General features: G+C 39.4%; 5 protein-coding genes across 5 annotated transcripts in view; 2 read left to right on the top strand and 3 right to left on the bottom strand.

The window, feature by feature from the left end:
- The window catches only part of LOC306736127 (nuclear factor 7, brain-like), a gene marked incomplete at both ends in the record, with an annotated part of 1,422 nt that extends 1,197 nt beyond the window's left edge, over positions 1–225 (bottom strand). Inside the window, one exon of the mRNA XM_079217729.1 lies at positions 1–225. This exon is cut by the window's left edge and continues 1,197 nt beyond it. Coding sequence (XP_079073855.1) covers positions 1–225 — 225 coding nt within the window.
- A 2,522-nt stretch (positions 226–2,747) lies between these two features.
- LOC306737113 (interleukin-20-like) lies at positions 2,748–4,096 on the bottom strand (the record flags this gene model as incomplete). The annotated part of the gene is made up of 5 exons (XM_079218814.1): positions 2,748–2,831; positions 3,269–3,331; positions 3,421–3,573; positions 3,748–3,810; positions 3,941–4,096. 5 exons carry the CDS (start codon positions 4,094–4,096, stop codon positions 2,748–2,750), a joined length of 519 nt encoding a protein of 172 aa, XP_079074940.1.
- A 16,162-nt stretch (positions 4,097–20,258) lies between these two features.
- On the top strand, positions 20,259–21,631 carry LOC306736316 (interleukin-20-like; the record flags this gene model as incomplete). The annotated part of the gene is made up of 5 exons (XM_079217934.1): positions 20,259–20,414; positions 20,545–20,607; positions 20,776–20,928; positions 21,018–21,080; positions 21,509–21,631. The coding sequence occupies 5 exons, from the start codon at positions 20,259–20,261 to the stop codon at positions 21,590–21,592; spliced, it is 519 nt and encodes a 172-aa protein (XP_079074060.1). The 3' UTR covers positions 21,593–21,631.
- Positions 21,632–33,583: 11,952 nt separating this feature from the next.
- On the top strand, positions 33,584–35,938 carry il10 (interleukin 10; the record flags this gene model as incomplete). The annotated part of the gene is made up of 5 exons (XM_079218813.1): positions 33,584–33,748; positions 33,931–33,990; positions 34,914–35,078; positions 35,644–35,706; positions 35,828–35,938. The coding sequence occupies 5 exons, from the start codon at positions 33,584–33,586 to the stop codon at positions 35,936–35,938; spliced, it is 564 nt and encodes a 187-aa protein (XP_079074939.1).
- A 3,427-nt stretch (positions 35,939–39,365) lies between these two features.
- mapkapk2a (MAPK activated protein kinase 2a) lies at positions 39,366–68,371 on the bottom strand (the record flags this gene model as incomplete). The annotated part of the gene is made up of 10 exons (XM_079218528.1): positions 39,366–41,176; positions 41,306–41,386; positions 41,515–41,600; positions 43,339–43,463; positions 43,559–43,634; positions 43,757–43,883; positions 44,028–44,107; positions 44,411–44,475; positions 49,885–50,024; positions 68,150–68,371. 10 exons carry the CDS (start codon positions 68,369–68,371, stop codon positions 41,027–41,029), a joined length of 1,152 nt encoding a protein of 383 aa, XP_079074654.1. The 3' UTR covers positions 39,366–41,026.
- Between the last annotated feature and the right edge of the window lie 3,718 nt (positions 68,372–72,089).

Genomic DNA, 72,089 nt, shown 5'->3' with positions numbered 1-72,089 from the left:
AAAGGAGTCAGCCAGTTCCTTCAGTGCAAAGTGCACACCTGGAAAGTCTTTTGAGGATTTTCTTTTACAAATGGGACAGTTTTTGTTTTCAGCTTGTTTCCAGAATTGTTGCAGGCAGCTTGAACAGAAGCTGTGGTTGCAGCTCAGAGACACAGGATCTCTGAAAGTCTCTGAACAAACGTGGCAGTTCAGGAAGCTTTTAACAAGAACTATTTTCTCAGCCATTTGTCTTGGTATTTAATTGATCTTTCAATAGCAAGACTCACCAGGTTACTGTCCCGTCTCTTCACTGTTTCAAATACTCCAACCGTGTGTTTTCCAGCAGAGATCTCACTCACTGTACTGGCGTCTCAGCCCTGTTCAACAAAGTCTGTCTGACTCTTTTTTCACTTTCACTTTCCTCTGCCAAAGTGTGTGCAATTTAAAGGAAACGCTGCTTTGTCACCAGCAGATGGTGTCATGATGTCTTTCTGAGGTAAACATGTTCGGTAGCACTTTATAATAACTACACGCTATTTAGCATTACTTAACATGAGGACACACTTAATTCATCAGTTATAAAGCTTTGTTCCAGCATTTACACTCATTAGTAACTCATAAACACAGTTGTACATGTTTTATTCTTGATTAATAAGCTTTACTATTATGTGTTTCATGATTGGGTTTTCATACTTTATAAATGATGAATTCCTCATTTGTATATTAAGTATTAAGGACTTATAGATGATTAATAAGATAGATTATAAAGTGTTAGTAAATTATTTAATGTAATTTATTCATGTATTTATTTATACATATAAAGATTTAGAAATGCACTAATGGTTAGGGACTATGTTAACATGTGCTTTATAAACATGTTTTAAGACTACAATTCATGATTAATTCAGGTAGTTACTAGTAAGTTAAGTATTAGTTAAGTATGTTCTGTGACCTTATCTAACGTGAGGACTATATATGCTTTACAACGCATTAATAAATGACATTTAAAGGCCAGCAGGGCCTCAAAGCTAACACCAGTCTGAGTTATCTTCTCAACAGAAAAGAGAAATATACACAACACAAAGTGATAAAGAACATTAATATGATGGTGATGGGGGGCGATGCCGTCAGTGGCACGAATATTGAGTATGTTTCATAGTTTGCAAAAATAGGCATTTTACATTTAAAAAACTGTCCAATTTTTCTTGACTTTATCCATGCCATTTTTATGACAAACTCTACTAAGATATTTAAAAATAAATGTATGCCATACTATAGTATTTTGTACTATACAAGACTATACAATGAGTTTAATTTTTTGTAATAAAATGCTGTATTATTCTTTTTTGGGATGATATATGTAATGCCATAGATAGATAGATAGATAGATAGATAGATAGATAGATAGATAGATAGATAGATAGATAGATAGATAGATAGATAGATAGATAGATAGATAGATACTTTATTAATCCCCAATGGGACATTTTTATCGTAGGAGTGCCTTACAACTTACAAATACAAATAAACACACAAGATAAAATATATAAAGAAGCAACAGGGATGAAAGATATATACAAAATAAAATAAAAATGAAGTAAAATATAAATAAATATATATATTTATATACACAAATAAAATAGAATACAAATAACTGGAATGAAATATATGTACAGCTACAGAGTGTATTCATTAATTTAGCAAATTAAATGTAAACAATACAGAGTGCAAAATGGAAAGTATGTATGTGAAGTGCAATAAGCATACACGTGTACAGTGATAATTAATCCACAGAGGATCTAGCAAGCGGAGACTTGTTGTAAAGTCGTATTGCCGTATGCCATTTTTATGACATATTTTACTACCAAATGTTCTACAACTTTTTAAAGATAAACTACATCATGATATTTGAAATGTTTACGTATGCTATGCTATGGTATTTTTTCTAAGAAGTCATATTATTTTATTCATCCAGAGGAGTCGTCCCCTGCTGGTCATTTGAAAGAATGATGGTTTAAGACCATTAGGCGTTGGCTTCACTCTTTAGAAGCAGAGTTAGCCGCCTGTACGGGACACATCTACTAAATAACACGACTCTTGAAACAGTTGCAGTCCAGTGAGGTCTAAAGGCGTTCAAATGTTTAAGCGCCCAGACTACTTTGTTAATTATAAGCACAACATCTACTACGTACGGGTTAGGAAAACAAATACGGGCTCAAATAAGTAAGTGAATCAAAAGGTTGTTTCAGGCCTCTCCTGTGGTTATTGGTTGTCATGCAGTACTTCAAGCATCTGTTTATGTGTCAATCAGATTTGATCTGATCGCACGTTTAGCACAAAGTGCTTCAGACAGAACAACAAATCTTTGTGTTGAAAGGAAACACTCAAAGTCAGTGGGTGAGAGTATATTGTTTTATTTATGAAAGTTTAAATTAAATCACTTTTAAAATAAATGATTGTACTAAAACAATATGTTTATTCTGCAAAATAACCTTACATTATAGTAGAAGCATAAATACAATATAGTAAAAATGTATATTTCTGATAAATTAAATAATGTCATTTATAAATATTAAATAATAAACTGCCAATAAGTTAGTGGATAACATAATAAGTTAATTCAAGTACAAACATTAGAAATGTAGACTACATTGCAGAGAAGTGAATGAACACACCCTCACTCTTACAGGTAATGTCAGGTCAAGATTACACATCTTTGATGTTAGCTTGGGCTCGTTGGCATTGCGCTGTTGATTTCCATCGTTTGGTCATGCAAGAGTCTGGTGCTCCAGCCACTCCAGCACAGTGTCCAGTTCTCCCACGGCCTTCTGTGCAGCCTGGTCTATGTCCAGCTGCTCGATGGAAAGAAATGGAGAAAGGACAGAGAGAACAGTGGAATTAATTATGAGCATAACTGTATCAAAACAACAACTATTTTCTGTTTGAAAACAGCTTTCTTTCAAAAGAGATTTTGAAAAGTTCTTTTGAAAAGAAACTCGTATTATTTGTTATCCCGTTGACCTCCAAGAGTGCACTGTGTTACATTTTTAGAAATATACAGAACTAAATATTCATATTGATAAGATTTTGATTTGTTGGTGGCTTTTTTTTTGCAGGCCACATCTGTTTATTTTAAGATGTTAGTATATATATTTATATTTAGGATAACCGTAGACCATGCTGAAAACCAACCAAGACATCATTTGAAAAAGTTAATTAAAGTGCACCCTCTGCAGATAACTGTGTGCATGTCGATGTTCAGTGAGATGTTGTTCAGTAAACGGCGTACCTTGATAAACTCAGCATGCACGGAGTCAATCTTTCTCTGTGTGTCCTCTTCACAGTGGCAGTGCTGCACAGAGAACATATTTATTAATACAACTTATTGCTTTTTTTTCATTAAATCACTTTTTTTTCATTGAACAGAGTTATTGAACTTACACATTTGTGTATATCTTTTCTGATGCTGACGAAAGCGTTGGCCAGAGCGCTGGAGCAGCGCTGGTGCTGTGGCTGAGAAGAGGCATAGTTGCTGAACACTCTCTCAACGTAAAAACGTAGCACGAGACGCATGAAACAGCACGTCTGACCATCCTGAGGGAGACACATGAAGGTTAAAAGATTATAGTTGTTCTCTCACACATTCATAGGCTATACTGTTTCTAAAGCCGTATCAGTCTCAGGCTTAGGACATAGACATATTCAAAAATGTGAAACAGGAAATTAGGATAGAAAGAACACCAGCACTTCATGGTGAAAAAGACTCACCTTAACATTGTTAATCAAGGATCTGTCCAGAAGTTTCACTCCAATTGCACTGTCACGTTCTATCTGTAATGCAAAGACCACAAAGAACAAATGAGAATCCATCCCCTCTTAGAGATATCGTAAACTGTGTTTCTGTATGCTGCATTTGTTGATTTCTATTATTCATTTTGTGTCAGTGGTTTTGAGAACTCACCACATCTGACCGTATGTCAGTGTAATATTTGCGCAGTTCGTGCATGTGAACATTGACAGAGCAGCTTGCCAAGCTCAGAGTTCGGCTCTCCCCAAGTTCACTCAGACAGCTGAGCAGCAGGAGCAGGCAGAAAGAGCAGCCGATCAGCATCTTCATCATTGTGGTTGTCTAGTGGGAGAGCTAACAGAAACATGTTGTTTGTTAAAATATCGCCAGATAAATTACTGACAATTACTGTATATGTTGGTACAAATCATCCAGGGATTACTTACATTATTAACTATTCTGTTAAGGCAATTCTATCGGTATAGCAACATCTTTTTGATCAATTAAGTCTCTAAAACATGAAAAATATTCAAACCAAATGCCCATCATGATTTCTAGGTCATGTATTCCTAATTCTGGTTTTGTCTTGCTACTCAATTTATTAAAAAAAGTTACAAAATGGAGAAAAGCATTGCAAATGTTTGGCATTTTCCTCAATAAATTAATTAGTCTATAAATCGATTAATTATTAATGAACTGTGTTAATTCATGTTGATAAGATAACATTTCAGTGCTTTAATCGAGCATTCAGGTAACCATTCAGTATACATCTTAAACATGTGAAATACACCAAAAAATGACATGGTATTTGCATATAATCTCTCGTCCTACTGTCTTTTCTTGTTTCTAAAGCATCAACTGTGTTAAGACTCACCTGAGTGTGTGTTATTCAGAAGAGTCCTGGAAGAGATGTGCCTCTGTGTCTCCATCCTGCCTCCTCTTATAGTGGAGTACAAGGGGGATTTTTTACCAGGTACTGCACCACTTGCAGATACATACACACTCATGCACGTGCACCTGTACACTAATTGCTTTACAGGAGGAGGAAATATGTTGCAATTAAGGAACTGATGCCTCAAAACCTGATTAGAAGAAAGGGAAAAGGAAATATTGAATTTCCTCCTCCTTGATGTGTGTGACGTTTTCTTTGTAGAGAAAAACTTTGCTGACAGTGATGTAATTGTTGGTTGAGTCACTCAGATTCTTAGAGTGTCGTCATTACTCTCAAGCACTAATTAATTCAGACGTGTTCAAAAGTATGCAACACATCATTTGACCGATGATCTATTAAAATGTAATTATTGTTTTAGGGTGAACAATGGTTGTGTTTTGCACCAATAAAAAAAGTTTTTTGAGTTCTCATAGACCTCTGACCGATCACCATGTATGCTCTCAAATGCTATTTAAACTTCATGCCATACTGATAATAAAAGTCCCTCCAGTCCATGTTGTTTCCACAGAGGAGCTCTCTGACAGCCTGTGACTTCACTCCTGTCAGACTAGTCCTGATCGGAAACACCTACCGGACCTGATCAACTGCTTATTGGCTGGTTAACTTTGGATGACATGGAAAGAATCCTAGGGAAGTACAATGAATGAATGAATGAATGAATATATACTTTATTAATCTTCAAGGGGAATTATTTTTGTCGTCATCAGTAGCGCCTTACAATTGAAGATACAAACACACAAGATAAAAGATCAAATATATAAAAAAAAGCAACGGGGATGAAAGATATACACAAATCAAAATAAAGTCATATATATATAAATATACACAATAAAATAGAATAGAATACAACTAACTGGAGAATATATTTATATTTACAGCCGCAGAGTGTATTCATTAATTATGTAAATTAGATAAACAGTGAAAAAGGGCAAAAAGCAAAGTATGTATGGAAAACAGGAAGTGAAAAAATTCCAGATTCCATACTAGGAGGTAAAAATATAATGTTCTGTGCTTGTTTCTAACCACTGGACGTCACCAGAAGTCAATTTGAACATATAACAACTTCTAATGATCCAATTTACAAGTCTGTGGCTTCAACAGCTGCAGAACATATCACCGATTGGTCCAAGATGTTATATTTTTTGACATATACATTATTTTTGACATTATTTTATTGTATATATATATATATATATGTTATGATACAATTTTACTACTTTCTATAAAGTATGTTATATTTTTCTGAGATTGAGTCACAGTTGCTTTTACAGAAACCACATTTTACTATAAAAAACAACAACAGACAAATGCTGAAACTCAGCAGTGGACAAAGTAACAGTAACGCCCTGCAGTGAAGTACAGTACAATAATCCTACATTATTTTGCTACCCCTTTGCTTGTAGTTGATGTCAGTTGAAACAAAGAATTCAAAAGATTGAGTTTATTAGAAGGTTTTGTACTGAATGAAAATATATTTGATAGTTTATTATTGTGTCTCCCTGTGTTTTGAGTTGTGTTTAAATGAATGTGTCAGGTGCAACCAGTAAAAACATAGTGTTCACTCTGGAGACAATCTCAACTAACATTGGATGATCTGGACAGATCATCAGACTTTAGCAGGGCATTCCTCAGTTTTGCATACCTATGGCCTATAGGCCTATGTATGATTGGATATACTTTGTTTTTCACAGAGCATGCTTTGCCTTTATTGCTCTGTGTGTGTGTGTGTGTGTGTGTGTGTGTGTGTGTGTGTGTGTGTGTGTGTGTGTGTGTGTGTGTGTGTGTGTACTGTACATGTGCATGCAACTGCTTTTTAAAACTAAATTGTTTGACATAATTGGCTTGTTCCGATTTACTTCCTGTCAAAGGGTGTCACTGTACCAGTTTGTATTGTTGAGTGCCAAGTTATGACATAATGTGACGTACCTTAGTCTGGGCACCAGACTGGGATCGCTCACATCGAGTGTCAAAGACATACGGCCGCAGATCAGATGATACGACTACAAAGTCATTCATTGATCTCCAGCCTAAGCTGTTCGGGTACCAGGTACACTTAAATTCAATAGATTTTGTCCAGCCCCAAATCCCAAATTTGCCTGAGAGGGCTTTACAATCTGTACAAATACGACATCCTCTGTCCTGGGACCTCACATCGGATCAGGAAAAAGTCTTTCACGTGGAGAGCAACAGATGAGGATCCCTCTCCCCGGATGGACAGAAGCAATAGATGTCATGTGTACAGAATGAACACAGAATGAAATTTGTAGTTTAACTTTATTGAAATTGTACTTTCTTGATTCTTGTTGTTCTGAGTTTGGACTCATGGTGGAATTGCACTTATGGATCAGGCTATAGGGTCAAATTAGTGCCAAAAGTAGAGAGCGCAAATGAGCTCCACGAGAGCGCGCAAATCAAACAGCCGCGCGCGTAATTTACTTTGACGAGCGCTTTTACATCTCTACGAGAGCAAAATCCCCGCTCGCCCGAGCAAAAGTTGCTCTCGCGCGAGCAAAACTCGCTCTCGTGAAGCTTTAACCTGCTCGCGTGTCTGTTACCTGCTCGCGCTCGAGTAGATTTTCTTTTTGACAGTAAGTGGGCGGATCCAGTCACCAGCCATCTCTACATCTAATTGGTTACAATCCTCGTCTTCGGATTGGCTGCAATGCATTTTGCACCAGGAACAATGGCGGATGAGAAAACACAACTGAAAGTTGACGTTCTCTGAATACTACTGTTATTGAGTCACAAAATGTAATTTTAGGATGTTTTCAGGCGAGAAGTTAGTTGTTTAAGCATCAAATCTGTGGTCGGTTTGTCAAGAATCAGCCTACTTAAAAAGATACGGCGACGGTTTGAGTTCCTGCTCGCGGGACCTAGAGCCCCGCAGCACCGGGCCGTCAGCGCTCTGCTGCCCGCCGACAGCAGCCTGATCCCGGCAGGACTTTTTGAAATGATCCGCTGGCTCCGATGTCTCCGTAGCGGTTAAACATGAGATATAATTCAATTTGAGGATCGAACGAGCAATCTTTATTATTTATTATTTATTCACAGTAACGTTACATCAGTTTGACTGAGGGAAAGTTTAAGATTTATAACTTAAGATTTTAATTTAACTTTTACTTTGAACTACAGTGGTGTTTTATTACTTTTGACCAAATTGATTGCAATTATATGTGTATCTATATAAATATGTAAGTATATAAATATGTAAGTATATATATATATATATATATATATATATATATATATAAATATATATATATATATATATATATATATATATATATATAACAGATACACATAATGTTATATATATTGTGTTTATTTATGTTACACCCCGTCCCATATAGCTATATGCTAGGTGTAGTAGTACTATGGGTGGGGTCCTGGGTACAGTTTTAAAAGTGATGGCAATATAATATAATATAATGGTTCCTACAACCATTGCTCTTTTATTAAAAAAACTGAATTAACTGGCGGTGCCTCCAATAGAATAAAAGGTCTGTGCCTCTTATTTAGTCCTTTTATCTTGCGTTGTAATTGTATTTTACCCTTTCTTAAACAGTTCTTTAACTTTGACACACCCAAGATACATTAACTGCCTTGAAACACAGTTTGGTGTTTATTAGGCGTATGCAACAAACTAAATGGCATGCAGATCGCTTATTAAAGACAATATCAATAGAAATACTACGCAATACCAACAAACCCCAAATTATTTATGAATCCCTCTTTGGAACTTCAAGTCTTTTGCACATTTTCATTGGTTACCTCTACTTAGGCTCTAATACAACTGAATAATATCTTTAACATGTGAACATCATTGCTCTCTGCAACTGGGTGCTGAACTTCCTCTCAGGCAGACCCCAATCAGTCAGAGTTGGAACCGCACATCTGACACAAGAACTGTGAGCACAGGGACCCCCCAGGGCTGTGTAGTGGGTCCCCTGCTGAACACCCTCTTCACATACGACTGTGTGGCCTCCCAGGAAAACACCAGCATCATCAAGTTTGCGGATGATACAACGGTCATTGGAATGATCAGCTGAGACGGCGTACAGAAGAGAGGTGGAGGAACTTGTGGCCTGGTGTCGGGATAATAATCTCTCCTTGAACGCAGACAAGACAAAGGAGATGATTATCCACCCAAGGAGGAAGAGGGTGCAGGAAGCACCACTTCACATAGGTGGGACAGAGGTGGAAAGGGTGAAAACCTGTAAATTCCAGCAGCGACTGTATTTCTTAAGAAGGCTGAGGAAATTTGGAATGCCACCAAAGATTCTCAGCAACTTCCACAGATGTACGGTCGAGAGCATCCTTACAGCTCCATCACAGTGTGGTATGGAAGCTGCACTGCAGGACAGGAAGGCACTCTAGCGTGTGATAAAAGCTGCATAGTACATCTCAGGAGCAGCCTTATTTTTTGCCTTAAGTTTATTGTAATTCTGTGTGTTAGGAGGACCCAGCAAAATAAGCTTTTCATTGGACAGAATAACTGCCTGTTGAGGGGATGAGAATACAAATATGTTGAATCAATACACAGTAAACCCACCCATACACACTCAAAATAACAGATACAGAAACACATACAATTATATAAATATATATTATATATATATATATATATATATATATATATATATATATATATATATATATATATATATGTATATATATATATATATATATATATATATATACGTATATATTTATATAGATACATATATAATGGCAAACACTTCGGTCAAAAGTAATAAGACACCGTTGTAGTTCAAAGTAAAAGTTAAATTAAAATCTTAAGTTATAAATCTTAAACTTTCCCTCAGTCAAACTGATGTAACGTTACTGTGAATAAATAATAAATATTGCTCGTTAGATCCTCGTAGGCGTAGGTCGAAAGTAACGGAGCACTAGCAGGTGCCCCAACTGGCTACAGGAGGGAGCTAACGGGGACACTGACCGAAGGTAGTAGCGGCTCGTAACCCGACTTTTACGGTACTTACTCTTAATGTATTGTGTCTTTTATCCTGTACTGTTTGCTGTTGTTTTATGTTTGTTATCATCTGTCGAGGGACTACAAATGCAAATTAGCTGTAGCTACAATCTGGTACAGTGCATCAAATGGTGAAATTTATGTTTTAACTGTACATGGTCCCTTTTATTTATTTATTTATTTATTTATATATATATATGAGTGTGTGTCTTCCCCGGGGTCTCCTACCAGTTGGGCACAGAAAACCTCCAGTGGGAGGTGCCCAGGAGACAACAGGTGAAAGTCCTCTTGAGATGTCCATGTGTATCAGGAGATATAAAAACATGTATGTGTGTTTATCAGCTACGTGACAACGTGGGCACTGTGTACTTGCTTTGGGACATCCTCTATGCTATTCCTGTCCAGGAAAAGCTGTATGAGGCTATTAGGTACGCTAGCAGGCATCTTTTTCTGGATGTTGTGAGCCAGATTGAGCTGCATGAGGCTCTTTACGTCCTTAAATGTGTTATTTTCCAGGTCATTGTCACTCATCTGAAAGACATGTCATTATACACTCATATTTTCTCCAGAAATGCATACAGGTTGGTGACCCTGAGTAAATGCTCACACAGGTACTTTTAAACGGAGGTTTACCTTGTTGTGGTACAGGTCGAGCAGCGTCAGGTTACCCATCTTGTTGAAGGTACGGTTTCTGATACAGTTTCTACCTAGGCGGAGTTGTTCTAGACCCGCTGGGAGACCGGAGGGGACCTCTTTCAGGTGGTTACTTTGCACATAGAGGTATAGCAGTGATGGGATCTTCTCAAACACCTGCATACGAGATGGGTGCAGAGAACACACCTTTTAGATGTGAGAGAGTGACTCTCTTTCACACACACACACACACACACACACACACACACACACACACACATTTCACTCCTTAAATTGGAGCAATATTCTCTTAATCCTAAAGTTTTACATTGTGTTACAAAATGTCTGTTTGTGTGCATTTTATTCTTTACACTGAGCAGTGTACCTCATCAGCATACGCCTATTGTAAATAACCACTACATAGCTGTCAAAACACATAAATGCTTCACAACACAACCATTAGCTTCCAATCACTTTGCACCAGTTCGGCAAGCCTCTGGCCAAATTGGTAAACATCACATATGAATCACGGGGCAGGAATGAGGCTCAGAGACATAATCTGTTCTGCCTGGAAAAAACAATCTGAACTTTTCTCTGACGGTGATCCCTGGCACTGCCCTTCCTTTTCCCTCTCAGCCACCCAGAGCCTCCCAGCTCCTCGTTTACAGTTTTTCTTGATTGCTAAAACACAAAACCTGGTTCCTGTAGCACAAACACCCAAACCTTTTCGTCATTCCCAGAAGCACACACACATTTCCCATAACCAAAAACACAATTCACCTGTCTCAATATTCAAAACACTTTCTGCAAAACCTTACACAAAAGTGACCAAATAAATCATTCATTGCACTACGTGTTCATTCAGCAAACACATGCTCTCAATATAATTAACTCAAGTTATCATAACATGAACTCAGAGACCACACCCTTCTCAAGGTGAAAAAAAACTGAAAATTGTTAACACACTTAGAGGCATGCTCATGTCCTTTGGAACAATGGATCCCAACCATGAAGAGGTTGAAAGACAAGAGAGAGGAAGAGCAAGCGGAAGAGCAGGAGAACGAGGGAGAGCAAAGACAAGTAATTTCTGATGAAATCCATGCCACAGTTGTTCATCATGTGGTGGTACATGGGAGGACAATGAAAGAAGCTGGCCAACTAGTCCAGCCAAACTTAAGCCGTTTCACAGTTGCATCCATTGTTCGTACTTTCAGGAGGGAAAACAGGTAATTTGCCTCATTATCACTATGTATTGTATCACAGTACATGCACAGTAATGTTGTAGTACATATAGACTGAATATCCACCGTATGCTGTGTAGTTTTTACTACAGTATGCTGTCCCACAGTACACCATAGGTCAGTAATGGTCATTTTTGCAGAACTGAGAGGCAGCCATCTATTGGAGGCAGGCGGCAATTGCTCACTGCTGAGCAGGAGACTGCCTTGGTAAATATGGTGATTAGCAATAATGCCATCACTTTGAGGGAGATTCAAACCCGCATTATTGAAGACCAGGAAATATTTCAAGGGACTTACAGCATAAGCCTTTCCACCATTGACCGGGTAATACAGAGGAACCACATAAGGACGAAGCAACTTTACCGCGTGCCTTTTGAGAGGAATTCCGATAGGGTTAAGGAGCAACGATTCCAATATGTGCATGTAATTGCACTGTACAGAAATGATATACTATTCCAATACACATATATGTTTGAAGTAAAATTTGTGTTTTTTGATTCCTGTAGACAATGTTTGAGATGGATGTAATGGCTGACCCACACGAATACATCTTTATTGATGAAGCAGGGTTCAATCTCACAAAAAGGCGCAAAAGGGGCTGCAACATCATTGGACACCGTGCAATCATCCAAGTTCCTGGTCAAAGGGGGGGGCAACATCACCATTTGTGCAGCCATTAGCAACCGTGGCATCCTCCACCGCCATGCTGTACTGGGTCCATACAACACTGCACTACTCTTTCAGTTTCTAGATCAGCTGCACAATAACATTCTCCAACAAGAAGGGGGGCCACGGCAACCAGAGCAAGCCCAATATGTTGTCATTTGGGATAACATGAGCTTTCATCGGGCTGCTCTGGTTCGCACCTGGTTCAATGACCACCCCAGGTTCAGGGTCCTTTTTCTGACAGCATACTCCCCTTTTCTGAATCCAATAGAGGAATTTTTCTCAGCATGGCGGTGGAGAGTCTATGACCGCAACCCATACACACAGCACAATCCCCTGGAGGCAATGGTGAATGCATGTGAGGATATTTCTCTGGAATCTATCCAGGGTTGGATCAGACACACAAGGGGATATTTCTCACGCTGCCTGGCGAGAGAAGACATAATGTGTGACGTTGATGAAATACTATGGCCTGACCCTGATCTGAGACAAGGTAATGCTGATATTAATGCCGATGCTGATGAACCTGTATATGTGCTCAATCTGGAAGTGCTGTGAATAAACCCTATTATTGACATTTTGGTGGCAGTGTGTTGAATTAATCCCTCCTGTGACTAACAAACACTAATGTAGTCTGTGTTTTGACAGCTTGTGTGTATTGTCTGAGGGTAAAGACTAATTGGGACCCAGAAATTACATGTTTGGACTGTTGGGTGAGTTTTTAAAATTGTGTGTGAAGATTTGGAAAAATGACAAGTTGTTCCAGGAATTGTGTCTTAGCAATCGAGAAAAACTGTAAAAGCAGCATCATCTCTCCTCTCCCTCGTGCCGCTGACGTCATGATCCGTAGTCTGGCAAACAACTACAGAGGCTAAGTCAGAGATGGCTGACTCAGTAAGTATCTGATCAGTATGAGAACTACACAGTGGGTCAGCGATCTTCACAAATTCACCAGATTTACTACAAATGACTATAATTAATTTATCCCTAATATTTACTACTTAATTTTGAGTTTAAACCCCCAAAAATGTGGTTAAATTTAATTGGATGCTACTTTTAAAAACACCAGGTCAACTAATAATGGACCTTGCATGTGTATGCAAGGTCCATTATTAGTTGTCCTGGAATGTTTGATTATATCGCAGCTGTAGAGCAGATGTGGTTTGTCTGGTTGTTGTGGACTTTTGTAAAATAAAAAATTCAAATCTAAAATCTATATTCCAAAAATGTCCATGAAGATCAGCCATAACAAAAAATTATACATATATACTTTCTCATGATTGAAGGTGTATTTTTATCAGTGTAGACCAAAATATAATTATTATAGGTTACAGTACAAGTACAGGACATCAATCTTTGCACGGTTTAGATACCAAAACATAATACGACGAATACGAAAAATATCATATATGTATTTGTACTCCCTCCTCCCTCCCTGCAGGTTTATATTACAGAGATGATGTTCGGGTCAATTTGATCGGGCAGTGAAAGTGGAGGCTATAAGGGGTCAGAAGGGTCAAGTTTAGACCATTTCTTTCTTTGAAAATGTGAGAGACAGTCTTTCTTACTCCCTCCTACCATGTTTCATCACATTTCTCACATACACACACATGTTCACAGCCCCATATATAAAGTTGTACACATTTCAAACTTCAAACAAAAAATCTGGTATTTGTTATGGGAACCATCTCTATCCTGCTTTATGTGCCCGTCCCCCCAGTGAACCACACCTTCCAGACTAAACAATGCTCACTTTTCCCCTAAATACAACGGGAACATCAAAGTAAGGGTTTCTTTCATGACTCTCCTAATACATACGGTACTATAGGATTTCTAATGGACTGACTGAGACACTGACTGAGAGTGACACACATGCGTGAATTCTTATCTCATTGATTATGATCCATCTGAAACAGCCCCCCTTCGGAAACAACAAAAACAGTTTCTTACCTGCCTCTGGTACCTGCCCTCTTTTGTCAAGTTTTGTGTCTCTTCTTCTCTCTGCCTCTTTCACTCTTTTCCTTCCCCTCCCTCTCTCTCCCTCTTCCTCTGTTTCCCTCTGTCCCTAACCCTCCCCTCCCTCTCTCTTCTTCTCTCTCTCTCTCTCTCTCTCTCTCTCTCTCTCTCCTTTGGTGGACCAGCCTGCCTATCGGGTTTGTTGCCTGGCTTGTTTTCCCTCTGAAGGTCACAGTGGTTCTGTCTCCCCCTCTGCTCGGCTCAGGGCTTTCATGTGTCTGAACTGTGTCACAGTTTGTTATCATCTTTGTTCTATTGCAGCAGCATGGTAGTGTTTTTCTCAAATAGAAAAGGGTGCATGTATGTTTGCATATTTGTGGTATCATAAGGAGACAGGTAGTGGAAGGGCGATACATCCCCACTCAGGTGCAACGCCCACACCACAAAATGTCCGCCAGGCTTGAAACTACATCTCCCAGACTGCCTCATCACACACCCAGCTGCAGGTGCATAAGGTCCCTAATTGAGGCAGGGCTGGGAAGCTTAATAAAGGACAGAGTGGAGAGCACATGGGAGAAAGCTGGACAAGCAGAAGGTGAGCCAACACCTACTTGGAAGAAAAGAACTCCCAGCCAGGTGTAGGCAAATTATACCTGGGAGGAGACTGACTGGAAGACAAGAGGTTAAACATGTTCATACAGGCAGGTGGGAAACTTCTTTTTCTCAGAATCTTCCATGATGGGCTACTCCTCCCATATGATTGGCTGGTAGTATTGACAGATCTCTTGAACTTAACCCTGTTTTTACATCATTTTATTTTCATGTTTTTAATATTGTATTTCAGACACACATTGTAATAATAATATAGCATTATTATTAATAATATTGATGCGTATAATAATTGTTTTATTTGTAGGTTTCCATTTGACTTCTATTACAATATCTAGATTAATTATTTATATATATATATATATATATATATATATATATATATATATATATATATATATATATATATATAGATTCTTAGGTGCAACAAATGTTAATCATTACATCCACAATAACAGGAAATAATGGTCGTCAGTTGGAAAGGATATTGAGTTGTTTATGTTTGACGCTGTGGATTCCCTCTGTCAGATATGCGTAGTAAGACTGGCAATAGTGAAGCCATATGATACTCATCTTTGTTTTGTATGTCTTGATATTCTTTGTGTGTGTGTGTGTGTGTGTGTGTGTGTGTACACACACACACACACACACATAAGGAGAAGTGTTTTGGGACTCTTAGTGGTGGCAGCAGCGTAAAGGAGTTTTCCCTCTAGTACTTTTTCTCTTGAAAGGAATGCCCGTTTATTCTTTGTCGTCCGCTTTGTGTGAACCCATTTCCCCAACATTGGTATTTTAAAAACTGTAGCCAGGAAATCAATTATTGTGTTTATCTCTGCATGATGAGGACTTCACAATCTGTGCAAATACACTTCAGGACAACTTGCCATGGTCCAAGTTAAAATAATTTTACCATTAAATATCCAACAAAAAAATACACATTGTAGTATATACTTCCTCATGCATTTATTCTGTCATAACCAAATGATATATATACTTATTAATTAAAGGATAGTTGTTTAGCCTTTGGTCTTTGATAAGATAATTCATTGTTTTTATTGGATTTTCCATGTCACCATAAAATTAAATCAAAGGGAGCTTTTTCTTCTTTGAATTGGAAACACAAGGTCTATGCCAAAATATATACAATCAACTGTCCAATCACAGCTTCGGGAAATGATCATGGGCGGGGCTTATTGTCGTTAAAGGTGCTATCAACACAGTGGTTCTCAAACTGGGGCGCGAAGGTATTACAGGTGGGGCGCGGTGGGGGAAATTTCTTTATTTCAAGACCTTTTATATAGAACTTCACATATTACAAAAGTACACGGACATAAAACGTCATTAATAAATAAATGGCTAAATGTTTACGTTACACCATTAACAGGTTACGCATGCACGCCGGCCAAGATTCTTGGTGACCCGCCAACTCTTGCCGTTTTGCCAAAAGCCTTTCTGCTGTTGCATCTCTCAAAACAGAATACAGATCTAAGCTCAACATTGAGCATGAATTGGGAGTGGCTGTATCAAGCCTGCAACTCGGTTTTAAAACGATTTTATAGAGGAAAGCAGGCTCATTGCAGCCAAGTGGAAAATATTAAACCTTGATACTGCTGCCACGTTGGTGTATACATGCATGTGTGGGAATGGATAAATGAGAGGCTAATTGTATAACACTTAGTCTGGTAAGGTAGAAAGGTGCAATATAAATGCATTTACCATCCGACAGTTAATACCAGTGGTGAGCCGTCAGGGCCTGCTAAGCTTTCTCTGCTGGCCTACACAGAACAAAGTTCTAGCTATTTTATAATTAATTTTTAAATTGTTTTTAATAATTAAATTAATTAGCTTATTTTCTCATTGACCAGCACATGTCTGTTCCTCTTGCCTGGTCTGTCTGCCTCTGGCTGCGCCCGCAAGCTTGGCCGCTGCTAGCGCTCTGCTTTAGCGCTCTGCTTTAGCGCTCTGCTTTAGCGCTCTGCTTAAGCGCTCTGCTTAAGCGCTCTGCTTCAATCAGATTGCACCTCTGTTTCTCTCTCTCCGCCAGTTAAACACATGGTGGAGACCAGTTAGGGGTTTCTGTGATTCTTCACAGAGACAGCAGCACCCACCCTGAAGCAGCATACCACCTACTGCCACTCCACTCCGGTACAGCAGGTGGCAGTATGCACCTAGTCAAGTTGGTTGCGATCGGCTAATTTAACTGAAGAAGAAGCAAACTTTCCCCGTGGACACTGTATGACACTGTATAACACTTGGACCTGCTGTCCTCCCCGCAGCGCATCTCACCCTGCTTGGCCACGCGCGATGGAAAGCAGGTCTGTGCTAGCTCGCTGTTAGCTCGCGACAGCTGATCCACTGAATGCACAAGTATAAAATCCACGGCCCGCCACTGGTAAATGCAAACAACATAAACGGACTGACAAATGTGACACGCTATAAAATAGCATACACATTAAAAACACAGGAGACGGCGATGGTTTCCGACTGAGAGGAGAAAAACAGTAAGAAGTTGTCCGAATTAGTTTTTTTGTAAATTCCCTAATCCAAGTAACACCGGACATGCAAAGTGCAGTAAAATGCAGAACATTAGATTATTGAATTTGCACAAATAACCAAAAATGGCTCCTGTTCTCTAACTCTTTCTATTTACATGAGTCGTGGTTATCTGGATCGTGGTCCTGCCCGACACTTCCTGCTATTATTAGTATTAGTTGCTTTGCTATTAGTATTGCCAATAACATTACTGCTTCATATCATTATTACTATATTGCATCCACTGTTGCTGCTATTTTTGGTAGTTGTAACTTTTTGATCATGCCTACTACTTATTATATTAATAATTTCTGTCATAGGCATTGAATGTGCTGTAACTCGGTTATGGTGTTACATTTCATTTAGCTGACGCTTTTATCCAAAGCGACTTACAAAAAGTGCAATTCCACCATGAGTACAAACTCAGAACAACAAGAATCAAGAAAGTACAATTTCAATAAAGTTAAACTACAAATTTCATTCTGTGTTCATTCTGTACACATGACATCTATTGCTTCTGTCCATCCGGGGAGAGGGATCCTCATCTGTTGCTCTCCACGTGAAAGACTTTTTCCTGATCCGATGTGAGGTCCCAGGACAGAGGATGTCGTATTTGTATATATTGTAAAGCCCTCTCAGGCAAATTTGGGATTTGGGGCTGGACAAAATCTATTGAATTTAAGTGTACCTGGTACCCGAACAGCTTAGGCTGGAGATCAATGAACGACTTTGTAGTGGTATCATCTGATCTGTGGCTGTTTGTCTTTGACACTCGATGTGAGCGATCCCAGTCTGGTGCCCAGACTAAGGTACGTCACATTATGTCATAACTTGGCACTCAACAATACAAACTGGTACAGTGACACCCTTTGACAGGAAGTAAATCGGAACAAGCCAATTATGTCAAACAATTTAGTTTTAAAAAGCAGTTGCATGCATGCACACGTACAGTATACACACACACACACACACACACACACACACACACACACACACAGCAATAAAGGCAAAGCATGCTCTGTGAAAAACAAAGTATATCCAATCATACATGGGCCTACTGTGGAACTGCATTATTGAAAGAGGAACAAATGCTTGTTAAAAACTGTAAAGCTTTGATAGTTCAACTTGCATTGTTGACAGATGTTACATTTTAGTAATGTTTTGTTGATAGTAATACCAATACGAAAAAATCGAGAATGAGTAAAGGCTGAAAATGCAGGTACATTGACAGAAATTAGATATGCAAAACTGAGGAATGCCCTGCTATAGTCTGGTGACCTGTCCAGGTTGTACACTGCACTCATCCAATGTTAGCTGAGATTGTCTCCAGAGTTTTTGAACACTATGTTTTTCTGGTTGCACCTGACACATTCATTTAAACACAACTCAAAACACAGGGAGACACAATAATAAACTTTAAAATGTATTTTCATTCAGTACAAAACCTTTTAATAAACTAAATCTTTTGAATTCTTTGTTTCAACTGATAAGCAAAGGGGTAGCAAAATAATGTAGGATTATTGTACTGTACTTCACTGCAGGGCGTTACTGTTACTTTTTCCACTGCTGAGTTTCAGCATTTGTCTGTTTTTTTTAAGACAGTAAAATGTGGTTTCTGTAAAAGCAACTGTGACTCAATCTCAGACAAATATAACATACTTTATATGAAAGTAGTAAAATTGTATCATAACAGATATATAATATAGAATTTATTCCACGTTCCACGTCATCAAAAGTGAACCTGCCAATAAGCAGTTGATCAGGTCCGGTAGGTGTTTCCGATCAGGACTAGTCTGACAGGAGTGAAGTCACAGGCTGTCAGAGAGCTCCTCTGTGAAAACAATAAGCACTGGAGGATTTTTTATTTCCAGTATGACATAACATTTAAATAGCATTTGAGAGCATACATGTAATTGATCAGAGGTCTATGAGAACACAAAAATGTTTTTATTGGTGCAAAACACAAACATTGTTCGCCCTAAAATGATGCATTACTTTTGAACACGTGTGAATAAATTAGTGCTGCAGAGTAATGACGACACTCTAAGAATCTGAGTGACTCAACCAACAATTACATCACTGTCAGCAAAGTTTTTCTCTACAAAGAAAATGTCACACACATCAAAAGGAGGAGGAAATTCAATATTTCCTTTTCCCTTTCTTCTAATCAGGTTTTGAGGCATCAGTTCCTTTAATTGCAACATATTTCCTCCTCCTGTAAAGCAATTAGTGTGCAGGTGCATGAGTGGTATGTATCAAGTGGTGCAGTACCTGGTAAAAAATCCCCCTTGTACTCCACTATAAGAGGAGGCAGGATGGAGACACAGAGGCACATCTCTTCCAGGACTCTTCTGAATAACACACTCAGGTGAGTCTTAACACAGGTGATGCTTTAGAAACAAGAAAAGACAGTAGGATGAGAGATTATATGCAAATACCATGTCATTTTTAGGTGTATTTCACGTGTTTAAAATGTATACTGAATGGTTACCTGAATGCTCGATTGAAGCACTGAAATGTTATCTTATCAACATGAATTAACACAGTTCATTAATAATTAATAGATTAATAGACTAATTAATTTATTGAGGAAAATGCCAAACATTTGCAATGCTTTTCTCCATTTTGTAACTTTTTTTAATAAATTGAGTAGCAAGACAAAACCAGAATTAGGAATACATGACCTAAAAATCGTTATGGGCATTTGGTTTTAATTTTTCATGTTTTATAGACTTAATTGATCAAAAAGATGTTGCTATATGGATAGAATTGCCTTAAAAGAATAGTTAATAATGTAAGTAATCCCTGGATGATTTGTACCAACAAATACAGTATTTGTCAGTAATTTATCTGGCGATATTTTAACAAACAACATGTTTCTGTTAGCTCTCCCACGAGACAACCACAATGATGAAGATGCTGATCGGCTGCTCTTTCTGCCTGCTCCTGCTGCTCAGCTGTCTGAGTGAACTTGGGGAGAGCCGAACTCTGAGCTTGGCAAGCTGCTCTGTCAATGTTCACATGCACGAACTGCGCAAATATTACACTGACATACGGTCAGATGTGGTGAGTTCTCAAAACCACTGACACAAAATGAATAATAGAAATCAACAAATGCAGCATACAGAAACACAGTTTACGATATCTCTAAGAGGGGATGGATTCTCATTTGTTCTTTGTGGTCTTTGCATTACAGATAGAACGTGACAGTGCAATTGGAGTGAAACTTCTGGACAAATCCTTGATTAACAATGTTAAGGTGAGTCTTTTTCACCATGTAGTGCTGGTGTTCTTTCTATTCTAATTTCCTGTTTCAGATTTTTTAACATGTCCTAAGCCTGAGACTGATACGGCTTTAGAAACAGTACAGCCTGTGAATGTGTGAGAGAACAACTATAATCTTTAAACCTTCATGTGTCTCCCTCAGGATGGTCAGACGTGCTGTTTCATGCGTCTCGTGCTACGTTTCTACGTTGAGAGAGTGTTCAGCAACTATGCCTCTTCTCAGCCACAGCACCAGCGCTGCTCCAGCGCTCTGGCCAACGCTTTCGTCAGCATCAGAAAAGATATACACAAATGTGTAAGTTCAATAACTCTGTTCTATGAAAAAAAAGTGATTTCATTAAAAAAAAGCAATAAGTTGTATTAATAAATATGTTCTCTGTGCAGCACTGCCACTGTGAAGAGGACACACAGAGAAAGATTGACTCCGTGCATGCTGAGTTTATCAAGGTACGCCGTTTACTGAACAACATCTCACTGAACATCGACATGCACACAGTTATCTGCAGAGGGTGCACTTTAATTCACTTTTTCAAATGATGTCTTGGTTGGTTTTCAGCATGGTCTACGGTTAGCTTAAATATATGATGTACCACTTTCTAATATCTTGAAATAAAAAGATTTGATCTGCAAAAATATAGCCACCAACAAATCAAAATCCTATCAATATGAATATTTAGTTCTGTATATTTCTAAAAATGGAACACAGTGCACTTTTGAAGCTCAATGGTATAACAAATAATACAAGTTTCTTTTCAAAATCTATTTAGAAAGAAAGCTGTTTTCAAACAGAAGATAGTTGTTGTTTTGTTACAGTTATGCTGATAATTAATTCCACTGTTCTCTCTGTCCTTTCTCCATTTCTTTCCATCGAGCAGCTGGACATAGACCAGGCTGCACAGAAGGCCGTGGGAGAACTGGACACTGTGCTGGAGTGGCTGGAGCACCAGACTCTTGCATGACCAAACAATGGAAATCAACAGCGCAATGCCAACGAGCCCAAGCTAACATCAAAGATGTGTACTCTTGACCTGACATTACCTGTAAGCAGAGTGAGGGTGTGTTCATTCACTTCTCTGCAATTGTAGTCTACATTTCTAATGTTTGTACTTGAATTAACTTAATATGTCTGTTATCCACTAACTTATTGACAGTTTATTATTTAATATTTATGAATTACATTATTTAATTTATCAGAAATATACATTTCTTACGATATTGTATGTATGCTTCTACTATAATGTAAGGTTATTTTGCAGAATGAACATTGTTTTAGTGCAATCATTTATTATAAAAGTGATTTAATTTAAACTTTCATGAATAAAACAATATACTCTCACCCACTGACTTTGAGTGTTTCCTTTCAACACAAAGATTTGTTGTTCTGTGTGAAGCACTTTGTGCTAAACGTGCGATCAGATCAAGTCTGATTGACACATAAGCAGAAGCTTAGAGAACGGTCTGCAGTCTCTCTCTCACACACACACACACACACATACACACACACACACACACACACCATACTGCATGACAACCATGCAGGGTTTTCCTAACCCGTATGTAGTAGATGTTGTGCTTATAATTAACAAAGTAGTCTGGGCGCTTAAACATTTGAACGCCTTTAGACCTCACTGAACTGCAACTGTTTCAAGAGGCGTGTTATTTAGTAGATGTGTCCCGTACAGGCGGCTAACTCTGCTTCTAAAGAGTGAAGCCAACGCATATTGGCCTTAAACCATCATTCTTTCAAATGACCACGACTCCTCTGGATGAACTAATTACTCTCACTTCTCAGAAAAAATACCATAGGATAGAAAAAGTAAAAAATTGAAATATCATAATATAGCATATCTTTAAAAAGTAGCAGAACATTTGGTAGTAAAATATGTCATAATAATGCCATAGTATAATATACTATGGCATTATTATGTACCAATAATACATACCATAATACAGCATGTTACAACAGAAATAAAAAAATCATTGTATGTTTGTTCAATATTTTGAATATATATATTTATATCTTAGTATCATAAAATAGTCAACAAATGTCTTAGTATAGTTTGTTGTGAAAAAGAAAATCATAGAACATGTTGTAGTATAGTATGGCATGGACATTTTTATGAAATCAAAAACTATAAAAAATGTTTTGCTATATATATGCTATTTGTATGTTTTTATGACATTTTGTAGTACATTTTTATGGGACACTACCCCAGGGCAAGGTTACAATTATATTCTTTTTACATTTCTATGGCAAATAAAATGTATGTTTTACTACTACTATTCAATACTATTACTTTTTTCCAACATACTATACCATGGCTTTTTTTTTCGAGACACTATACTTTAAAAAAAAAAATCCTTACATACAATATTATGGCTTTGTCATGGCTATTTACGACACATTCACTTGCGAGATGAGAATGCGCAAAGAGTCTGGGGAAGAAGCCAAGTTAGTAACATGATTAATGGGAGATGGATGCATACAGATTGAGAGGGAGATGAGGAGATATATGATCTGTTTTTCGTTTCACCTTTTTCTTTTTTGAGACAGGATGTGCCTGATTTTTGCAACATTATGTTGGTAGAAAAGGCATGTTTGTTATATGTGGAAGTTACAGAGCAAAGCTTATCAAACTACAGACTATTGTTTTTGTGTTCTATCATATTCTCATTAGAGTCATGGTAGTGTAATTCCACAGCTAACTTGCATCTTTCTTTCCGTAAATCAACTCTATTGGACATTATAGTAAATGTATATTTCATTTACCTTACATATTTTACACAGCTGAGAGCCAGCAACAGGGTTGTGATCTACATGTGTAAACTTCAGACCTTCAGCAGAGCAAGTCAGTCCTGGATTCAAAATGTGGTTAAAGTAAAAGTAACATATTGTACAAAGGTATTAGCATCAAAAATATTTAAAGTAGCAAAAGTACTCATTATGCAGAATGGCTTTTATCAGAACAATATATATATTATATTATTGGATTATAATTATTGATGCATTTTGTACTTGAGTACAGTACTTGTACATTCCACCATTGCTAACATAATTACATTGCATTACATAACAACATTACAAAGCTGTTCATCCAACTTTAGTCAATATATGTGATTGCATGTAATCTAGAAATTGCATATATATTAACCATTATCTGTAACTGCTTATCATATTCAGGGATACAGGGGGCTGGAGCCAATCCCAGCCAACAATGGATGAGGAAAGGGTACAACCTGGGCCGGTCGCCAGGCTATCATAGGGCTGATAGAGAAAACCATTCACGCTTACACCTATGGGCAATTTAGAGTCTGCAATTAATCTAAACTCCACACTGAACCCGTAGAAATCCCACAGAACATGCAAACTCCACTCAAAAGGACCTGTTAATTATATACATGTGTAAATTCGTTATTTAGTGATAACATGTGTCATTATTAAAAAGAGATATTATGTTACATTAATAAATATTCTCAGTTCTGTGCAGCACTGTCATTGTGGATGGGAGAACAATCAAGGTGTATCGTTTCTTGAGTAATCACTTACTGGAGATAAACATTCTGACAGTAGACTGCAGAGGGAGCTAAAGAGTAAAGAGCGAGAAGAGTCTGTGCTGGGGGTGTGTTGTGTCCCTGATGATGTGGTGTGCTCTCCTGGTTGCTTTGGTGGAGTAAATGTCTTGAAGTGAGGGGAAGGCTGCTTCTGAGATGTACTGTGCAGTTTTTATCACACGGTGGAGTGCCTTCCTGTCCTGGGCAGTGCAGTTTCCATACCGCACTGTGATTGAGCTGGTAAGGACACTCTCCACCATACATCTACTGCGAATTTTAAGAAATACAGTTGCTGCTGTGCCTTTTTGATGTTCTGCAGTGTGTTATGAGACCAGGTGAGGTCCTTGCTGATGTGCATTCTGAGGAATTTAAAGGTTTTCACCCTTTCCACCTATCAATCCATCTTTTTCTGCTTATCCGGGATCAGGTCGCAGCTAGATGGCTGAACCAGACTTCCCTCTCCCCCGCAACATTTTCCAACTCATCCTGGGAGACCCTGAGGCGTTCCCAGCTGCTGGGAGATGTAATCCCTTCAGCGTGTTCTGTGTCTTCCCCGGGGTCTCCTACCAGTTGGGCGTGCCTGGAAAACCTCCAGTGGGAGGCGCCCAGGAGGCAACAGCTAGAGGTCATGGTCCAAGGAGGCCAACGGGACCACATCATCTGCAAACAGCAGAGCGGACCTGACATTCTCCACCCCCTGGCTGTGCCTAGATCAGTGTTTTTCAACCGTTTTTGAGCCAATAAAAAAATCCCGTGGCACACCAATAACCTAAAAAGTTACAAAATGCCACATTGTAGCATAATACAGCATATATGCTGAAAATAGGAGCAATGTTGAAATTGCTCTATTTGCAAGAATGGGGAACTTCTTGGCAACAGTCAACCTGCCCAAAGGTAAATCAGCAAAGCTCAGCTTGAAACCACGGTCCTGTCTCAGTTCAGTTAGTTCCTCATGCTCGTCAAAGTCATGTCCTTTCCAAAAACTGTTGCTGAGCTATATGGGTCCCTAACCCAGTCAAGGCATTCAGTGGAGGTTGAGGGGAAATACAAAAACAAATTCTCCTCCAGAGAAGTGTCTACCTGTCATCTCACACAGTGCAGCAGTGTTGACATCCTCTTGCCATTTCTGGGTGAGGGGGAACATGTAAAGATTTGCACTTTCAACATGTTGTTGCCAGAAGTGCACTTTTTAACGATTTATTTTGTCTGTGCTTGTGAGCAGGTTTTCATTCGTGTGTTCATTTCATTCTGGTGTTGAAATATATCCGCCATGTATGCCAGCCTTGCAGAGCACTCATCACTTGCGAGCAGCTTTGCATCATCGCACCTCTCATCAGTCCAAAACACTTTTAGTTCCTTCCGCAGCTCATACACACGGCCAGCACTGCTGTGCGACAACCATCGGACTTCTGTGTGGAGCAATAGGGCTTTATGCTCCACTCCCATTTCCTCACATAAAGATGTAGATATGCAGCCTTTCAGAGATCTTGTCTTTACAAAGTTAACCATGCGCACAACCTCAGTCAACACAGGCGCTAGATCTGCTGGTGAAGTCTTGGCGACGAGTGCCTCACGGTGCAAAAAAAAAACGAGAACATCTGGGCATCTCGCTTTCACTTAGCTAACGAAGCCTTTGATGCGCCAACATGGCTGCTGCTCCATCAGTGCAGACACTCATAAAAGTTACCTGTGTCTCAGTTTGCGTGCGCAGGCGAACAACATTTTTTACCACCACTCGTACTGGGCTTTTTCATCTGGGTTAGACCGTTGCCCAGGGCCCAGTTCAGAGTCTGCACTTTTTTAAATATTTCTCCATCGCCGTTCTTCACCACAACCTAATTCTACTGTCTTAAATTAACAAGGTAATTATTGCGCTACCTAATGCCACCCACTGGCATGGAAAAGTATGTAATTACTCGGCCAGCCACTATTGCAGGCTCAGATGCTCAACAATGGCAAATTATTTGCGGCAACTAAATAATATTTTTTGGGACCGATTGGACATTTTCCCACGGCACAGTGGTTGAAAATCACTGGCCTAGATATCCTGTTCGTGACTTTAACGGACAGGATACCTAGGCCAGTGACAAAGGGCAGTCGTACAGAGACCGGATGGCCCGTTGCAACAGGTCCACCACCCCATACTCCCGCAGCAGCCCCCTCAAAATATTTTTGAAAATGGGAACCACCACCCCGGTCTGCAAGTCGATGGGCAAGGTTCCTGACCCCCATGCGGCATTGAAGCGACATGACAGCTAAGACAGCCCAACAATGTCCAGCGCCTTCTGTATCTCAGGGCGCATCTCATCCGCCCCCAGCGCCTTGCCACCAAGGAGCTTTTTGACGACCTTAGAAGCCTCCGCCAGGGATATGGGTGCGACCCCTTCCTGAGCCAGATGGTTTGCCAGAACTTCCTTGAGGCCAACAAAGAGCCCTATGCCCTGGCCTCCCCGAACTCCTCCCATGCCCAGGTTTTAACATCCGCGACCACCGCAGCTCTTCTGGCTTGCCGGTACCTCTCAGCTGCTTTAGGAGATCCCTGAGCCAACCAGGCCCGAAAGGCCTCCTTCAGTGTTATGGCTCCCCTCACTCTTGGCGTCCACCACCGGGTTCTAACCTTCCGACCACAACTTCTAGCTGCTGCATCCACAACAGAGGCTTTGAACATAGTCCACTCGGATGCCATGTCCCCAACCTCTCTCAGGATGTGTGAGAAGCTCTTGTGCAGGTGGGAGTTGAAGACCTCCCGGGATCCTCCATCAGAGGTTTCCAGTTCAGCCTCACTACACATTTGGACTTGACAGGTCTTTTCAGCCGGCTCCCCCGCCATGTGATCCAACTCACCACTAGGTGGTGATCAGTTGACAGCTCTGCTCCTCTCTTCACCCGAGTGTCCAAGACAAACGGCCGCAAATCAGATGATACGACTACAAAGTTGTTCATTGATCTCAAGCCTAAGGTGTTCGGGTACCAGGTACACTTAATTACATTTCAATTCAATATAGATTTTGTCGACCCCAAAATCACAAATTTGTCCTGGGACCTCACATCGGATCAGGAAAAAGCCTTTCACGTGGAGAGCAACAGAGGAGGATCCCTCTCCCCGGATGGACAGAAGCAATATATGTCATGTGAACAGAATGAACACCATAACCGAGTTACAGCACATTCAATGAATATGACAGAAATTATTAATATAATAAGTAGTAGGCATGATGAAAAAGTTACAACTACCAAAAATAGCAGCAACAGCGGATGCAATAGAGTATTAATGATAATAGAAGCAGCAATGGCCTTGGCAATACTAATAGCAATGCAACTAATAATAATAATGATAATAACAAGAAGTGTCGGGCAGGACCACGATTCATGTAAATAGAAAGCGATAGAGAACAGGGTGCATCAGCAGGGCAATGGCAGGAAGCAGGAGGCAGGACACAGAGAGCATGACCCAGGAAGCAGGACCGAGGAGGATTATGAGCCTTATGTTGGAACACGGTGTTTGTTATGGCCAAACTGTGGCTAGCACAGAAGTCCAATAGCAAGACACCACTCGGGTTCAGATTGGGCAAGCCGTTCATCCCAATCACTCCCCGTTCAATTCTCCGTCATTGCCCAAGTAAGCGTTGAAGTCTCCAAGGAGAACTATTGCGTTGGCAGGCAACGCCCTTTCCGGGACCCCTCCCACTGACGTCAAGAAGGCCAGATGATGATGATGATTGACCACAAGGGTTATATTTCCTCTTTGCACTTCTTTGCACCCCTTGAACAGCCACCATATCCTATCTTGCATCACATCTCACCAGTAGACCAATAACCCAATGAACCTGAATAAAAATCAATGAAACTCTGAATCATCATTCAAATTACATTGAGAAACTGTTATTTTTTACTTTCACTAATTCAGCACTCAGTTTGAACATCATAGGAAAATATGAGCCGTCACATTGAGCAAGTGCGTACATAAGTGCGGTTAACACCCTGACAGGTACAGATGTGAACGGCCATATGCACGCATGTGCTTACGCACTTCCACCCAAACACGCTTATTTGAGTGTATTTATATACAGCATGGAGAATTAGGTGTCATATGTTTGGACGCATCATACTGGAGTGTATTAATCACTGATTGAAACGGAAATCTTATACTGATTTAATCTTACATAACTGATAATACCAGGGTCAAACGGAACTTTGTGTACAGTGGGAATTTCTAAGTTTCATCTCCTCCCAAAAAGATGCTTTGCTCAGCAGGACAGGGCAAGTTTAGTTTCAGGTTACAGCAATACATTTATCTAATGTTGCTTGCTAAGCGGAAATTAAAAGGTTTCTGAGGAAGTCTCTGGTCATCTTTTTAGTTGATAATTAAGTTTGCAATTGCCTGCTTTATATTTAAAATGTTACGTTTTTGATACATTTAAAGATATGTCACCGACACACAGTTGTTCAGATCCACAGGGTGAAGTAGGTGATTTGCCAACCAGAAGGCAGCTCGCATTCTAGATAGACAGATGATCTCAGAGGAAGTCTATATGGCCAAAGAATTTATGTGAACTTCAGAGGGGTCTCTGGAGTTCACTCACAAAACTCCAAGTTTCCTTTTCCGTTCTGCACAATCCTCATGATGGTTATCTGTCCACCCATATGAGCGGTCATACAACACTCATTTATTAATGATGCTGTCACCCTGGTAAAGTCATATACATTTCTCTTGTTTTCTTTGTAGCCTTATTTAGACATCTCTAAACCACTAACACAGACACACACACTATTATTTATGTTTGCATAATAATAACTGTTTGACATAAACAATAACAGACACAGACCTCTGAAGAATTCAATTTTACACACACATAAGCTAAAAACACATGCAGTCAAACAGACGACCGGTGTGAAAGTGAAAGAGGAATGTGGTGAATATATTTGTAAAGAGAGATAGATTTCCTCTAAAGGCGCAAGAACACTATGCAGACACTCAATATGCACACACAAATGAAGAAAATGTGACACATAAGGTGGATAAAATGTCAAAACATAACTACAGTACATCGTGGAGCTCATCTGGTCTGCAAAGTGTAAGGAATCGCAGCCGAGATGATCCTGCAAACAGCTAACAGCATCAAATATGTGTCAATGTATTATTTCAGTTGGATGAAATCATGTGTTCCACTGTGATTCTTGTTCCAACAGGGGACTGAATCAACTGGATATGATATCAGCAGTCAGGTTTCAGGTAATGTGCCGCAGTATCGCTGACAGCAGATTCTGAGGACCGGATAGTGACGGAGTCGGAAGTAAGAGAGGTGAAGAGAGAACAAAGAGTCACTCTCACCACATCACCTGATCGTCCCCAGAAGGCACAACGTTCTGCTGACTCTTACTCAGTGATCCACAAAGTGATACATGTGAGATAACATTTAACTGATTCAGCTTCGGCCCCATTTCGAGGAGACCCAGAGCTGACTGAAGAAAACTGTTTGATCAGAATAAGCAGTGCAAGAAATATTGCTGACTTTTTACATCTGTTTTGAGTGCAGAATGAACATTAATTTGCTGATATGAAGCCTCCAATGGATCAACACATGTTTAAACTCACAGGATTATGCCTTAAACATGTTATCAAATTAGTTTCAGTAATAATGCCAGATCAGAAAAGCAGACACAAAAATGGAAAATTGGACACCAATTTGATTTTCATATTCTCTGAATACAACCCACTCATTTGTTTGTCTGTTTTACTCTTTTCTCATCTTTGTGATGATGATAAAACAAGAAATAATTGCAGCGCTTGAAAGACTGTGCTAAAATAATGTGGTTTGCCTTATTTTGTTGCTACCGACTTTTGTGAAACTAGGTAACAACTTGTTGCTGATATATATCTCATGATGAATGGTATTATTGCACACATTGCTGCACAGTCATCAATAGTAATACTTTCATGGCACCCCAGTTCTGTGAACATCTGTATAGAAACCTCAGGGATTGTCAGTGACATTGGTTTTATCAGCAACTGCTCTGTTCACATCTGTATGCTGGGTTTAATTATGAGTTGTGTGCAGGGAAGAAGCGCTCTGACGAAAAGCTAAACATGTGTTGGAACTATATGACTTAATAGCCGACTCAAAATCGCTCTCACATGCACGTAAACAATGCTACAACTGAAATGCGAGAGACTGGGCAGAACCGCAAAGTCTTGTAATCGCACATACAGAGAGCTGAGATGCATGGTCACACACACAGTCAGTGCCAACGTCAGAGGGGTTTCCCATAAACTGCGTACTGCTGACTCATATTTCTTAATGTATATATAAAATGTGTACATTTACTTAAGACATATCTCCTACTTGAAAGAATCAAGAAAAAAATACATATTGCATGTTGATATCATGACAATTGCTAACAAATTATTTAAAAACATTTAAATAATAAAGAAAGAAAAACATTCTTATATTAATCCAGTAGTATTAAACACATTAATATTTGTTATTTGCAGCCCCACCCGCCCCTCTCATCCTGTGTGACTCCCCCGTCGACGCTGTGGAGTCCTTCCGCTTCCTGGACTCCATTATTTTCCCAGGACCTCAAGCTCCATCACAAAGAAGGCCCAGCAGAGGATGTTCTTCCTGAGGCAGCTGAAGAAATTCAACCTGCCAAAGAAAATGATGGCGCAATTGTACACTGCCATCGTTGAGTCCATCCTCTGCTCCTCCATCTCCGTCTGGCATGCTGCAGCCACTGCCAAGGACAAGGCCAGGCTGCAGCGCATCATCCGCTCTGCTGAGAGGGTGATTGGCTGCAATTTGCCGTCCCTCCAGGACTTGTTCGCTTCCAGGACTCTGAAGCGAGTTAGAAAGATCATAGCTGACCCCTCTCACCCTGGACACAACCCGTTTGAGCCCCTTCCCTCTGGCAGGAGGTTGAGGTCCATCAGGACCAAGACCTCACACCACACCAACAGTTTTTTCCCATCGGCAGTCGGGCTCATCAACAGAGCACTGACTGATTCTGTCACCCCCAGGACTATTTTTCGGACTATTTTTTTTCCACCCTAGGACTATTTTTTCTTTCTTTTCTTTCCTATTCTTGTCTTTCTTCTTACCGGTCACTCCCCTGCACACTTCATATCTAAACACTCATGCCACTTACAACTTGCAACTTGCAACATACACTTTAACTTAAACACACGTGTCACTTTAACTTTAACATACACTTACATTAACGTTATCTGTTTGTCTGAGCACTTTTTCTTCATCTTATACTTGATTTAAATATCACAGCATTGTTGTTGTTGTTGTTGTTGATTGTTGTCTGTCTCATCTAACGTCTTGTGTCTAATGTATGCACCTTCCGCTTAGAAAAATTCCTCGTTTGTGTAAACATTCCTGGCAAATAAACGGTTTCTGATTCTGATTTCTGCAAATTCAATAAACTAATGTTCTGCATATTATTGCACTTTGCATGTCCGGTGTTTCTTGGATTAGGGAATTTACAGAATTCTTTGAAAACTAATTGGACAACCTCTTCCTCTTTTGTTTGCCTTCTCTTGGCGGGTCACCAAGAATCTTGGCCGGCGTGCAAGTGCAAGCATAACCTGTTAACGGTGAAACGTAAACATTTAAACATTTATTTATTAATGACGTTTTATGTCTGTGTATTTTGTACTTTTGTAATATGTGAAGTTCTAAATAAAGGTCTTGAAAGAAAGAAATTATGTATTTCCCCCACCGCGCCCCACCTGTAATACCTTCGCGCCCCACTAGAGAGGCGCGCCCCACAGTTTGAGAACCACTGTATTAATAGCACCTTTAACGACAATAAGCCCCGCCCATGGCCATTCCCCGATGCTGTAATGGACAGGTGATTGTATATATTTTGGCATAGATCTTGTGTTTCCAATTCAAAGAAGAAAAAGCTCCCTTTCACCGGCCGGCAATGCAGGTCTATAAGGCTCTCCGCTGGACACACTGACATACAACACACCTCACTTTGCTTTGTGTCATGATCAAAGACCAAAAGCTAAACAATTATCCTTTTTAATATATATTTTTCATTTGGTTATGACACAGTAAATGCATAAGGAAGTATATATTACAATGTGTATTGTCTATAAATGTAAAGGTTTTTTTCATTTGTATTTGTATTTAACGCAAAAAATATTTTAACTTGGACCATGGCAAGTTGTCCTGAAGTGTATTTACACAGATTGTGAAGTCCTCATCATGCAGAGATAAACACAACAATTGCAGTTTTTAAAATACCAATGTTGGGTAAATGGGTTCACACAAAGCGTCCGACAAAGGATACATGGGCATTCCATTCAAGAGAAAAAGTACTGAACGGAAAACTCCCTTACGCTGCCACCACTAAGAGTCCCAAAACACTTCTCCTTTTATAAATATATATATATATATATATATATATATATATATATATATATATATGTATATATGCATAGAATATGTATATATATATATATGTATATATATGTATATGTATATATATATATATATATATATATATATGTATATATATATATATGTATATATATATATATATATATATATATATATATATATATATATATATATATATATATATATATATATATATATACATATATATATACATATATATATATATTTGTATATATGCAACCCTAACTAAAGAGAAAGAATATTAAGACATAAAAAACAAAGATGAGTATCATATGGCTTCACTGCCAGTCTTACTACGCATATCTGACAGAGGGAATCCACAGCGTCATCAAACATAAACAACTCAATATCCTTTCCAACTGACGAACATTATTTCCTGTTACTGTGGATGTAATGATTAACATTTGTGGCAAATTCTAACACTTTTTTTTTTGCCCCTAAGAATCTATTATGATTTTTGATTAATATATATATAAATAAATAAATATGGGGGTGATATTGTAGTAAAAGTCAAATGGAAACATAAAAATAACAATCATAATAAGTATCAATATTACTATTGATAGTAGTGTTTTATTATTATTACCATGTGTGTCTGAAATACAATAATATTAGAAACATGAAAATAAAATGTTGTCAAAATGTATTAATTATTTCAAAATGTCAATGCTAAGTTCACTGCTATATCACATGGGAGGAGTAGCCCATGGTGGAATATTCTGAGAAAAAGAAGTTTCCCGCCCGCCTGATGAACATGTTTAACCTTTTGTGTTCCAGTCAGTCTCCTCCCAGGTATAGTTTGGCTATAAATTAAAGGCAATACATGAAACTACTATATGCACCCCTTCTCTTCTGAGCTCTTCAGGAAAGATCATACCAAGAAAACTGCTCCTACGTCTAATTGAGCCAGCAGCATCTTCCCTCCTCTCCTCCAGAAGATCCTCCAGCACCTGGACCAGCATCATGCCTCTGTGGTCCCACCTCCTGTCCGCCCTGGTCCTCCTGTCTCTCTGCAGCAGTGTCTGGGGCAGTCCCATGTGCAACAACCAGTGCTGTCGTTTCGTGGAGGGCTTCCCTGTCAGGCTAAAGAAGCTCAGAGAGAACTATTCACAGATCAGAGATTTCTTTGTGAGTAAAAGCACAACATTTACTCTGAAAGTAGCTTGAAGATCAGTGCAGCTTTCTTTTGAGTTGCCGTGTAGTCCCGTCAGTCTCCAGGTGATGTTGCACTCTCACCTGCTGCCTCTGCGGCTGCTGCGGACTCTTTCACTGATGACAGGAGTCATTTTTTTGTATTCTATTTTTTACAGGAAGCAAACGATGACTTGGACACAGCGCTGCTGGACCAGAGCGTCGAGGACTCTTTCAAAGTAAGTTTCCCTTCATTAAACTAGAAATGCGATGCGTCTCAAGCAAGGGCGTAGGTTTGCATAGGGTCCATAGGGACTAGTCACGACCAAAGTTTGGGAATGACACAATTGTCCCCCCCAATACGAAAAAAATATATTGCACAATATAATTGAACACGTATTTGTAATATTATCTATACTATGTTCGTCGCCCAGAAGAGAGAAAAAAACATTTCCACGTTTTCGAATGCGCCTTCGAACCTGCAGGAACACTACGTGATTCTTGACATGCAGAAAGAGATGCAGCAGGTTGAGGAAGCCGTAAACTCCTCTCCTGCTGCTGGTTGTGTGGCAGCTCATGAGACACGGAGGCGTCCGCTAGTAAAGACGGTGCTCTAAAAGTCCGGCGTAGTGTGGACGCTCAGTCCACGACAACATAGCAAACGATATGCGTTTAAAATGTAAACCTCAAGTGGGGATCGAACCTGCTACCTCACGATTCGAGGACGAACACCCTACCAGATTAGACACATATATTGATAAGACTTTGGGTCCGTATAGTTTACTCTAGTCTCATACTCAACACATGACAGTATTTTTTTCCTCCTCTTTATAAGAGTATGCTATTTATAACAGGTAAAATAGCAATACAATGTCAATAATTTCATAAATACAACAAACTATAGTTTTTGTATATATAATATGACTATATATACAACTTTATAAGCTGTGATATCAAATAGCTTTTGCGGCTGGGGACACATTTTTGGGGTGGAAAAAGGGGTGTCACTACCAATGCTGAGACCAAACCTACGCCCTTGGTCTCTAGTATAATCAGAAAATAGACGCAGCCTAAAATGCTCGACAAGACGAGCATTGTACACAGCAGGACTAGACCGGACAGCACATAACCGCTGGGCTCCCCTCCTGCCTCCCTCCTCCAGAGCCCGTTCGCCTGCCACGCCATGAACAGCATCCTGGACTTCTACCTGAGCACGGTTCTGCCCACAGCCATGGCCGGAGTGTCTGTGGACGCCAGGGACCTGCAGCCTCAAATGCTGTCTATACAGCAGATCTTCGACGAGCTCAAGAGTGACGTCACCAAGTGTGTGAGTAGCTGGCACACGTGTTACCCCTGCAGGAGATTAAGATGTAAACACCCGCCGAGTGCCACACGTTGGCGTGATTGACAGACAGGAAGTCTACACGTGATTAGTTGTCACACAAGTCTATGTGGTATTTGTACAGACTGTAAAGCCCTCCGAGGCAAATTTGTCATTTGGGATTTTGGGCTATACAAAATACATTGAATTGAAGAGTCCATGTCTGCCACAGCCAACCATTAAAACCACCTTTCTGTTTTGGACTACATCCAAAAAACCGCCAAAATATTCCCAGCATCGTGCAAATGGCTGAGCATGACAGAAAGGGGAAGAATGTCTCACAGGAAGGGTCACTGACTAATGTCAGTGATTCTTTAACTGCTTGCACAACTGTGCATCATCTTTCAAAGGGGAAAGAGAATAGCTGGCATGCTATTCACTGTATAAATACAATGTATACTCTTACCTCCATGTGTTTCCTGTGCTGCTGCTGGGTGGGAGTCGAACTCAGGAAATAATGTCGTCTAATGTTTGCAGCTCCTAACAGAATCTTTCTATTGTTCCCCTTTAGAGACATTACTTCTCCTGCAAGAAACCGTTTGACATCAAACATCTAAACTCTACGTACAATCAGGTGAGCGTCAACATTTATTCTTTAACTGTGAAAATGTTTGGGTTCATTTTAAAACCAATGTATGTGTGTGCATTCCTGTATTTTGACCATTAAAAAAACAGAACTATGTGTTTGTCCACAGATGGAGCGTAAAGGGCCGTATAAGGCCATGGGCGAGCTGGATCTGCTGTTTAACTACATTGAAACATATCTGGCATCTAAGAGGCACAGAAACCTAGTGGCCACTCTCTGAAGACATGCTGACCCTAATCCAAATGTGATCCTGTTCATGGCAGGAAAAAGAAAAGACAGCCTTAAATACCTACACTCTTTTGCCTTCAGTCCGTTATTTCCACTGGTATGAGTGTTGCCAGATGTTGCAGCCTGCTGAACTGATGTCTCCGTTATTCTGAGACTTCTGTTTTTGTCCTGGGGACAAGTTTCTGTTTTAAGACCATATTGAGTCCTATATAAAGTTACAACCAAAACTGTCGCTTATGAAGCTGTGATATTTATTTTGATCATATAATATGTATTGTTGTATTTATGACTAATATTGTACTGTTACAGATGAATAAATGACTTTTTGATAATGAATTCATTTTGATTTTATTTGACAATGATGATACCCTTGTTAGCATGCCAGGTATTAGGAATGGGTAAATGGTAGAGCACAGAAAACATCCCATCATGCAGTTCTGCAGTTCATCCGTGTGGTCGACCACTAGAGCGTAAACTCCTCAGGCTGATGCACTAACCTCAAACGTGACCCATATACATCACTTACCAGCAGCAACCCTGCTGCATCTTAATTTACCGAAACTGTAACTTGCCAGTCTGAGTACAGAAAGACACACACACAAGAGAAGTAAAACACGGGGTAAAATAGCAGCCCTGCATTTAAAATGTTTGGCTTTTTTTTATATGCTATGTCAGCTCTTTCAGTGAGGTCACGAAAACATGGCCCTTTAAAAACACATTTGAATGTGTGAATGTACGCACATATCAGTCACACAAGATTCCTGATTTGACTCAGCACCGTTGCATTGAAACGGCTCTAATGACATTCTCATGAGTCACTTGCTTCGTCCACGTGGGATGATCTGAAGAGTATCCTTCCAACAATGACAGTATACCATATTCAAATATATCATTCATAACAATTGTCTGCAAGAGCACTGTGTTAATAGCAGTTTCCTTGAGGTTGGATCGCATTAATCAGTGTTGTGTTTACTCCTTGAAACATTTTGAAGGTGTGGATTCAGACTCCAGTGAACCAGCGTTTGTGAACCGCTCATCTGTTAACATGTTGCTTGAGATCTTGTCTGCTGGTTAGTAATGACTGTCTGTACAGAGAGCAATGGTTTCGGGGAATGGTGAGAAAAAAAGGAGATCATCAGTTGGGCTGTTTCACACTGTAGGGCAGAACCACTGTTATGAATGATCATGATTAACGGTCAAAAATGGTTACTTTCGATATTTATCTTCCAGATCTTTTGATGGATCCATCAAGGCTCAGTGCTTTCCTCTGAACAGTTAAGATATACCAAATCAACTTAAGCCTACTTCAAGAGACTCCAGATGGAAATCACTGTCAGGAACTCTACAAAAATACTGAATCTAAATCTTCGAATTTAATTCATAAAAAATAAAACAATGGAGGCCCTTCTTCGTTCTTAATATTTTCTTTTGACCCTCCCTCAACTAAATACCCAATATCTCAAAACAAATATATTTATGGCAAATAACACGAAACAGAACAATTTTATTTCCGACAGAGCTGCGGAATTGTTTTGCCATAACAAAGACAAAATTCAATAATTCTGTAGCGGGGAGAGACATAACATAAGCTTGTTTCATACAGTCTCTCCTAGAGGGCTTTCATAATAATTAACTCATTTGTTCTTATGAAGAGAGACAGGAAAAGTTCAATTAAATAAAAAGCTTGAGAACATTAAATCCTGGTTCCCGTCTCACCACAGCTGACCAATCACGTCGTCGAGTGGCTCAGGGTCTGTTTGACGGCTGTAAGAACGATTCAGGAAGTTTCAGACAAAAAGCCAGTTTGGAAATTGTCAAGATATTTGGGGCATTAAAAAGAGATCAAAGACATCCATTCTGATTCATTATTTTGAAACATAAAAGGTTAAATGTTTTTTTTTAGCACATACCTGATGAGTCAGATACAAGATTGTACATTTGTTTTAGAAGACAATGAAGAATGTGTTAATAATCAGCAACAGGAAACAAAAAAGAAAAGAAAATCAAAGCAACCACAGTAACCACAACATGTACCCAGAGCTGTTCGACATTAAAAACAATCGGATTTCCAGCACATGAGACAGATAAGCAACTGTTGAAAAACTGACTACGAAACGGCTTTCCATTTGATCACGTTTTTCTTGCCGAGTTGTAACGTGTGACATTTAACTACTGCTGCTCCCTTGCCTTGGGCAGGCCAAACAGCTCGGCTGTGTCTGAGAGGATGTTTTTGGGCGAGGAGGAGGCTGGCAATGCCACTTCAAAGAACTACGCGATGTCTCCAACCACCTCAGCTGAGAAGTCTCCATCCCTCACACCCACACGTTTAAAAGAGTGTACGCAATAATGACATAATGGGGGAAACGCGGTGACTTTACACTTTATTATGAATCGCCTGTTATCATATTCATGGCTAAATAAATGTCATCCGACTTTCCACCAATGATGGAAATCCTCCTCCTGATGACTTCAGAAGCAACATAGACGTACGCACATCTAACCTCCCCGAGTTTTATACCACGTGTCGTTTAGAACCGGTCAGAAACTAAATGGCTAAGGGTTCCCTGCCTCCTTTAGGGAAGTGTGTGCTGGGTGGGTGGGTGGCATGAGGTCTGTAGGCAGTGGGGGAGAATCTCCGCAGGATTACTATCAGTCATGAGGGACTCCCCTGAAGACCCGTTCACCCCTTTTGCACTTACCTGAGAGAGCGAGAGATGACTGTCGGTTTCGTCACACTCAAAGCTGGAAGCTGAGTGCCACGGCGACCTTGCACCTGAAGAGAAATAAGCTTACGCATTAGCGGGAAGCTGCTCTAAACACCCCAGTGTTGGCAAATGTCTGTTGAGTGTTGACTCAATGCCGCCACGCGGTTTTGCTACGCAAATGTGTATATTCCAGGAGTAACTCATGCTAGGAAGTATGAGAAGTTGGTCATGAGTTGAGTCTGTGCACGTTGTGTCAAAGTCACGAATCCCAAGCCGACCTTTCACAGCGTCTTAGATGGAGACATGAATGAGAAGATCAATACTCTAAATAATGAGACAAAGGTCAAATATAAAAGAGAACATTTCAATTTGATAGATATTAAAATAATGAGCGAGAACAACTCAGAACAGTCAACACACATGAAACAAGTAGACACACTTGCTTTCAAAATCCAGTGTGCATAAAGAATTAAAACGGTTACATGACTTTGGGTTTCACTACTAAAAAGGAACACGACTGCTTTGCAGAGAAAATGGTCACCAGAAAACTTTACCAAATGCTTGAAATGTTATAAATTGTAACAATTTCCAAATGAAACATTTTTAAGACTATTTTAGGAATAGATTCATTGCGGTCATCGTCCATGTTATTTAGCCATCCATTAAACGTGTGCAGAAATGGAGATAAGAGAGCCGGTTTGTGTTTGTGTGTTTTTTAATCCAAAACTGAAGCAGACAAAAGTAGGGCAGGTGGATCTTAACAGACTCAATGACAGACAATTCTGTGCTTCCACTACAAAAAAAAAAGTGTTGAGGATAAAAAGAAAAAAAAAAACTGAAGGAACATTGTCACAAACATTCAATGAACATTTTTACAGTGAGAGATTTATAGGTGCCATGTGATGTAATGTGGATGTGATTTTACAAAGTGAAGTGGACCAAACTGACAAAATTAACACAATCATTTCCCATGATCCCATGTGAGCTGGAAGCGTCCTATTAAAAAAGAACACTGAAGAGAAACCGACCCTCACACCCGGTTTGAGTGAGACGACAGCTTGCTGGTGGTGTTGTCAGAGTTTCTGCTCTGGGACGAGGAGCAACTCTTGAGTAATTTCTACTTCTATCAATCCTCCAGGAAGTGTGGAAGAGAAATGTTGAAGAACACTGGTATGTCACCAAAGTCCCACTGAGCCTCCTGACAGTTGAGCTGGTGCAACCAATAGTAACTAAATCATCTTTTCAAAGAGACCTTCAGAGCTTGCCCAGTCTGTCTGCACCATGTATTCCCACGCCTAGAGTACGCTCCTGCTTACATAAACACATATTGTTGCACAATATCCCTCCAACACATTTGCAAACAAAAATCAACTCAGGAAAAGGACCTAGCAGTACTTTAAGCTGACAAACACATCAGCATAGCATTAACCTGCAATATAAATCAGGCAATGTCACAAATTGGGAAGCATAACATTGGTAAAAGCCGGAACCAAATGGTAGGTAGGGGTTAAAAGTAATTTGCTGCTTTAGCAACACTCAGTAAGGCCTATGCTAATATGTTCATAAAATCCATGAAAAAATACAGTATCGGTTGGCTCCTCCTCTCCTATGAGCTACATGCGGGAGAAAGGTGGAGCCAGTTGCTGCTCTTGAACGTGGTGTCCTTCTCTGCCCGATAAACTATATACCTGAAAAACAAGCGTAGATTGAAGTAGGAGAGGGGGGCCACAAGAGTTGCTCGGTCAGAATGGCACATGGCCCTTGTGAGTGCATAGGCCTCTGTTCGACATTCAATAAGACACGCTGAACCTGACAGACACTCCCACTTTACCAGCTAAATCCAACCGCCAGGGACCTTACAGTCCTTACATTCCACTTGTCAGTTCAAAATACATCTGCTTACTTTTCATGTACGTAAAAGAAAAACTTCCCTTGCTTTTATTTTTGGGATTTAGCCATTTGATTTAACATTCACTAGTTTGGGGCTAGAGCTAGAAAGGGGCTGCGGGATGAAGATAGAACTGATGCTAATGCTAAGGCTTTATGTCCTATTCCAACATTCAAGCCCCTCTGAGTACACAACCTGATATTAGGGAGAGGAGAGAGATCTCACCGATTCAAACTCCTCCCCTTCTCTATAATTCATAATCTCTTCACTGGTGTAAAAACACAGATAAACATCCTCTCTGCCAGAGCAGAGTGGTGGGTTTGTTAAAATGATAAGACTAATAAAAACAAAACACTCCTACAAAACATTAGAATTTGTAATGAAAAATAAAACACTGAGAAAACCCATGCAACGCAACTCACGTGTCGACAAATTATTGCTTCCTTTTTACAACCTGTGTCTGAATGTGCATGCATGAGTGCAACGCTCAGTGGGCAGCAGACTGTGGGTCTGGCATGGGGTGACTGGCTTTCTTCCTCCTTTTCGTTAGCAGTGGATTGGTCGAGTCCTCAATGGTCTTGATCTTGATTTGCTCGTAGTCGACCCTCATTGTTGCCAAGGCACTGGTCATTTCCTCCTGAAACACGACAAAAAGAAGCTCATTAGGCCACAAACAAATCATAGGGACATCTCGGATATAGTCATTTTATTGATAAAACTATTCAATATTAAAAGAACTTGAGCAAAAGAGAAATAGACATTTAACCTTGACATCCTCCCATGCATCCTTCTCCTCCTTTAGTACCCGGCTGGTGTGAAGTGGGGTCTGGGGAACCTCCATCGATTGCTTTAGAAAGACACACATAAACAAATAAAAATCTTACTTCACTGCAGAGATATCAGCCAGAGCAATGGAGTTGAAAAAAATGGTAAGAAAGTGAGCTAGAAAAAAGGCACGAGAGAGCATGTGCTTACATTGATCCACGGGTTATTCATGAACTCGGTGATGGTCATCCTTTGTGTTGGCTCAGTCTTAAGGAGGGTCCTAATCAGCTGTTTTGCTGCAAACACAATTATCATTTACATCATTAATAAAGAAAGGAATCAAGAAGGAAAAGTCTTGCACAGGGTCACGTAAGTAACACTATTTTAAAACCGCAAAATACAAAAAATAAAACAAGAGTGCGACCACCAACAGTAATCAGACAATATTGGATATGAAAGGACGATCCAATGACGCAAACCACGTCTGACGATTTCTACTTTTTTTCTCTACAATTCATGAGACTGTCATCCCTTGATTTTAAAACATACTATGTTGTTAAGAATAGTTAAATAAATAAATAATGCATCACGATAAATTAAAGTCAAATTGGTCCTGTAATCGGTGATTGAACTTCCAGGAATCTGACATTGGCCTGAAAAATCCAGATCGAAGCGCCCTTTCAAATAGTGCATACAATTACAATACAAAGACAGATGGACTATAATATTATGAACACACAGGTACTTTTACTGAAATGTGGTTGGAGAGCATTCATTATGAAACTGTGGCTCAGACTGCAGCACATTATGGTCAGCATTCAGACAGTTTCTTTTATAATTGTGTCATCTAAAACTGAATTGAGAAATCCCACTGAGAAAAAGCCAAGCGCACACAGACGGTTAGGATCGTGCGAGTTCACGAGTAGCGTATTACAGTACAACGCTTTTTTTGTTAGTATGTCATTTAACAGTGTTTCCCATGAATAACTAAGACTCGGGTGCACACAGCCACAGTTTCATAATGAATGCTCTCCAAGCACATTTCAGTCAAAGTAAAAGTACCATTATGCAGACCCATTTCAAATATATATACACAGTTTGCCTAAATCATTATAATGATATAATGTTGCAGCAGGTAAAGGTAAGATAGTTTGATCTACTTTATATACTTAGGCAATATACTCAATAGTTAATTAGTTGATTTATATTTTGTATTCAGAATCTGTAAAGTAGCCCAACTAGTAACTAACATTGTCAAACGAATGCAGTTAAGGTAAAAGTGCAATATTTCCCTCTGAGATATAGTGGACTATAAGTATAAAGCTACATAAATAAAGAATATTCAAGTAAAGTACCTAAAAATTGCACTGTAAATTGTGGAGCCCAAATGAACTTTGTTACATTCCATCACTGCTAAAATAAGATCACAAGGACCTTCATAGATATAGCCTCTTTTTCTGCAACCAGATTGAAGCATTAACTTTAAAATGTACAGTTTGTCTTCTGTGGAAACATGCACACAGATAAAAGGTCATAAATCTACCCTTAATAGTCTTAAAAGATCTTGTGGGAAACGCCCACACACCCATCTGGCAGAGGAAGATATTGGGTTAGTCTAAGGCAAATTCTCACGTTTGCTTCTCTTTCTACAACTTTTGTATTAGTCAGGAAATCAGACTTCACTTTCAATTGTAGTGAATGTGACTGATTGAAATAGGAGGTGAAACACTTGCATCAGTTTCTATTTCGTGATCAGAAAGTTAAGACCAAAAGGCCAGCTTGTTTGTCACATTTAGGTTAGATGATTTGTAAAGAATGCCTGCAGGAGCTCGTGACTTTCTTTTCATCAAGACTAATAAACATTACTTTTAAGGAGAGATACATTTCTTCGGAAACAAAATAATACATCGCATAATTTGGTTTTCAGTCATCAGTTTCAGGAAGCAGGCCAAGTCTCAAAAGTTAAAGTATTTAAACCCAATACTTCTAGTGGCTATACACATAAACCAAGTGGAAGTATGCATGTTGCCTGACCTTCTTCTGATACGTCAGACCATTCGGGGTTTGGAAACTCATATTGGCCCATCCTGATCCTCTTCTTCATCCCAGGAGAAATGGCTAGACCATGGTTAGAATAAAAAGGAGGGTATCCACACAACCTGTTGATGGTTTAAAAGACACATATTAGTTATAGCACCAAGAAAAGAATCCTATGTGATGAAGGGTTCAGAGATATTGCAAAAAATTGACTTACAGGATATACATAATGACACCCAATGACCACATGTCACATGACTTGTCATATTTCTCTGGGCCAAGAACTTCTGGAGCTGCAGACAGACGAGGAAGGATAAAGCAAGGGATAGAAGACAATGTAATATTTATCATTTTTAACAGTTTATTAATAAGTGATTGAGTGGAACAAATGAGCGTACACAGAACAGGTGCTTACCAACATAGTAGGGTGTGTAGCACGGAGTAGCTAAAGAGTTGTGTGAAGTGGTTTCCTTGGCAAAGCCAAAATCTGTGAGTTTGAGCAGGGCATTGGGACTCTTCGAGGAATACAGTAAATTCTCTGGCTGCAGGCGGGAAGCAGGCCGAAAAAAAAAGAAAAAAAAAAGAGTTGTCTTTAGTTACTGCAACTATGGAAGTCCGTTAAACTGATTTAAGAGCAAGGACATTTCTTATTAAGCAGTGTGACAATGCAAAGTTGTGACACAAACCTTAACGTCTCTGTGTGCAATGTTGATTGCATGCAGGAACTGAATGGCCTCTCCTATGCTTTTCATGATGTCGGAAGCCTCTACAGAAAAGAGAAAGACAGCTCTTTCAACGGAGATTAAAAGTGACTTTGATTGTCGCATTCAGTAGCAGATGCACAACACTGTGCCAGTAGCAGCAAATGTAAAAAGACACCAATAAGGGTTGCATGATGTTGTCAATCGTAATCATGAACTTCATATTTAGCAGGTGTCAGTATGTGCCATGTTTATATGTGTGAGTGGATGCAGTCAAATGTCTAAACCATGTATGCCATGCAATCATAATGATGTACAGCAGTATTGTAAGAAACTCTGATTGTGTTCAGTCACCATAAGTGTATTACCTCTCTCTGTGAAGGCCTGATCTCCTCGGTCCTGGATTCGACTAAAAAGCTCACCACCATCCATGCTGCAAAAAATGTAAAGTGAAGTTGAAGTCAGGGTCTGGTTTTGAGGGCTGTATGATAACTTGTTTTATTTTGTGTTGTGGGAGGAGGAGGAGGAGGAGGACGGGGGTGTCAACTTGTTCTTGCATCTTTTTGATATGATTTTGAAATTCACACATGATTTAAACATGAAATCCAAAAGTTGAATGGTCTCAAAGTTCATTCATGGATCAACCAGAGGGAGAAAGCACACCTTTGCATTGACAGTTGACTTAATCATGTCTGGTCACATGAGTCCATGTGTGGTTGCTCTACTGAGACACGTCAGCGAGCCAGCCATGGAGGTGCCTTGCATTAGTAGGAAATGACACACTGCATATAAACTGACCTCAGCAGCATTATTTCTCAGTAGTGAACTAAAATTAGCAGAGAAATGCTCTGGCTAAAAGTAGAGAAAATTTGCAATGCTAAAAACCCTTGTATGATTCAATAATGAGTCAAGATTACGAACTAGGCCAAAATAACTTAAAATCATGACGTAGGATTGATCCTAATTTTGATGGCTGCATGAAACATAACCCACTCTTTTGCCTTTTTTCTTCCCCCCACTCTGACTTGTCTGCTGGTAGAGATGGTCTGTGGTCTGTGGGTTGACCAACGCATCCGATCACACTATATGAAACCAATCGAATCCCTTCTTCACAGAAGCAGAATTTTACACAGCAGGAGACACTTTACGATCATAAACACTCCTATCTGAAAGTTTTTTTTATGTTCCAGTACACACCTTCACTCTATGAATGACCAATGTGGCATTAGAATCATTGTGTGTGTGTGTGTGTGTGTGTGTGTGTGTGTGTGTGTGTGTGTGTGTGTGTGTGTGTGTGTGTGTGTGTGTGTGTGTGTGTGTAGAGATTTATCACAGGACGTCAGTGCGTTTTGAAAATGCAAAGCACAGTTCTACAAATGTTTAAGAGGAAGCAGGCAAACAATCATTTCCAGAACTGTACAGTCATTTCTTCCATCTGATTATTATTTTATTTTTTTAGATATATAAGTGCAGACTTTCAGCTTTAATTCAATGGATATAACTAAAAAAATAAAACTATCTAACCGTTTAGGAATTACAGCCATTTTTACAGCCAATATTACAAAGGGTTTGATGGCCAGGTGTGGCCTGTTCCATTGTTATTTCATGATTTAAAAAAAAGCAGATAAAAAGCTCTGGAGATGATTCAAAATGTTGAATTTGCATTTGGTAGCTGTTCTAGGGAACTCTCAGCATGAGGACCAAAGAGGCGTCAATGCAAGTGAAGGCCATTAAAAGGCTGAAAGACACAAACCTATCAGGCAGATAGCACAAACATTAGGATTGACCAAATCAACAGTTTGGTACATTCCTAAAAATAAGGAATGTACCGGCAAGCTCACCAACAATAAATGAGAAGGAAGACGTAAAGTAGATGTAGCAGAATTGAAGAAAACCTCTGTGATAATTGCAGAAAGCAGAAAGCTTCTTCATGTGTTTTATCAGGGGTTCTTAGCTAGTGTCCTATTTTATGCTGTGCTCTGCTGGGGGGGGGGCGGCATTACTGTGGATGATAAAAACAGGATCAATAAGATGATCAGAAAGGCTGGCTCCGTGATTGGCCTTCCCCCGGACCCACTAGAGGTCACTTTGGAAAAGAGATCAAGGGCCAAGTTAAAAACGATTGTTTCTTTTGAAGGCCTTCCAGAAGTTCATTCAGTGAGCGATCCAGGATGCCAAAGTGTTCTACTGGAACGACTCAGAAGATCTTTTGTACCTGCAGCAGTTAGATTTTTTTAATGAACACCTTTAGTTGTGGTTTTAGATTTAGTATCTGATGTTGGTCACGTATCTTATTTCGTTTGGCATTTTTTGGTGTTTGTTCTTTGTAATTTGTCTCTTGTCTGCTGTGAACTGTGTCTGATGTTGTCTGTATGAGTCTGACATTTGGCATTTTGACATTTTGGTCACATTACAAGGTAAAAAATGCCTTCCTGAATAAAAAGGTTTTTAGGCCAGACTTAAGAGTGCAGTGTCTGAGTTGCCCTTAGGTGGTCAGGGAGACCGTTCCACAAGCGCTGCAGAGCAAAAGGCCCGGTCGCCCATGGTGCGGAGCTTGGTGTTGGGGACCCGAACCCGATTTACCTGCTATCTTGCTAACCCTGCTACAAAAGGGCACAATATTTCCAAAATACACAAACAAACACATTTTCATTCAGGTTTTACTGCTCTCCAGTCTTAAATATAACTAGTCAAAATCCTAACAAATTAGGTCTTAGGCACCAGGTCCATGAACAATGAACAAAAAGAGAGACTCAAATAGAGTCCGGAGATAGCACGTAAATGTCTCTGGACAAGTTAAATAAAAGATGAATAAGAGGGGGGTCAAAAGGTGTGTGCATGGGAAGGAAGGTGTGAATGTCTTAGTTCATTTCAGTCCAGTTCTGGGTATGGTGGGGGGTGTAAATATGCATGAAGCCGAGTATGAGAAATACAACTCAAATACACTTTATGATAAGTTTCATTTAATATTTTGCCTAGTATGACTCTGAGTTTCAGGTCTAATCAGCAATGCCAATTTTTGCGTACGAGTCATGTGCATGACCACACAAACAGGTTGTCCAGACAGGCATGTGCAAAAGATATAGAGGAACTTGAGGTCTCATAGCCACCCTGTGTCTCTGAAAATGTCTCGTGATGAAGTGTGAATTCTCAGTAGAACAGATACTTATTGTGTATACTAAATACTAAGAGCTGACATCTTACGCCATCACAGCAGAAACCTTGCTACATACACCCTTACAGTTTCAGTCTTCATTCTTCACATCGCATGGACTGTGTGAAGACATCGCGCCTGTAGCGCCAATGAGATGTACTCGCTGATATCGATATCATAACCACTTTGAGAAGAAAGAAAAAAACCACACACACATCAGCCCTTTTCTTTTTCCAAAAACAGTTCAACTTCTCTCAATACTTTTACTTTCTATGCCCGTCTGTGGTTCTCAGACCCAAGCACATTTGAAGACACATCTTTAAAACCAGGTCACAACATATTTTCTATATTAAGAAAAAAGGCAAAATAATTTACTAAAACAGCTGGTTATAGAGTGAATGTTGTTTGTTGCAGCTACAAATGTTGTGTGCTGTAGAGTATTTGAGTCGCCATGGATGGTGTTTATGTGATTGACAGTTATATTAAATGCTCATATTCATCGCAATGAAGGACCATCACTGAATTTCCTAAATGATCAAGAAGATTTGACATAATGTCCCTTTACACAACATGGGAGAATACTTGAACAGCAGTATAGGTCATCAGACTGACTCAATTTCTGCAGCGTCAGAAGGCGAGCCGACTCAATCGCTAGATCTTACAAGCTTCTCGTGTGTGATATTCGAGGAAATATTTTGGTTTCATCAGAAGAACTACCTTTTTTTTTCTTGCCATTTCATGCTGATCTTTTCTTAAGCAAAATTAGTCATCACCTGCAGCTTTTTGTGCATGCGAGTGTGTAGGTAGACAGGACCACTACATTCGCACTGGAGTGTAACCACAGACCTACTGATTGCACGTGTGACAAGTTGATGGGGGTTTGGTGGTTTTAAAGTGTTGCAAAATGAAAATACAACAAAGGCGAGGAAAAGGTACCGCACTCATTTAGAGGAAATGGGCCATTTGCTACTAAGCATACTAATCATACAGATTTACAATAATTGACCTGGCTAAAATAAGCTGAGAACAATTGACAAGGTAAGCAATTAGGCTTTCTTGAACATGCCTTCCCAAGTCTGGAAAATGCAGACTGCAATTTTACATGGAAATTCATATTTTTTGATTGAGTGTAGTTTTGTACAGCAAGCTAATCATGTACTGAATGAACAGGGCTGTAAGCAGCAACACCGGGAGCCACACTATAGGCACGAGCACCAAACGGGTTTGCCACCGACAAATTCAGGTTGAAGGAAACTTTAAATAACTCAATCAGAAATTTTAAACTAAATTCTCAAAATGATGATCACCTGTAACGGTTACTCGACACCAGGCTGTCCGTTCCATACAGCTGCACCTAAACGCAACAGACTTCAAACAAACGTGTGTTTCTTGTTTACATTCTAAACTTGGATATAAATAATAGCTTGAGCAACGAATATGGATACAATTCGACCGGCAACTTTGGCTTAAAAGTTTGCGTAATTTAGCCTTTTCCTACACCCAAGTCGGAAAGGGTGAAGCGAATCACAAAGTACATTGCAACTTTTATTGCCCTACTCCGACATTGAGAGCCAGGGCCTTTACGTTATGTTGCACCCTTTTAGAAGCTTTTTACGGACACAACGATACTCACAGTCTCAAACAAAATCAAAGTCATGGAATCACTGCAGAAGGTGGTTAGGATAGAAGTAACACAATGCTAGACATCCATTGCCACAGAGTCTTGTGTCACTGTGCACCGCACACTTAAATTGTATGTATTGTTTCACCAAGTTTCAGAGAAAGCGTTTTGTATGAGAGCTGGTACAGAAAGCATATCGTGAATGACCTATTTGTGAATAGGCGAAGCTTTTTATGTCATGTGATTAAGAACGTCTGTGTTGTTACTATAAGGATGTGGTTACAGACAAAACAAATATTTATTTTCTTGTTGGTTCTTTTTACAATGCTGGAAAATATGTTGGGAAATGTAGTCTTCCAGTTGACATATCTTTTATTTGTTACCAATATTGAATTTATAAAAGATAATTGTTGTATAAATGCATTGTAGTCCTTTGGATTGGAATAAATTATAAAAAGGTATGTAGAGATTCCCACTCCTAGTTGAAGGTGGACGAAAACAAGCCGTCATTAATTACTGTGGTAGCATCTCACTAGTAAACCAGCGCAGAAACACTTTATACCAGAAAAATGTCCATGGGTTTTTACATAATACAGTAATACAAATTTTATTTAAAAATGTTTTATCCACTTTGAATAGACAACTAAGTACTTTTCACATGCAAATTGCAAAAAACACAGCTCAGAAAAAGAAAAGCTAAACCCTCAAGCCTCTGTTGTATTAAATAAATGTAACTTTAATTCATTAATTAATATGTAAGACAACATCAAGCTTAAATGAAAGAGTGCTTACATAATTTTGGAAAAATAAATACATAGATATAAATGTATTGACTTGTTATTTATGAAAATAAGGGGTATCCAATACCAGATCGGGTCAGTCCCCAACATCAAATCCAGTTATTTGAGTCAGTATTGTATCGGTGCATCTCTATAACCAACACACATGTATCTGCTGAAAATGCACTCAAAAGTCGGGGAATAATGATCTGCAATATTGATAATTGTATTCACCACTAAACAAGGATAGGTATTTTAGTGTGTATCACACCAAGACTGTGCACTCACCACTCCATGACAATAAGCAGGCACTTTCTGCCCTGATAGAGGTTCTCATAGACATCAATGATGCGCACAATGTTGGCACAGGGAGAAGCCCTCCAGTGCAGCTCCACTTCCCTACGGGCCTTGGCACAATCCTGCAGCATCTGGACAGAAGGTCAGAGACAAGGAGGGTGAGGTCAATTGTAAAATACACCACAAGTTACCACCACTGTTTAAATGCCCATTTGCCTCACATAATAATTACTGGGTGAAAGAACATGAAGCCAATTGTGGACTAAATGCCACTATTATATCACATCAATAGAAAGCATAAGTCAAAAGGTACAGTGCTGCCATCAGCTGGCAGAATGTTGAAAAGACATAGTAGTTTTTTTTTCCAATTCAGTCTTGTGTGAATGTAGCACCCTCTTTGTGTGTCACTATGTCAACACACCATTCAACAAAAGCACCTGCAATTTAAACAATTGTGTGTCATAATACATTTACATGGGGGAGTTTTTCCTGATCCGATGTGAGGTCCCGGGACCGGGATGTTATGTGTACAGATTGTAAAGCCCGCAGAGGCAAATTTATATTTGTAATTTTGGGCTATAAAAAATAAACTGAATTGAATTCATGAATTGCTCCTACAGTAAAATGTACTACTATTCGACACCCTACACCATGAAGTCCAGCTAGAAGTTTAGTTGCAGATAAATATTTCTGAAACACTCAGACATTCAGCATGCTGCTCAAAGACACTCAGGAACCCTGGAGTTATGGTACCTCTAGGATAGGTGAAATTCAGGATGCACTGCTTGTAATTGTGTGTGGTTATATCAGCTGTTTTTGCCCCTGGAACAATGTTATTATGTTCATCACCATGGTGGACAGCTAGAAAATAACAAAAGGCTTGGTTATTTGAGATGATTAATTCACAGTTCAGGAAAGGCAAATAGAAATAAAACTAAATAGAAGGTATGATAATTGAATGTACATTTTTGTTAAAGATTATTAAAAGTACTTATTTCTTGTCCTTTTTTTTGGTGAGCCACACGTTTTGTTGGAACGCTGCCTACAAAAAAGGGAAACCTAATAGTTTGTGCCTTTTATGAGACAAAACGAGCAAACATACAATGCTCATAACTGAAGAAATAATATGCACAAAACCAACTATTAATGTGTGATGGGTACATAATTAAAACATTCTCAACATGATCTGCACAGGGTCATACAGTATGACCTTGTCAGTTGTAAATAACAGCAAAATGCCAAAGACACCATCACAGGAAGCAATCTGCATCCTTTACTGGAAAACAAGTGTTTCAGTCAAATATCGGCCTGAACTTCTGAGCTACTATTATGCGTCTGGCAGACAAAAAAGGTATAAATAAACTCACGGTAGATTTTTACAATACATCAGCTCAAAGTACAAGTTGTGAAGTAGAGGCAATGTAATGTTAAACTAGAAAGGAGCACTGCAGAGCTCTGCCAGGTGTTTGTTGTTTGATTGACTGAATACAACGCAGAATTGCACTTTATTAAACTCAGAAACCAGCGTTGATGTATGCAGTCAATTGGCTTGAAGTCGTTCTGTAAGAAATTTCATACAATCTTGCCAAAAAACTAATTGAACTCCCCAAGCTGTCTGCCTCCATGCGCGAGTGAAGGCATTGAACTCAGTGTATGTACCTGTAGTTCTGTTAGCTGAGAACGTTTTAGTCACCACCACCAAGAGAATGGCCACCAAAAAATATTCCTTTAAACATAGGTGCACGCTCCCAAACGGACGCACACACAAGTTAAATCGCATAATCCTTCAGGCTGAGATGGTAAATGCTAGTTTGTTTACATAATTATACAATATAATCCCACAAGAAAAACCCTCAAATATCCTTGTAAGTCAATGTAAAGAATTCAGCCTTGGAGCTTTGGCAATGAACCAGCGTCTGTCTATCTTGTGCTGTATTACATTCCAACGCCGCCCACAGTCACAACACCACAGTGGGCTTCTTTCCAGCAGGCAGTGAGTGCTCGGGGAGCCAGAGAATCCAGTCTGCCGTCTGGCTTGGCACACAGAACTGTTTACAAGCACATAAGAAACCAAGTTACTCAGATAAACCAGGTTACACAGGAAAGCAGACAATACACAGTGATAACCTGGTTAATGTAAATCAATAGTTTGTAATTTCTCCCCTAGTATCTTACTTTTTGGAGCATTGATTCCCCCAATGTAAATATTAGTGATAAAAGACACTGATTTAGTTTGTTCAATGTGTGTGTCAGAGGGCTGAAGGCACACATACAAAAGCTTGGGTTGAATGTTAGTCATGATATGTTCAGTGATGGAATATTACATGTATACTTGTTTGTCTCAATTCTAGTTGAACTTTGGATACAAGAATGTACTGCACGTGATCTCTCCTTTCGTCTTATTGCCCTGCGGTCAAAATAATGTGTTCTCTGTCTGAAGTCTTTTTCATGCCATGATTACTTTTCAAAACAAAATTGGTAATTTTGAGTTTGGGGGGAATCTGCAGAGTTTTGCATGCCGTGTTGTTTTTGCCTAATCTACAAATAGTGTATTTACATGGTGGAATCCTTGTAAATACACCATTTGTCTTGGAATTGCAGAAATTGTATACAACTGAAAAGTTGAGACCCTTGTTTATCCAATGAGCCCAATTGTACTAATGTGCGATGATGTTGCCCCATAGTAGCTATTTCATATAGTAAGACCTTTTTTTTTTTTTTTAAGTTGGCGTCACTATCATCTTCTTTTCGATGGCCTTCCTCAAGGTCTTGATGTGGTATTCTGGATGCATTTCTTTATACTTTTTATTAATTCTCAAATTGTAAAAAGTTGCTAAATTTAGCAAAACATCTGTGCAACAAATAAAGTGAGTTTGGGAATGGCAATCATTTACTTGCATCATATTGTTGTTCATAAAAACAGTTTTTTCATCAACACTTTGACTACATTTTTAGTTAGAAGAGTTCACTGCTGGCAGGAATGGCTGCTGACTTTCTTACTGTGCGGCTGAAAGTGTTGTATGAACCGATGGCTGAAAAGTCCTGACTGTCAGCTGATGAACAGCAGTCTTTTTATTGAAATATGGCACCAAATTCATATTGCCCTTTTGATAACATCCATGTTGGTTTGTGGACATTAACTTTTAGTTAGTTTGCAACACAGACTGTGTGCACCCATCTCATGTGAATAAATAATTGCAACATATCAAGTGTCATTTCTGATTTGAAGTAAACAACCTTAGAAAGAAAGAAAATACCATAAAAGGAGAGAAACTACCCAGTATGTATGTATGTATGTATGTATGTATGTATGTATGTATGTATGTATGTATGTATGTATGTATGTATGTATGTATGTATGTATGTATGTATGTATGTATGTATGTATGTAAATAATAGACAGTGAATAGACAGAATAGAAGTATAAAAGTCAAAACTGCATGTTATCTCTCGTCTTTGAAGTCTTTCCTTAGTGTTATGTTGCTGTTACTTAAATTCAAAACATAACTAAGGTTTTCCTGTATCGATGTCTTTAAATAGATACATTGCTCAGATGAGGAGGAGTTAGTATGGCTTAGTTTGCATTGCTTTACTTTATTTCAACAGCACAGTTCAACCACCCTTTGGGACAGAACAAACAAGGGTGGCTCTTACTTTCTGCGTCACAACAGAGTGAAAAACGCCCCAAAAAAAGACACATGACCTATCGGACACAAAACATCAGGCAAAGGACAGAATTGTTGCACTATGATCTTTCTTTCTTTCCTACTTCCACGCTCTATAATGCATTGGCACAACTTCAAATGCCACATTATTTGTCATTCAAATGATGTTGACAATAAAACTGCACCACAAAATCATGCGGTATTATCAGTGTGAATCCGTTCATAGACAGAATATATATTTTTACTACTGGACGTAGATCTACTTTACGCGACAGATACAAATATATTGATAACGGTTTTAACTAGGGCTGAACGATTAATTGCATTTGCGATAATATCGCGATATGATAAAACGAGATTTTCTAACCGCAACGTGCGCGATTACAACGTCATCACGTGACGCGAGCGAAAGAGCGGAGAACTCGGCTGCATCAACTTTTCATGCGGCCCGTTAACCTGTTGCGCAATGGCCTCTGGCTCCACGGAACAGTCAGACACTGACACAGCTGAGACTTTAGTCTCGAAGAGGAACAGCACGTCGGTGGTGTGGAACCACCGACGTGCTGTTCGTAATTCACAACGACACGGGGAAATCACTCGGGCAATAACCGAGTTCATAGCCAAAGATATGATGCCTCTCAGCCCGGTGACCAAGCCTGGATCTATGGCATTGATAAAAACGCTTGATACGCTTAAAACGGTGGACTTTATTTCTACCACTACTGATCTGTGGTCAAGCCGCACAGCTGAGCCTTACCAGAGTCTTACAGAACATTTTATTGACGGAGATTTCAACCTCGGAGCTCGGGATCTCAACGAGGAGAAACACGTCTGCATCACGACAGACAACGCGTCAAAAATGGTGCTTGCTGCACGGCGCAATGAATGGACGAGGCTCCAGTGTTTTGGGCACAGATTACATCTTGCCATTGGTGAATTATCATGTCGCTGTGTGTGTGTGTGCAAAATAGAGAGAGATGTGTTGATTAGTAATCAGGAAGCTAAATATATACAAATATATAAATTATGTTGAGTTGTGGAAAGTGGATGGGATTAAATAAATTCATATTTCCTCCCACTCCTCTTTTTATTTAATTCTAACAAATAGGCCCAGCCAATGGGAAAGAACATTTTACACTAAATGTATCTAATATTGTGTTGGTCATATTTAAATCATTCATTATGTTTTGTTGGGGAAAAGAGAGGATCAAATTAAAAATCGTATATTAAATCGCAATTAGATTATTTTCCCAAAACGTTCAGCCCTAGTTTTAACTGAAGGAATGAACAGCATTTCCAGCAATAATATATTTTGAATTTCCAAAATAGTTATATTGTGGTAGAAATAGCTCGATGGCGTCTCTTGCCAGTTAACTGTTGGTGTGGCGACGAAACCAATGTAGAAAGAAAATTAACCTTGTCAATCATGCTCAAAATTACGCGCCAGCAAGGAGCTTCACCAAAAGGGAATACAGGTCAGGCTATTTGCTCAGATCCCCCTCCCTCTCATTTCAGTTGGACTGGCTAACTATTAGTGTTGCTGTGTTGGGGGTTATTTTGTGATGAAGGAGATCAAATGATATTCCTGACTTTTTCACATCTCTTTAAGAGAAGTTGTAAAAATATTACAAGAATAGACCACGCAGTAGCTGCGGTCTCCATCTAGCCTTAGAACAGTGTCACCGATCCAAACATGGGTTTAGCTCATCTTGTTTTGCACTACAGATCTGATAGGAGCACACTGTCTAACACTATGTACATACAACACCCTGATGAACCCAAAGCCTCATTTTGAATAAATACATATTTTCTTGTTTCAAAGTGTTGTTATCTCCACTACCTCATAGATATTGCCTGCCTGACTGCATCTGGAATCCAGACAAAGTTAACAGCAACACACCAGGTCCATGTGGGGCAGGTAGCCAGGTGAACTCTTTAACATCTCCATGTATAAGAGGATGGGTAGTACTTTTCAAATGTCTTATTGCACATTGGGTTTCTTTGAATCATTCATTGAAGGCCACAAATCACTTAGAATAAGTATTGTCTGTTTTGAATTGGCTTCCAATGACAACATTATATCTTCCACATTGTTGCTACCCACGACTAGCCTTTAGGTCTTTGCACCAACTTCAACGCTGTCTACATCACTTACTAATAAATAATAGAATGTAATGTCCAAAAGCTTCCGTTTTGGACTATCTGCAGGGCAACTTTGAGATTCTACATAACATTGTTACCCTGGTGTCTAACTATCAAGAGGAACTAAAAGATAGATATACATTTCCTGAAAACAAGAATCATGCCCCGAAACTAACATTAGAACGTCTAATTATAGCAGACTTCCCTCCGCAAACAAAGACTTTACACCGTCTTCTTAATACATGCGCAATCGTATAAGCACACAAGAATCCCCGTTACCCCCGTCACCTCTCTGCTGGTGTTTGTGTGACTGCATAGCCCCCCATCTGCTGTTGGTCTTTTGAGGGTAAACAGTGAAGGTTATGGCAAAAGAGGGAGACAAGGGGGGCAGATGGGCACACAATACACTTCCTCAAGCCAACACAAAAGCTCCCGAGCCCAGGGCAGGACAGTGGGAGGTGGGATGGGGGTATGCTGTCCACCCAGCCTGAACCAAGGAAAAGTCCAGGCTTGATATGGTGAAACCGGAGGAAAATATATCAGACTGAGGGTGATGGGGCTGTGAAATTCTGTGGAGTATTGAGGGGTGATAGGTTAAGCTTGGCTCAATCAGAAAAGCCTCTTAATCTGACAAAAAGGGTTAAACAACAATATAGCAGAAGGGGTGTGGGTGTGTGTGTGTGTGTGTGTGTGTGTGTGTGTGTGTGTGTGTGTGTGTGTGTGTGTGTGTGTGTGTGTGTGCGCGCGCGCATGGAAGCAACAAACATGTTTGTGTTTCAATAGGACATAATCTGGTTAAAGACATCTGCTTTGCCTCACAGGACCATCAGATACCCATGCGCGCACACATACAAAATGTATTGAGTGTGTGTATGTAATGCATATAAACAACTGCACCGTTTTATGGGGTTACAACAGGGAGCCATTTGATGTTGCGTCAGACTGAAGGTGACGTAGATTTTACATTGTAAACAGCGTGTTTCCGTGTAGACATATCGCTACGGTTGGTGTGATTGCATATAAAAGACAATCCAAAGACAAGAGTGGTGAAAAATAGGCCTGAATTTACCCACAGGAAAACAAAATAGGTGACGACACATCCACACAGGTTGAAAAAAGTTTGACTTTCATGAAAAACTTGTTTTGTACAAAATGTTATACGATTCCTCTTCATGAGACAATAAGTAATTGAGTTCCTGATCAGTTTGCCTTAGCTGGCACTACACAGCCAGTTGGTGCACACGTTTCTATGTTTCACATACATTTTGAACACACCTTTAACGAACAAAATATGCATGTTGCTCATTGCTTTGCTTGCAACGGCTCCATGTTTTGAAGATATCACAAGTCAGATTAAAGCTCTACCAGTTCTGCGCGTAATGGTCATTTAACCTCTCAAAATGGCTAGCTTGCGTGTGAGTATTTTTAGCCAGCAGGTGTCCTTGTACACAACACACATTCATAAAAAAAATGAGTGGCTGACAAGGGTGAGGAAGTGAGAGAGTATGACACGCAGTTCATGTTGTGAATCCCCTTCTGCTGTGCCTGATGCAACAGATGGTATGCGTGTCTTCACTGCATACAAATAGCCTGGGGTGCTATCACTTGATTTTAAATGGCGGGAAATATTTCCGTCACCCGGTGATGTGTCCTTTTGATTAAGTTGTGTGTGTGCGCAAATATACAGAGTATGTTTTCAAACAGACGACATAAAACGAGAGAAGTTAAATACAGAACAGTTGCCAGACACCCAGTTACTGATATCGGCCAAGAAATAGTTTGACAAATGAACCCACCCCCAACTTTAATAGATAATTTTTATATGTCCTTATCTGTACTAATAAAAACCAAATACATATAACATGTTAATTATTGATCTTTAGAGTTGCTGATGGACAGATTGGGTTACCTTTTTAGAGGCTTTATGTTTCTAGCTGTCTTTATGCTAAGCTAACCAGCTGCTGGCTCAGCTAAATATTTACCATGCAGATATTAGAGTGATATCCATCTTCTCTCGTCTAACCAGGGAATTCAATTACCACTTGTCAAATACAGAGTAAATATTTGCTTTAGCACGCAGGTGAAAACATTGTCAGCATTTACTTTCACGAAAAATGTATTTAATTTATTTTTTATTTCAGAAGTGGCAGGGAAAAAAAAAGAGTTTAGTGGCCAATAGAAATGTTCAGTGATCTGCAACAGTGACAGATAAAGACAAAGTGGCAATAAAGCAAGTAAGCTTACTTCCCCATTCTTTTATTGTAAAAATGTGTCACTTTGTCTTTTACATTGTTAGAATCTAAAGACACTACTATTAAAACAGCCAAATAAATAAATTAGGGGATCAACATCAAATAAATCTATGACCATTTTTAAATGGATAGAATGGAAAATTGAGACTTGCTTGGACTTCTATGCACCAAAAACCAGCGGAGTATTTTATGTATTTTGGCTCAAATTCATACAAGAGCAACAGAGTGCACGTGCAGCTGAATGAATGAACCCTGGAAGAGAAAAACATTCACTTCCCTTTACTGTTAATGCCATTCAGCACTATTCAACCATGTTGCTTCCTTATTAGGAACAGAATTAGAAAACCCAAGGAGAACACAATACAAACACAGAATAGTTGGTGGAGAATAAATTCAGTATCAATACAACTATACAAATAAAGGGTTATGTCTGTTGAGAGCCCATTAAGGAAGTATCCACAACCATTCATAAAGAAGTGCCGTTTGTTTCAGTACGAAAGAGTGCTCACAACTGCAATACAACATCCCTCCAAACACCCTTCCTCAGGAAGGAATAGAGAGACAAGTTCAAAGAGTAGGTGTTGGTGGATATTGCACCCAATCAAGGTCGATAAAATTTGCAAACCAGTAAATCATATGTTAAAAGGCACTTACAACAGCAAGATAAATGTTTATCAAAGGAGCTTTTACTTCAGCTAATCTGTGAGGGATCGGTCATAGTTTTATCATAACAATGCCAAACAATACAGACTTCAACAGCACAGGCTGCAATTTAGATCCCTTCACTGATAACTGAGTTATAGCCAGTATGTACTCCATAAGCACTCCACTGGACAAGGGGAACAAAAGCAAAAGCACATTTTCCACAATAGGGCATAAATAGTGATGATAAAAGTGGAGTAGGTACTCTTTCAGCAATGAACACAATGTGTCTTAGAGATGCCTCTCTCATAAGGGTACAGATAGAAAGAAGGGGTAGAGGAAGAACTCTAAGAGGGCCACCAGAGAACCTCTTCCTTCCTCTCTCCCTCCCTCCCTTCTTTTCCTTCCTCTCTCTATTTCACCGTCTCATGATTGAAGCATGGGCCTGGCTTTTCCATTCTGCGTTAACCTTTGATCAGACATGCTTGACAGTGTCAGAAGATTTATGTTGTGTGGATGTTGGTTTCACTAGAAAGACCCATTTGATTAAGCAAACCATTTAGTTTAAAAGTCTATTTTGGTCCTGGAGTAGTCAGAAATCCAAACTCATTAATCATGAAAAAGCTTCCGTTTGAAAAAGCAAATGTTTTCAGTTCCTTTTTTCTTAACCAACCGTCAGCAGGTGTGTTTACTTCACCACAGTGACTTCCACATCTTTCCAGATTTCAGGAAGAGCAACTTCAAAGACTCACAACATGTGGCCAAAACATTTAGTCATTCTGTCTATGACTACTAGGGGTGGGAATCACCAGAGGTCCCACGATTCGATTTTATCACGATACTTGGGTCCCGATTCAATACTATCACGATTCTGCGATATATTGAGTATTGCGATTTTATTCCCTTTTTTTCATCGCAAATTGTCCCCAAAGGAAAACTTAGTCAACATATTGTATCTAAGAAGATACCATTTTCAGTCTGTTCATCTCACTTCAATCATTTTTATTGCAGCAAAATGTGATTGTCAAGCAGACAATCTGACCAACACCTTCATAAATGTTGCATTTGACAAACTGAACTGCTTGTGTCTGCATTGTCGCGTCATTCGAGCTGGACGCGCTAGAGAGGGGGCGGGGCTTATCTCTGTGGTTTATCGCCGTGCAGAGCGTTTCCATTTCTGCCTCCACCATGAACATAACTACTATTTCTGCATTATACTTGTTGTGGAAATCCCAAAGAGGTCGGAGCATCAAACGCCGTCGTGTCTGGGTTCATAATATTACTTCTCCAGGAACTGCGTCGGGATGACGGTGTTACGGATTAACAGGCAGCCGTGTTAACTGGTGACTTTCGGCCGGAAGTCACCAGTTAACACGGTCGCCTGTTACTCCGTCCAGCGCTACGAGAGTAGCAGCAGCCAGTTTGATTCATGCTTGAGTAAACGTCTTTGACCAGCGCCATGTCGCGGATGTTGTCCTGTGTGTTGTGCAACAGCTGTGCAGCAGCGCCGCTACGAGTGACAGGAAGTCCAGACATCATACTAAGAGTTTATTAGGGCTGCAACAACGAATCGATAAAATTCGATTATCAAAAGTGTTGGCAACGAATTTTATTATCGATTCGTTATGTCGTTGTGCGCGATTATTACGCCGGGCAATAAGTCGCGGAGAAGAAAAAAAAAAAAAGAGCGGAGCAGAGCAACTGGCCGGCCAGCGTTTCTGAGATTAGAGTGAGACACGAGAAAAGCTGAGGTTGTGATGTTCTCAAAAATAGAAGATCTTTGACAAGTCGAGTCTTGGCCAATCAGCGTCTTCATTAGGGTTGGGTACCGAGAACACACGTCCGGTACCGACCGGACCGAAAAGCAACGCAGATTTCGGTGCTTCCTTCCGGTGCCTGAGCCGATTTAAATACTTTTTTTTTTTACACTACTCTGTAAAGTTATTATTAAAATAGCGCGGATCAGAGCGCACTCGCTGCCCTGCTCTCTGTCTGCCTGCATGCAGAGCGGGGCTCGAGGGGGCGGGGCTTCCAGCACTCACACACACACACAGTGCGCGCACACAGAGATCGCTGGAGACACGAGCACGAGCTTTTGAACGTCCGTTCTCGGCTTGATGGAACAAATCTCTCCAGTTGATATTAATGATGACGTGTAGTCCAGTAAAGCAGCAGTTTTAGGATCCAACAGTGTCTGAGTTCTGTTGCACACGGTCCCATCAGGCCACCTGATTGGACTGGTGTCTGTTCTTTTTTTAAATATATATTTTTATAGTTTGAATTTAAAAGGTTTGAAGCGTGTGTTGTATGTACTTATTTATTTATTTATTTATTTATATATATAGTATACTTTAAACAGTTAATATTGTTCAATTTGAAGAAAAAAAATTGCCTTGGCAATAAAAAAGTATCGGTTTAGGCATCGTTTAGGCACCGGTATCGTTTTAAAAGTATCGGTTTAGCACCGGTATCGGAAAAAACCCAAACGATACCCATCCCTAGTCTTCATGTTCCTCATACTTGTTTTTAATGGAAGCTAGTCAGCGTGCTATCACGTTAGCTAACGTGTTTGGGTTGTGTATTGTCGTTAAAGTTACGTTATGTTCCGTTACAGTTCAGTCTTGCTCGTAAAAAAACGTAACGTGGTGAAACATGCCGTAACCCCCCCCGGTCTGGTTCAGTTCACGCTGTTACTCCGTCACGTTAAACCGGCGGATCTGGCTGCAGGTTTTTTTTTTTTTTTTACTCAAAGTAGAATGAAGCAAATCACGTAGTTGGGCTTAGCCAACAACGTGACGTCGTGGTCATAAGAGACCCAGAATGAAAGAGTTTAAGGAAGAGGACGCTCTATATGGAGCAGTACAGCTTCCCTCTGTCCCAGTATTTCATACATATTGATAAAGCAGGGTATGTAAATGCAGCCTCTGGAGGGATCAATTACAGTAAAAAGGGCTCACATTTGGCAGATGTAAAGCATAGATGTGTATGTTTTTAGTGTTAGTCCATTTTGTTGTTTTAATTAACAGCTCAGGGATGTTCAAGGAGCAACCTGTTTGTGCACTTTCTGAAGATGTTTTGCACTGTCACTTCTGTTTTTGAATAAAGGGTTGGAAATTAACGCTTTTTTGATAAAAACATTTTTTTATCCGATTAATCGAAAAAATAATCAACCGATTAATCGATTATTAAAATAATCGTTAATTGCAGCCCTAATGTTTATCAATTGTGACATCATGTTAGTTTCAGATAGACATGGATATTGCACCTGAAGAAAGCTTTTGTCATTGCCCTCCAACCAGTTTGGTACAGCTCACTGAATTGTTTGTAAGCACCTGAACATTGAATTATGCAACAGTGTGACCCTGAGGGTCTTTCTCAGGTAAAACATCCAGAAACGTCTCTTGAAATCTTTTGCAGGTAGCCACAGATCAAAGATTTCTCCTCCTAGCCAGTTCAGCTCAAATGACGGGACTGTTTAAGCCAGGCCACGTTGGAACGAGTAGTAAAAAAAGATGCTGTTTCCTAATAGTACAGTAAGCCGTCACTGTAAGCACAGTTACTAAATAGTTAGGTGTCTCTTTTTGCTTGGTTTCTGTTTTATCGTGGCATGACTAATTCCCGGTCCAGACTGAGAACATACCATTATGAAATCTTTATCAGGGGCTTATCTGATTGGGCTGCACGATTATGGCCAAAACTACGATCACCATTATATTGATATCACAATTAATAATTAAACTCTTTTTTAATAGAAATATCGCAATATGAATAAATGCATTTTTAAGTTAAATGCATTGATCTTATGCCCTTTTTAAAGCAGCTGTAGGGAGCATGTGCAGCGGCATGGCTGCTCTCCAAAAGTGAAGCCAAAACATCTCGATCGACGGCTGTTCGTTTAGACTCTTGATTTGATATGCAGCTTAGTTTCTATGAGCGGAGCACACATTTAAACGTCAATATCTCCTTCGATCATGTTCATTTAATTGTGAGAAGTCCAAATTCTGATCGCAATTAATATTTCATAAATTGTGCAACCCTTCTACCAAAATAGGTCAACCCATGATACTACCTGGCTACAGTGATAATTATAGGATTGCAAAGGTTACACAGAATTTGCTCGCTAAATGGAGAGAGAGATATTAATATAGAACAGATGGGTGATGTAATGTTTTTATGGGACTAATATCTAGGCCAAATTATCACAGTACACTATAATATTAAGAGTTGTCAAATCCTTGAATTAAATTGAAACATAAATGTACAGTGTTTCAGTGGCATTATTCTCTCAACTGATAGAATCACCAATGGGTTAACCACAGAACATCTGGAAAATGTGGTACAAAGAAATACAGAGCTGTGATTTCAAAATAAAGCTCAATTTGTCATCACAAAAGTAGTTGCTTAGTGGTACAAAAAAATATATATATATATATATATTAATTCTTGATACAAACCATTGTGTCACTATCTATTGTAGAGCAAAGCCGAGTACACAACTATGTGCTGTGTGTGTCTGTGTCTTGACAATCTTATTAAGATTTATTTAAAAATGTACGCGTAGCTAATTTGAAGCAGGCAAAAGAGAAAAAAATGCAACACAAAACGCACAAATCCCATCCCAGCAGCAGGGCATATCACAATGTATTGGATCTACATGATAATGACTAGACATTTTGCTTAATGTGTGCACTATTTGGTTAACAACACAATCCCACAAAAGAATGTTGGTGGTAAAAAACTTTAGTGTCTCTACTATGGCATGTTATTATGCTGGATTCACTAATATATTTTCATGCTGTTTTAAGACAGACTGTAACAAAAAAGATTGATGCCTCCACTGAATGAACTAATGTCCTTGTAGTTCCCCTTTACTGACGTCAGCCGAATCGGACCCAATCTCATCTATTGATTTCATTAGCTTTGCAGTAGACGCCAGGATCAGGAATCATCCAGACTGGCCCAAGGTGACATCACCTTGTGAAACTTTTACCTGTCTCTTGAACCACGTTTTGTACACGCATTGCAGCTGAATCATTTCTATCTCTGTGTTTGTTGGAAAGAGACTGTGGAAGAGAAATGGAGACTCTATAGTCTTGAAGTCCTATAAATGCACACATTTTACTTGTAATGCTTGATATAACCTGTTGTAGAGAATCAATACCTTTTGACTTTGTTTGTTTTGTTAGAGAAAAAGCTATTTGCCCTTCTGCATTGACTGGTCTTTGTCCTGTCACACATACTCCCTCTCTTAAGGCTGTGAGGCATCTGCCGGTATCGTCTTACAGCGACTACATTTCTATGCACACAACAAACCAAGTTATTGAGAGCAATCGGGTTAAGTCCACATTCTGACCGAAAATAGCACTGTGTTAAAAAGAGTGGTGTATTTGTGTGGCCTTGTAGTTACAGTATAGGGGTAATACAATAAAATTATTTCACGAAGATCTGTTTGAATTATGTTTAGTAGTTTGTAGGCTTACCAGATGTTTATACACCTTTTTTTTTACAAAACTTTGGATCAGCATTTGTATCTTTTTAAAGTTATGCAATTCACATTACAAGGCATTCTACGTGACTCTGCACTGTGTTACTCGATAACGCTGCATTGTTTTGCAGCAAAAGTTGAGCATTATGTATGGTCAACGTTTTTGCCAGACAGCACTGCATTTCTTTTCTTTTTGTGCAACCCTTGTTGTCCATCACAATAAACGTGGAGGCTGTACATTTTTGTGCAAAACAATTGTTGATTTGAGGGAGTTGGAGAATATATTGGGCCATTAAGTTATGTACAATTTTGGGCTCAGAGCAGGTTAATTTCTTATTATGTATTACCTAAAATAATCTGTCTCTCTCGCTTTCTCTCTCTCTTAAAGCATAGAGGGTTAGAGAATAAGAATAAGAGAATAACTTGTCCACTAGGAACACTGGTGATCCCCAATACAAATTTAAGGAGCACCAGCACAAAATGTAGGAACACAACTTAATCAACATGCAACGCGCAACACCTTTCATATTCCATTTTAAGTGTATTAATGATAAATGATTTGGTGCTACAAGGCACTTTTATTTTTATTTATTTTTATTACAAAAGGTCAGCAGTTATTCAAAAATAATTCTCGGTCTGTGTAATGGCTACACATCACACATCAGTACGATTAGACTCATTGAATCCACAGGTCTTAGCTTTTCAGTCGTACACAATTCATGTAATTCCAACAGCCTCGCAAAGGCGGGTTTCTTGGGTTAAATTAAATGCTATATGAACATAGTCAACAAATAATACAATATGTGCAATCAAGTCTTATGGGCAACTCCTGATTAATTTTAACTATGATATGGATTAGATAAAGGGGGGGAAAAAGCACATGTCTAAAACAACCGTAAAGACTATTTTTCTGTTTCTAAATATATGGACAGCTGGGATTCAAGTCTAATTTGAATGTCCTGTAGAATCACAGTTTTCTTTACTTCACATGTCTGAATTGTATGAACAGTTCTACTGTTAGCTTTATAAACTCTAGGGCTGCAATTAACGATTATTTTAATAATCGATTGATTATTTTTTCGATTAATCGGATAAAAAAATGTTTTTATCAAAAAAGCGTTAATTTCCAACCCTTTATTCAAAAACAGAAGTGACAGTGCAAAACATCTTCAGAAAGTGCACAAACAGGTTGCTCCTTGAACATCCCTGAGCTGTTAATTAAAACAACAAAATGGACTAACACTAAAAACATATACATGTATACTTTACATCTGCCAAATGTGAGCCCTTTTTACTGTAATTGATCCCTCCAGAGGCTGCATTTACATACCCTGCTTTATCAATATGTATGAAATACTGGGACAGAGGGAAGCTGTAATGCTCCATATAGAGCGTCCTCTTCCTTAAACTCTTTCATTCTGGGTCTCTTATGACCACGACGTCACGTTGTTGGCTAAGCCCAACTACGTGATTTGCTTCATTCTACTTTGAGCTTTTTCACCGTGAGAAATACGATGTGTGGCAGGAGGGTGTGACTTCAGACCGAAATGCGTGACACTTGAGCCCTGACAATACACAACCCAAACACGTTAGCTAACGCGATAGCAAGCTGACTAGCTTCCATTAAAAACACGAGGAACATGAAGACGCTGATTGGCCAAGACTCAACTTGTCAAAGATCTTCTATTTTGAGAACATCACAACCTCAGTTTTTCTCGTGTCTCAGTCCAATCTCAGAAACGCTGGCCGGCCAGTTGCTCTGCTCCGTTCTTTTTTTTCTTCTCCGCGACTTATTCCCCGGCGTAATAATCGCGCGACACAACGAATCGATAATGAAATTCGTTGCCAACACTTTTGATAATCGATTTTTATCGATTCATTGTTGCAGCCTGCCCAACTGTCACTTTCTACAGACGTAAGCATTAATACGGTTACTGACTATGTAAATACAATTCTTCAAATTGTATTTACAATTCTTTGTATTTACAATGTGAAAAGACACTTGACAACGGATTGTATAACGTGACTTCCTATGTTTAATACTAATTATTCATGGCGATCCAATATACAAAAAACACACCCCAACACGACATCAAACAGGTTTGAGCAAGATTGTGTGTGTCATGTCTAATATGCAAACCCGAGTGCAAAACGCTGTGACCCAATTATTTAGACTGACTTTCAGTGTGAATCACCACACAGGATGCTTCCAGGCTGCGATACATTTTGTGCAATACCTATTTGGAAAAATTGTATACTACGATCCCTTCTAATAATAAGAATAAGAAATAACTGAATTGGCCTGCAGTGATAAATATCTTCAGTGGGTCCTGTTTCAGTCACCCATGTATGGGTAGCTGTTATGACGTTTGTCCTTTATTAAAGTCAATTAATTTTGGCCCAAAATCACAAATGTGCCTTATGCTGCGTTCACACCAAACGTGGCGCGAATTTGACACGCGAGTAGATTACAAAGTCAATGCACGGACGTGATAGGTTGCAAAAAGCGTTTTTTCTACCGGGCAGTGCGAATGACGCGGGGTGAATTTGCGCGAGTTGGGGGGAGGAACGTGTCAGCCAATCAGCGTTGAGAAGCTCCGCCCGTCATCACCGCCGTCTTGCTATTGCTGTCTGAATCAACCTGCTGCTGGTCCGCCTGAAGTAGCGCTGGTAGCGGCCGTCATTCAGACACTGTTGTGGGACTAGGGATAATAACTTGTGGTTATTTCCATTGGCGGAAACGGCATCCGTTTTTACGGAGACCGCAGTTCCTGGAAGAGTTGGTGAAATTCACCGAGCTGTGGACGTGTTATGAACCCAAACACGAGGACGTTTGATATTCCGACGTTTTTGGGACTTCCACAACAAGTATAACTAACGCAGCATAAGAGGGCTTTACAATATGTACACATACGACATCCTCTGTCCCGGCACCTCACATCGGTTCAGGAGAAACTCCCCCAAAAACAGGGAGAAAAATGTAATCAACAATAATCATTGACCTATACAGAGTGATCTTAAGATGTAGTTCCTGACACTGCAGAGTCACTTTACAGACTAAGCTGTTTCTAATTTACAAGACACAGGAGCGTGCCCAAGTTTCAATCCAGAGAACAATCAGAGGGATGAAACTACCCACAAATATATGCTTATTATCAAAGTCTTATCTCATCAAACTAAATGGTGAATGATTCGCAAAACAATAACAATTGCACAAGTTTAGAAATGGTGTGTATCACATAGCCTGTCCAGCAATGTGCTCTGGAATCCAATGTTCACAAAACACAACACGTGTTATGGGGAACCGCCGCTGAGATGGAAGGGTACCTGTTATACATCAATACATGTTTCATATCAAATACTCCAGTATCTTTGTCTCAATGTGAAACATTTGAAACCTTTCTATCCTATAAGAGGTATTTCAATCACAGATTACCTGATAATAACTGATTATCTAACATCTGGTTGATTATTTTAGTAATCATGGCCAGTGATAATACAGATTAAAAAGAGCAATACTATCACAACCCTCACAAGGCCTTAAATCATCACAAAGAAACTTTATCTGCTAATTATTTTCTCCACTAATCTATTTAACAGTCAGCATATAAAGCGTCACATAATGTCAATCACATTGTCCAGGAACTGTCTGTGGTGTCTTCAGGTTGCATGTTGTGTGTGACCAAAAGTACGCAAAGGGTAAAAGGTAATGTCATTAAATCGAGAAAAAAAAACTAGTATTAAAGAGGCAAACTACATTGACCTTTTTGCCATTTTATCCATCAAAATTGTTGCAGATTAATCTTCTGTCAATTCACTCAATTGACTAATCTTTCCAGGCATTGCTTTTAGTTATATTTGTGTGAACCTCAAAGCCTTTGTAGGGAGTTGGAATAGTTTGGATTAAAACAAATCCCCATTTGAACACAACACTTCCAGTAGAAGTTCTCTCTGTAAAACTGGGGGCTGGGTTTCTTTCAGGGACTCCAGATCTCCTGACTATGTCTCAGTTATACACAGACTTCACATTCTTGCTTTCAGCCCAGTTTCTTTCCTCAAGTGTAGCCTACCTTCAGTGCGTACTTGTCTCCAGTCTTCTTCTGGAAGATCTCAAGCACCTTGCCATTGATGCCCAGCCCCAGCACCTGGCTGGTCACCTTGTAGTCATCCGTTATGGCGTTCTTCTTGATCTGCAAGGAGGGTCTCGCGTGGAAGGGGAGGAACTGGCCCGTGGGGTTCTGCTGCCCCGACGGGTTGGGGAAGAGTGGCTGGTTCTGTGAGTTGGACAGCATGCTTCTGGTTTGGGTTGAGAGACGAAAAAGCCGCTACCTCGTCTTGTTTCCTTCTTCCTGGGTTAGCTGGCCTCTGACTAAATGCTGTACCGCTCGCCGCCAGGCCCGAGAAATAACCGGCAAAAGTTCGGACGTTACAGGTCGACAAAAAGTCACTTGGTTAGGCGATTAAATGCTAAGATAGCTAGCTGTTAGCATGCTAGCTATCCTATTCTTGACCTGTGATTCTTGGCTAACAACTCAGCTATCGGTTAGCTTATCCATCTCCGGTGGTTTCCGCCGTCCACCGGTTCCTCAAACAGCACTTGGGGAACTTTTCTAAAACGTCCCATAAATCGCCGACAAGGCCGGGTTTCAAAATAACGTAACGTTAACACTCGCGAATGAAGTTAAAAGCCGACAATAACACTCAACAAAAGACAGACAACAGCAAGAGTAAAACTCCGACACCAGTAGTAGCACGCCAAACACACTTCACTTTCAGACGGACAGACACCCAGTCGGAGCAGGTTTTACTGCTGACGTCATGGCCAGGCTTTTTTTTCTTTCTGCGCTTAAAGGAGAAGTACGACAGAGGAAGCGACTGCTTGTTTATATAACGACGTTAGAAGACAGGCTGGGACGTACAGAACAAGACAGGGTTATTTTAAAGTATGACCTGGTTACTGTAATGCAGCCAAATGTAACATCACATTTTCATTATTTTTTATTTTTCTTGGTGTTTAAATTCAATCAAATGTCCCACAAAGGTCACCAAGGTCAGCAGATTGCTCTAAAGACCCACATGTTTTGACAGTAAAAGAGTGACGGACACAAATAGACCCTGTAATCTCTGACCAGAGTCCTCAAGGTTATCTCAAGGTTAGAGGGCTATGCTGTTTTCCAGCCTACAAGCCTATATGTATATTCAATATTTTACTCTTTTTCTTTTGTTTTTCGGCTTTATTGCTGACAGCCCAAAAGGTAAGACTCTCCAAAGTCAACACAAATATAGGCCTCAAAACACGGTAAAATCATTGATATTGTTAATCTGCTATACACTTTTTCATATGCAATATGTACCCCTCCCATCCACAAACTATTGTTTTTCTCTCCAACATAAAGGTCTGTGTTATTGTGGAAAGGGCTGTTTCAAATCAATTTCCCCAAATAAAATAAAATCCTTGAATCATTTGTATGTATATATGTTTCGACATTGCAGCACACGCCATGTTTCGACTACATCTTTTAAAGTTTTTTTTTAGAATGTAAACATTCCCGAGATTGTTCACACCACCCATATCATCAGGAAAACAACATTGGCATGAATTGAGGAGCTTAGGCCCTGACCTTCAGTAAATTAGTTAATTCAATCATGCTTCTTTAACACATGTGTTGCCTCAGATAGAAAGCCTAAAAAGCCTCAACATTGTTCCATGAACAAAGCGATCTTTTAGCCATTCAGCCTTTAGGCGTACCATCGATCTATATTCAATTCATCATTTAAATTAAATGTCTTTTGGCAAATATTAATAAACAAGATATTTAGAGAAACATAAATGATTTGCTAATTGACTATATGGTAATGTCTGTGATGCTTGCTCAATAGTTAGATTTTAAAAACAGTGAAAAAGCCAAAACTTACATTTGGCCGTACATTTCTGGAACCCAGCATCAGATATGAAACAAACAGCAGTTCACTTTGTCACAGGCCAAAAACATTCATCTTAATGTTGGCTCACATCTAAGTGCTGTCATTTAAAGTTAAGTTGTGTATAACATTTGATTATCCAGCATAAAAAGGAACCATTGACAGTGAATAAATATCCTGACTACAAGAACATCAAAATGAATGATGTTTTATCATTTCTAATTCAACTTTAAATTAACCTTTGTAAGAGAGTTCAATTAAATTATACCAAATCGTTTTAAGCGTAAACTCATAGAGGGTTGCAGTAATCCCAGAAATTTCAAACTGTTTTTTGGTCCATTTTAATCATATCTTGTTTCACATTGATATGCCGACACATCAGATATTATGTGTTGTTTACTTTGATTTAATTGTCAATTTCTCTGCTTCTCAGTGTATTTCTGGGACTCTTTGGCTGTGGTCCATCTGGAACTTGAATGCAGCACTTCATGTAACCACTAGATGGCAGACCAATCAAAGCTTTTATTAGAACCAAGTCCTTGCACTGAATGACAGCAGTGCTCAACTGAGTATTTACAATGGAAGTGTTTTCAACCCTGCAAGAAGCAGGCACATAGGGTTTGTCACACATAACAATACAGTGTGAGTCACATAATCAAAATTGTTTTGTTTATGTATTCAAAAGTAGGGCACTGTATTATCATCGGCCATTTGTCTGACAATTGAATTGTCCTCCTGGAAAACAGTCCAAACACCTCAATATCAATCAAATGGTGTGTGTTTCTGAAAAATGTATATGCTTTGGTTTCTTTTGCTGTCAGCTACAGTAATGTTTGACAAGAACATGTTTAGAGAATTCACAGCACAAACAGATTACCACAGTAAACCAAGACGAGGCTCCTCAACTCCGCTTTCACTACGTGAATCTTTGATGTCTGTTTGTTTAAAATATAAGAGAGAAAAAAATATCGGAAAGCTTTTCAAAGGTGCTGTAATTGGAAATCCACACAATACGATCAAAATGACAAAAAGAACAGGCATCAGTGATAATCTGAGTTTTAACCCAAATTAAGTATTTCAATTTTTGCTTTATCTGACATTCATGTGACATTTTCAAGTGTTGATTTAAAAAAGTGACATATGATGTCACAATGACAGTTGTTTTCTGTCAAATGAAGAGAGGCCAATGTATAAAAGTAAAATGTATTCTTGACCAGGTTTTATTTTGAAGGGGTATAGCAATTTAGCAATGCACTTCCATAAAGTTCACCGACTCACAAGCTTCAAATTTAGTCGTAAAGGGAGTGATATTCGGACCCAAAACTTGAGATATTAAAATTCCCTAATGCAACTCGTCTGTAAGCCCGAGTCAAGATAACCCGAATGACACCATGAGCAGTTGTGAAAATGGTGGACTGCTCCTTTCATAACCTTTCACTTCAAAAATGTTATGTACGATTGCTGAGTTGACTGTCAAGAAGAGTCTGAGATTGTTCAAATCCTGAAATATTGCATGTTGCTTGGCAAAAATAAGACAAATGATCTGGTCAACAATGTCTTTGATCCAGTTTGTTCATAACAATACAGAGCTTGCTTCTTCCACGCAAATAATATCCATTATGTAGACATAACATGATCTGATAACAATGAATCAATGACAGAACGTTTATGGATGAAAGATTCCTTGATTAACAGTGTACATTTGATAAGAAAATGCACTATAAGGATACTTTATAAGATTATAACTTCCCGAATAACACTGTCCTTATAAGTAGTCTACACTTGGGTATATTTCACTGTTTAATCACAAGTTATGTTTGAGAAGCACATGTCTTCATGAAATGGATCCCTTAAACACTCAAGGCACACCTTTTACAATACCTATGCACATGTACACACATACACACACACACACACACACACACACACACACACACACACACACACACACACACACACACACACACACACACACAGGCTATGTGAAAGAGGAGTCTGAAATTGGAAACTGTTGCCTGATCTGAGCTTTGACAGCTTTGTGCTGATGAATTAACTCAAGAGTTACGGTTACTTTGCATAGCTGCAGGT

This window comes from Taurulus bubalis, assembly GCF_910589615.1.
Source record: "Taurulus bubalis genome assembly, chromosome: 5".
Taxonomy (NCBI): domain Eukaryota; kingdom Metazoa; phylum Chordata; class Actinopteri; order Perciformes; family Cottidae; genus Taurulus; species Taurulus bubalis.
The sequence above is the reverse complement of the archived record's forward strand: the minus strand, read 5'-3'. Positions and strand labels throughout refer to the sequence as shown.